Raw genomic sequence first — 63467 nt, 5'->3', positions numbered from 1 at the left:
AGTACCACTGCCTTGTAGTTAGTTTTGGGAAAATCAAAGGCTATGGGAGCAGACCCAGAGAGAAAAGCCGATTGAAAAGATTGAACTCGTCAGCCATAGTAGGCAATCGTATATTGGAAGGAAAACCTAGACTCCATCCTACAGGTAGTAGGTTTCTCGTATGGCTAATCACCAGACAGAGTAAAAAATTGATGATTACGGAAACCCAAGATACATTAAGAAATCAGCATGAGGACAACACCTCTGCTGCACAACATGGTTTTAACGAAATTTTAGTGATATTGATCCTCAAACATTAAGCCGGTCATGAACTAAGTTTATGAATTATGTTTGCGGTTCTTTTGACGTGCATTGTGACGTATCATCGTATTAATTTTATATTAAATTATATATAGCAGTTATATTAGAAAACTATCGCATTCTTAAATTTTTGATATTAAAAAAATATCGCTATGATATAAGACAAACATCGCATTGATATTTTAAAATATAGTAGTATCTTTGACTTTTAGGCGATTTTGGCTTATCCAACAATTGAATTCAAATCAATTGCGTTCCACATAATTTGCTACATGACATTAATTGAATTTGTACATCTACAAATGATAAATCGTGCATTTATGTCTCATTTATTCAACAATTCAATTTTCTCGTTTAAATACACCTTGCTTGGTATAACTTAACATAATTCATGGAAATTATACAGCAGACGTATGTCTTGTTAAATGTCAGCCTGTTTTAATAAAAGAATCATTACTTTATACCGAGAAAACTTCGTTCCTTCATAAAAATGTAAACATTCGTCTGAGATTTCCCACAATGCAACTCGTTGATATAAGACAATATCGCTCATTGATATAAGAAAAGTTTTTATCGTATCGCACCTTCCATAGACTGTTAATGAAGGGTATCTCAGTGGTCAGTAAAGGGTATCATCCTCTCAGTGGGCAGTGAAGGGTATCATTATCTCAGTGGTCAGTGAAGAGATTCACCATCTCAGTCGTCAGTGAAGGGTATTAACATCTCAGTGGTCAGTGAAGGGTATTAACATCTCAGTGGTCAGTGAAGGGTATCATCATCTCAGTGAGCAGTGAAAAGGTTTCACCATCTCTGTGGTCAGTGAAGGGTATTAACATCTCAGTGGTCAGTGAAGGATATCATCATCTCAGTCGTCAGTGAAGGGTTTTACCATTTCTGTGGTCAGTGAAGGGTATTACCATTTCAGTGGTCAGTGAAGGTATCATAATCGCAGTGGTTAGTGAAGGGTATCTTCATTTAATAATCAGTGATTTTGCACTGATATGATTTATAACATATATTTCTTAAATTTTACTTTGATAAAATTAAGACTGAAAAATTGACATGAGGTGTGGTTTGATATTCTCCTTAAGCCCATTTTGCTATTTAAAGTTCAGATCAGTTTAATGCATGTTTTTTACAGCTACTAATGAGAACAGTCTAAGTAATCTGTGATTACAGAACTCTCTCAAGTAGAACTATCAAGATCATGTGTAGGGTAAAAGTGTCAGAATCAGTTTTCAGATAGAATAGTTCAAAATTGTTTTAAGGTTGAAATATCAAAATTAGTTTTAGATTAGAAATGACCAAATCTTAGTCTTGAGTAGAACAGTCAGAGACTGTTGTAGGGCAACTGAATCATGGTCAAGAATACGTCATTAGACCAGCTCTCGGATTGTGATTAGGAACAAGGACAATTAATCGGATTTTTACTGTAGGTCATATTTTAGATAACTTAAGGATTCGCTGGTAAACATGCAATCGGCAATCATCGGTTGAACCCGCAGCTCTCCTTATAAGGTACGGAATTGGCCGAGTTGTGACGAATGAGTAAATAGAAAAATAAAAAAATACTCTGAGGAAATTTAAAACGGAAAGTCTCTAATTAAAATAGCAAAATCAAAAGATAAAACACACCAAACGAATAACAATCATATTCTTAACTTGGTACGTAACAGGAATTTTCTTATGAAGAAAATGGTGAATTGAACCTGGGTTTATAGTGCTAAACCTATCACTTGTATGACAATTGTATCAAATTCCATCAAATTAACAACGATGCGTGATAAAAAAAAAACACATAAAAGGGATTAACTGTCAAAATTAGGGTTCAGTCGTTATCACCGGATCCCATTCCCATTCAGATCAAAAACAAACAAATATTTAACAAAGAAGCACAAAATAGAATGTTAAATAATACACCCACGTTCATTGCTTTCTTACTTTTGTATTTTATTTCAGTATGTTAAAATCAACCCATAGAGGATTGAAATATGTTAAGTCTTGTTACCGAATGGCTAGATTAACACCAACTCTGGTGTAGAATCATCGCGAGTTTGACGTCAGAATTTAAGTATTAATATGATTGCAGTCTTGGTGAATGTTCTTTTGTGTCTCCATGTTGACAATTAATCTAGTATACACAGTAACGATATAATGATCTAAAGGAGTACTCAGGCAAGTGATTTTATACCAGAGAAATTATACAACCTTATGTAACGAAACATACCTGAAATAATGTGCACGCGCGTTTTAAAATTTACAGTAGTTAATAAAAAAAACAAGATATAAGAGCTAAATTAATAAAAACAAATATCAATACATCAGTACTAAATAACAAATAAAGAAAAGTCACAACGATATCACACAAAAAAAAATTAAAAAAAAGAATAGATAACATCAAAAGAAATCAATAGATTTATAGATAAAAAACAAAAAGAGAAAATACATAAACAAATCAAACAATGAAACAAGTTAACAAATAAATTAAATAAACACATGGTAAAATGTGCTTGCCTTTACAGGAAGCTAGCTAAGGTAGCCACTGCATATCGTTGAAGCTATGATGGAAAGAATTTGATTCGACTGTCATACAAGTGTGAGGTTTAACGCTATGAAACCAGGTTCAATCCACCACTTTCTATGGTTCACATGGTACGGGATGTATGTATACGCATCACTAGATATGCATTCACACCAACAGCAAATTCAACGCCCTTAGTTAGTCTTCTGCATCTACCCGAACTGCGAAACAGCGGTTAAGTCCTCATTACTATGCTTTGTTGATAGTTAAGTGAAGCAACGTCACCACTATTTCTGAGTTTGGCCTCTACCTTACAACTACCCTTTGTTTCTTGTCAGCAGCCTTTGTCCCAAATGACCGCTTTGTAGAACAAATTACAGTTTTTAATTTGTTCTCAGTATGCAAGAAAATATTTCATCGTACTTTAAGAATTATTTAGCTATTATGTCTTTATAAGTAAATAACACACTCAAATCAACAATGGATCGTCCAATGTCATCTCCTCTTCTTCATCTTATTTAGGTTTCTAGCGATCCTTCAATTATTGAAGATTATTCACCGGGCGTCGACTATGAAATTTATAATTTAAAACAAGAAAAAAATCAAAAATAACAAAATCAAAAAATCACAATAATGTATGTACATTTGAAAAAAAATGTTTTGATAAAATGTTTTCATAACTGAATAGTTAGGGATAGAATATGGGGATAAGAGCAGATTATGAGATCATACTCTTTAATCCCTGTACTGTACTGCATGATACTATTTGTTGTGGCAGATGATTCCAATTTATAACTGTTTGTGGATATAATGAATATTTAAAACTGTCTAAGCACTTTAGATGTTTGTATTTACCAAAATAAGTGTGGATTGCTATGTCTGGTCCTATTGTCTAGTGGGATCCAAAACTTGAGTGTAGCGACTGCAACAATTTCATTAATAATTTGGTAAAAGAAAAACGAGTCCATATCGTAAACGCCTAATTTCCAGGGGTAACCAATTTAGATCTGTCATCATTCCAGTGCCGCGCTGGTGTTATGGAAGCAGTTGCATGAGAAGCGTCCGGCTTTTCTCTGAACTTTTGATTTGCTGGATTTGATGTGGGTCCCAAATTGTTGAGCAGTACTCTAACTTTGGTCGCACAAGAGCTTTATATCCAAGAGATTGAACTTTCGGTGAGGCTAGTTTTATCTTTCTTCGAATACACACAAGGAACTGTTTTGCCTTTGATTTCATGTTATCGATATGTTTGTCCCATTTTGAATTTGATTGAAGAGTTAAGCCTAAATATTTTGTAGAGACGACTTTTTTCTAGAAAGAGATTATGTAATTTAAAAGCGAAGTCTAAAGGTTTGCCGTTTTGAGTTACATTGAGAATGTTGCATTTATCAGGGTTAAAATGCCTGAGCCAATCCTGCTCCCACCTGCCGGCCGCTTCTAAGTCAGACTATAATTTAAATGCGTCATCTGTTTTTTTAATTTTTTTTTTATAAATAATGCTTTCATCTGCAAACAATCTTAATGTACTATGTTCAATATATTCTGCTATATCATTGATAAAGATTTACAATAAAATAGGACCAAGTACTGTGCCTCGGGATATCCCAGATGTTATAGGAATTTTATTTGATGTTTCACCTTCAAGGACTACTGTTTGTTTTCTGTTTGTTAAGAAATCTTGAATCCAATGATATGCATTGCAATTTATACCGTAGAAACCAATTTTATACATGAGGTTAATGTGTGCAACTTTATCAAACGCTTTTGCAAAATCCATTGTTATGATGTCTATTTGGAGGTTTTATTATTTGAATTTGCAAGATCTTGAATAATTATATTAGCTGAGTTTCACAGGAGCGGGAGGATCAAAAACCATGTTGTAAGTCATATTGTATTTTTTCCAGATGTTTCATGATACTACTAGCTACAACATGTTCTAATAGTCTGCAGCAGATGCAAGTTAATGATATTGGGCAATAGTTTATAGGATCGTGTTTGTCGACTTTTTTGAATGCTTGACATACACTTGTGTGACGCCAGTCGTTTGAGATCTTTCCATAGTTCAGTGATGTTTGGAATATAATTGATAAGATGGGAGTGATAGATGACTTACATTCTTTTTATTTTTTTCCATGGATGAGATCAGGCCAAGCGGCTTTGTTGATATTGATATTATTTAGAAGTTCTTCTATGCCCTGTTTTTGTATCGTAATATCAAGCATCTGCGGATGTTTACTGATTCCCTTATCTGGTATTGGATTATCTGTAGATGTTACAGGTGTGAATGCTCTTTTGAACTGTTCATTTGTAATGTTAGATTTTGCCTTTGCGTCAGATGATAGTGAGCCCTCTTTTCGGAGTGGGGGTATGTTAGAGCTTTCAGACTTTTGTGTTTTACAGATTTCTTGGGAAGCACTTTGATATAGTAGTAGGGTTGTCATCAACTGATATTCCACATATCATATTTTCAATATAATTAGTAGTATATATTGTGTGGCAGCAGCAAATATTTTTGCCACGTTGACAAAAATTTGTTCCCGCTAGCAAAATTGTATAATATATTTGTTGAATAATATCAAAATATTGGATTTTAAAATTTGTAGAAATATAAAAGACTGTTTTGATTTTTTCACACGTTGAATTTTGCAGACGTCAAGAAAATTACATAATATAACTGTTGTATAATATTAAATGAAAATTTTGTTTTTTCACTTATAAAAGAATATTATGATTTATTTTCCATCGCATTTAACATATAGACAATTTAAATTGTTAATATTTTGGATAAAGAAGTTAAAAGTAAAACTGAAAAAATAGAAGATTAAATGACTTCGCGTTGAGAGAAGAAATTTTATAAAACTTTTAAGTTTCATTTGTAACAAAAAATGAATAAGAATTGAAAATATATTAATTAACCCTAACCCTAGCGTATATTGTAAAAACTATTATTATTATTTATTAAAACAATCCATACTCAAACATTAATTAAACCTTATCCATCTACCACTCTTATCCCAACCATATATCACGGAATTAATTACCCCTAATTTATTCCCTAATTAGACTATTGTTTTTATTTCTCATCCGGGTATTTAATTCCTCAAAATATTTGCAAAATGTCACCCATCAACACCATGTTTATATTCATCATCATTTGTTTCACAATGTCAGCTGTTTCATGCTCGCATGAATTGAGAGATGTATGCACAGTGGAGGGGGATACTCTCCATTGCAGATGGACTGGAGCAGGGCTCTACAACACCAGAATCCGACTAGATGTAAAGAAAGTCGTATTCGAAAGATTTTTTGTTGCCGGACAATTGGACCTTGCAAATAATAGAGACCTGCATTCAATTGAGATCAAACAAGGAAATTCTAAATGCAGCAATGTTTTAGCAGCACCAGAAACAATAACAATTGTTAATGGTATACATTGTGATGTAAGTATATAGGAAATTAGAAAAGAATAACAGAATAATAAGAGCTTTAAAGTAATCACGTAGTATTGTCTCTATATGTAAAGTGACTAGAAACAACCTAAACTATGAGCAGATCTTATATATTATTTATTAATTTTATTGTGTAAAACATTTCTTACATTATGTATATTTTTTTTTTACAGAATGGAGTCATAGCTTCTACAACAACAACAGCAGCAACAAGAGTAACACCAGGATCCACATTGTCAATCGGCACCACTGATAAACAACTGGTAAGCATTTATCTGATATTTTTTTAATTAAAACGTCCGTTTTGTTTTCTATTTTTATTAGGAAATACATGTACATGAACGAGTCAATTTGTATTCTCTATAGTATAGTGCTTAAAAACAAATTAAAATGTGAAGGATAAGATTTTTTAATATCAACATTTTCATGAAATACATGATTTTATTTCTTTATTTCAGAAGTCAACACCACATGCACAGGAGGAAGACAAGGGTCTAGATAATATTAAGATCATTCTTATAATGATTTTTGGTAAGTATCTAAATTTAATTTATTTATTTGATTGACAAACAATATAAAAATAAAATAAATAAATAAAATAAAAATATATACATGTTCTAATAAAAACACTTATTTATAAATAAGAAAAAGATGCGGTATGAGTGCCAATGTATTATAGATCAAAGTATGACCTTCAACACAGAGCAAAAGCTCACACCAAACAGTAAGCTATAAAGACAATTCAAACAGAAAAACCAATGGTCTAATCTATTTATATATATCAATATATTTTATAATTTTTAAAGTAAGTGACATATTCAAATTTATCTTTACAGCATCTCTAGCATGTGTTATGCTCTTGTCGCTGATGTTATTTTGCATCTGCAAAAAGAAGAGAACTGCAAAAACCAATTTCCGCCAACACCAATTCTCCTTCAATGTCGATGCAGATTCACTATCCGAAATAGAAATTGCAGATTTTGTTAATACACCAAAAAAAACTGTTTAAGTTAATATCTATCTCTGTATTTACTACTTTTTAATTTGTAGAATATATCCTCATCGCAATTTATGAAAGGCTTCAAGAAATTATAAATTATTTTTTTCCACCACGTGAAAATAACAGACGAGTAGCCCCAGCACAACAACAACCACCAAGAATATTGAGAAGATCAAACAGGATATCTATTCGGCCACAGAGACTAACCTATGATTAATTTTCTAAACTTTTAAATTTTATGAAATTTTTTAAATTTTTTTTCTAAATTTTATATTTTTTTTATTTTTTTTTTTCTAAATTTTATAATCTTTTTTCTAAATTTTATAAACTTATTTATACACTGTTATCTAAATTTTAATAATCACTGATGAGGATGTATTCTACAAATCTACTTATATTATGAAAAATTATATCACCAAAACTTTTCAATTTTCTTTCATTTGATTTATTTGGATTAGTTACACTTTATTTTAATTAAAGAAAAGATTTTGATTATACTCGCATTTCTCTACTCTCATTTTATTATATTGTAAATAGTAGTATACATGTAGTTTGTTTTTATAAATTCACCTTAGTTTATATGTTTCATGCTCATTCAAACCATAAATTTCATTATAAATCTATTCTTTTCATTAAATAATCTACTTTCTCTGGTATTAAAGTTCATTATTAATCTATTCCTTTCATTAAATTATTCTTTTTAGTTTTCCATTTACATATGTTTAGTTTTGTAATAGAAATAAATTAAATTAAAAAACAAATATGATTGGTATTATTGTATATATGTAAATAATATATATATGTATATAATGTTTGGAGAACTTTTTGTTTTTATGTTTACTTTATCATCATTTTCATCTTTGGAATTTTTTCATATGAGAATTTACAGCATCCAAATTTAATTACAACATATTATCGCATATTTTATCATATTGTGTTTGCTTAAACTTTTTTTCTTTTGTTTTTATTACTTTTTATAGTGCTATATGATTAAGTTAAACCTAGAGATAAATATATAAAAATTCTTGATTTGTAACCGCTGTCATGGTGCTTTCTATAACATGTTTTATGTGAAAAAAATGGTGCATTACAAATGATGTAAGTTTTTTATAACCAAATTTCATTTGATAGTTCTCTTGTTTATATTATTTACAATTGTTATATAAATAGTGCAGAAAACTTGATTTGTTTTGAAACTTACTATGTTGTTTCATGGAATAAAGTATTTGTATTTGATATGTGTTAATAAATTAGACTTTTCTTAAACTTTTCCCACTGCATTGCTACCCCAATCAATGTGGATGATTACCAGTTGACACCATTTGTATATCATCTAGAAATTTGCAAACAAAAACTTTGCTTAATTAATTTTTATCTACTTTAAATTTATTAATTATAAAAGAAATATGGTTTAATTGCTGATGAGACAACTCTTCAAAGAGGTCAAACCACAAGCTTCAATCTCAAATCTTGTCAAGAAAATGAAATATTTACACAGGAAAAAAGAAGCTAGCTGAAAAAAAAGTCATGAACAAAACAAGATTCGCCATTTACAATGATCCAAAGAAAAGAAAAGAGCATATCTAGAAATTTGCAAAACAAAAACTTTGCTTAAAACATTTTTATCAACTATTAATTATAAAAGATGGTAATCCACAAGCTTCAATCTCAAATCTTATCAAATGAAATATTTACACATGGGAAAAATTAGCTAGCTGCAAAAAAGTCATGAGCAAAACAATTAACTACGATCCAAAGAAAAGAAAAGAAAAAAGTAGCATGTAGGGGGAAAAATAGAGAGAGAGAGAAAAAGGAGATATGATCCACCATTGAAAATATGATCCAAAGAAAAGATGATCCAAAGAAAAGAAAAAAGTCGCTTATGTTCTAACGAAGGAAAAAATAGAGAGAGAGAAAAAGGAGATAGGATTCACCATTGAAACTATGATCCAAAGAAAAGAAAAAAGGTGTTTTAACGATGAAAAAAATTAGAGCGAGAGAGAGAGAGAAAAAAAAAGGAGATAGTAATGAGATGTAAAAATAATCGTCAAAATCCAACTCGATTTACCATTGAAAATATGATCCAAAGAAAAGAAAAGAAAATAGGTTTTGTTTTAATGAAGGAAAAATTATATATAGAGAGAAAAAATAGTAATGAGATGTAAAAAATAACCATCAAAATCCGGTTCGAACAAATCTATAATATATAATTGATCTTAAATAAAAACAATCAAAATTTATTGAGTAATGATCACTTTTCAAATTTGAAAGGTGATAAACACTTTATATTTAAACTGATGAACTAAGATTTAATGTAAACAGAAGGTGTATTATCCAAATACTGCCGCAATATTGGAGATCAATCTGACATGAAAAATCGCGATCGGGACAGATCTACACTGAAATTACATATGAATTAATAAAATGGTGTAACATGGATAATGGAAGGTTGGCGAGCCTTTAGGAGTAAATAAGTGTTGGAAACTATTATTCATAATTTAATGAAACGGAAGCTTTATTCCTTTATTAACGCGGTACACTCAATTCTATCATAAAGCGATAAAAATGATGAACCAGGTTGAGTACATGAGGGGATTTGGTGGAGAAGTAGAGCGGGCTGAGTTGAATTTTGGAAGAAAGAAGAACATTGCGGTTACACCGTACAAGGGATATGTTTATATCCACATAGGCAGTTTAACAAGTAGCAGAAGCATAACTCTTGGGACTGATGAGTTTAAAGAGCTATGCAATCTGAAGCCAGTTCTTTTAAAAGCTGAGGCAGAAATAAAAAAACAGGTTAGTGATTTCTAATATTTAGCAGTAAATATTTACATGAACATATAGCTAAATTATTATCGTTCAGCAGCAAATAGTTGAGCGTGATATATATTTTATTCTCTAAGAAATAGGAGCGATCTACAAAATTATTTTAAAGTAAGATATTGCGAGTGTTTAATAAAAGCACCAGCTGCAGATGTTTCACCTTATATGTTTTTTCGTAAATTTCACTACTGCTAGTAAGTACACATAATTTTCAAAGTTATTGAAAGCGAGTAAAAACTATATGATAAACGTTCTAATTATCCTTCAACAGCAAATAATTGAACATAAATATATACTTTATAGGTTTAATATACAACAAACGTTTTAGTTAAAAGTAAGTTATTGATAGAGAGTATTTACAAGCGGCTTGCGTTCAGCTGCAGATATTTCACTTGTTTCTGGGTTGATTTCACCACTGTTAGTATTAATTTTCAAAGTTATTGATAGCAAGTAAAAAATGTTTTGATAAACGTTCAGTTGCAGATATTTCAACATTTTTGTTTCTAGGTAAATTTCTCAACCGCTAATAAATACGAATTTCTTTCCCACAGCAAACGTTGATTTATATGATTTCTTACACGTTCAATTGTTTTTATTATATATTAATTTTTTTAGCTGCAAAAACCTAGCAGGAAAAAGAAGGTTATAGTTGTTGAAGAGGAAGAAGAAGAAGAAGAAGAAGAAGAAGAAGAAGAAGAAGAAGAAGAAGAAGAAGAAGAAGAAGAAGTAGAAGAAGAAGAAGTAAAAAAAGTTACTTTGAAAAGAAAGGTAAAACAACTTTTTTTTTTTTTTTTTCTATGTAAATCAAAATAAGTAGTTATAATTTTCAAGTTTATGAATTTAAAGTAATTATCCAATTAAATGTACCATAAAAAGAAAAAAAAAAAAAAAAAAAAAAAAAAAAATTGAAAACATTGAAATAACTTTAAAATTTTAAGATAATTTTCTATATTATGATATTCTTATTTTAGAGAAAGGTGATTGCTATCAGCGATAGCGATGAGGAGGCGGGAGTGTCAGAGTCGGACGTCAGAAAGGTGATTGTTGCAGCAGAATCTGGCCCGTTCAAGGGGCTAAAGAAGAAAAAGAAAACAGCTGGAGCTGGATTCATACTTTCTGAAGCAGTTGAAGATGGCGAGTGAAGATAACACCAGTAAGTGATCAAATTTTTATTCTGTTTCTAATATGTTCTTATATACAATAGTTAGGATAGAAATCATTTATAACTTAGCAACATTTTTCCAATCAAAGATTGATTTATCAATATGTGAAATACTCGCTTTAAGATAAAACCATTGCCTTTGATTTAAAGCGATCTCATTTCTAAGAGGATCATTTCTCAATAATACAAACAGTTCACTATTCAATATACATGTATTTACAAAAATATCTTCAGATAAAGCAAAAGTGTCCATTTTATTACAAAATAAATCGTTTCCGCTACTGTTTCGTTTAACATCATCAGATATGAATGGAGGATCATTTTCACTGTTTAATGGCCCATTTATTAATATAACTGCTAGAGTTATCGAACAGAATAACAATCCGACAATTTTCATCTTTGCACCAAGCCTGTGCAGTTGTGGAAACTGGTCACTGATTTCAGCTGTATCCATATTGATAAAATTGTAATCATGCTCATCTGTCATTTTAAGTGAATATTCTTCCACATTTGCACTACTCAATTCATCCTTTTCATTTATTTTAGAAATCTCCATTATGAAATCCAATTTCTTAATACAGGTGTCGCACTTTGTTCATTTGTTTTCATGCATGTATCTGTAGATTTATGATGTGAAAACTATTTTACTAGAGTTTATGTATCTTATTTATTTCTTTTAGCCAATCAGAACAGAAAAAGGACAATGGGAGAAGAAGTAGAAAAAAAGACACTGAGTGAAAAACGAAAGCGGTCAGCTCCACCTTCATTAAGAACTTTATCTGTTGCATGTATTTATAATAAATTAACAACAAAATGTGATATTCAAATGAGAGATTTTTTTTGTAAAATTCCCTCACCAATTTTAATTATTTTTATGGATTATGCAGACTTTCAATTTGTTTTAAATCCTGGATTTGCCGAATTAGATGTGTTTAATGCTGCCGAGGAAATTTTTGATCAAAGATATCAATTAAATAAAATGATAAGGGAATGCAGCCATTTCACATCTGAAGAGATATTCATTCATTTAAAGAACGTCCCAGGGTCTGTTTTAAATTCACTCGGACTTTTGTTCAATAGGGAGAACTTTTCCGATATTTTAAGGAAAATATTAAACATGCGATTTTCACGTGTTTAATTTACCAAAGAATATGTCTCATATATTTTAATCTAAAATTTAAGAAATTTATTTGTAATATTTTCATCGTGTTTGAAGGTCTTTTTCCCCATTGCACAATGTATTTCACTGGTGCGTTTGAAGGTGTAATTCCCCATTTTCATAATTGTGTTTAATTTACCAAAGAATATGTCTCTTATATTTTAATCTAAAATTTATTTGTAATATTTTCATCGTGTTTGAAGGTGTTATTCCCCATTGTCCAATGTATTTCACTGGTGTGTTTGAAGGTGTTATTCCCCATTTGAAGGTGTTATTCCCCATTGACATAATGTTTGAAGGTGTTATTCCCCATTGTTCTAATGTTTGAAGGTGCTATTCCCCATTGTTCTAATGTTCGAAGGTGTTATTTCACATTGTCCTATGTTTGAAGGTGTTATTCCCCATTGTCCTATTGCCTTAATGTTTGAAGGTGTTATTCCCCATTGTCCTATTGTCATTATGTTTGAAGTTTGTTTGAAGGTCCATTTGGGTTTTAAAGTTATGTATTTTCATTGGGGTTTTTAAGTTAAAGTCGCCATTTTACCATGCTACTCCCCATTGCCCTATGTATTTCACTTCCCCAGGTTGATAGCAAACGGATAAAACTTAAATATGTTGATATATTTTATTATAAAATCATATATTTATTTACATGAAATAAAATATTATATAATTATTGTACAGTGTGTTTTCTTTTTCTTGAATTTATTACGGATATGGATTTTTTTTTCAATTTACAATTGTATTAATGTTTTTCTTTTAATTTTCTATGAAAATATGCTAGCGAATGCACATTATCATCCAGCAAGTGTCTCTTGTCATCATATGGTGATAGTCCACTTTTCACAACCTTCACCATGTGAATCTGATGGTTGAAACTTCTCAAAGTGTACATATGCGAGAGTAGTGGAGAACAATTGAACAAGGTGTTTTTATATTGTTCGAATCTAACATTTCGGGTTTTAATACCCTTTGCTACTACAGTTTCCTTGTCGTCTGCGGTGATAAAACTATACATTTTTGCTCTTAGTCCGATATATTCCACCATTTGAATGGACTTGCATTCATCTTTGAATAAACCAATAATCGATTTCCTGTCTTTGGTGTAAAGAGGGTGATCAGCTGGATAATTTGAAAAGTCATATAGCTCACTGTTTAACGACATGTCTCTATATATGTCATCAGTTCTCACATGCATAATGAAACTGTCAGTATCTGTGTAACATAATGTTACATTCTCCTTGTATAGTTTTTTCATGTGGTTGTAGTAGTAATCAACCATGTGCGCCTTTGACAGATCGAGAATCATTTGTCCTAGGTAAATTGGTTTGTTGAAGAAAATTTTTGTTTTGGTTTGTAGCACGCCGCACAAGTGGTCGTTGAATATCTTAAAGCTTTTAAATGATGATTTTGCAGTAAGTTTTTGAAACTTATCCCACCTATGACAGAGAGAGAAGTTGATATGTTTCCGCAACGATTCCATTGATTTACCGAAAATAGCATTGTTGCCATTTTTAAAAAGTTTTTGCTCGAAATTGCTAGTAGCCTTTTTCCTCATTTCGGTATTGAAGTCAATATACTGTTTCAACCATGGACGCTGTTCAAATGAAACTATATTGTGAATCTTCTTCAAAACCAAACCTAGTTTGAGGTATAACTTTAGATTCACATAGTGCAAGATGTAATGCTTTTTATCTTTCAAAGTAGCTAGCAATTTGGTGCTCGGTTGGTATTCTTTCCCATCATCATTTGCTTGCTCATACAGATGACGTGAATGAGGTGAAAGCATTTCATTTGTTATCACTCCTTTTTCAACTGCAAGAGGAAAATCATTGTGAAGATCGTGTAAGTTATCTGGGTAATCCAAATCGCATTCAATGACATATCCGATGTCAGCGTTATTGGATACATTTAAGACATTGAAATCGTTTATTTCCTCTTCTGACAACCACTGGAATTTCCCCACAGCTAATGGCATGCTCATGCTTAAACCGTATAAATTGTTCGCATCTACATACATCAAGTATGAAGTTGGTAAAGCTGGATCATAATTGCTCAAGTAGGGATTGTTTGCTTTTGCATGTCTGCAGCTCACCATTGTTAAACCTCCTCGTATACTCTGCTCAAAGAAGAGCCACATTGTAGGATCTGTCAATAGCTCAAGTCTCACACCAGTCATTTTCAATGCAGATTGCCAGGAAAGCCCTGGAAGAGTGTAATAATTTGCAGGGTCGAGGGAATAGTTCGTTATCCACTTCTTCCTGAAAGTTTCAAATACATCAGCTAATAATAGAACGTCAGTTTTTAGATAAAGATCGTGATATTCGCCTATATTCTTAATATTCATTTGATTCCATACCCGTTGCGCATGTTCATACTCGGTTTGACTAATTGTTTTCTCTGATAAATTGCTGTAGAATTTGTCTATAGAGGGTAATTCAGTTTCATTGAACCTTGCTGCATTGTCAATGTATTCGTAAGGATATGTTCCTTTTTTCAACAAAAGAGCAATCCGCTTATCATCATCAAATTCTTTTGTAAAATGTTTAAATGTTTCTTTCGGATTCTCCTTAGACATTGACGATACCAATTCCTCTAGTGAACAATTCAAAAACTGGTATGAATCGATAAAGCGCAGATTGGATAGGTTGAAACTGATGTACTTTTCTGCATTCGTGGCTATGCAGCCAATTTCTTCACTCTTGAAAATACCTATCGAGGAACAGATTAAATGTGCATCAAACTGTTTCAGGTTATGAAATATAACTGGCACGAATGTGTGTTCTTTAAAATTAAGATTGCAATCTCTGCATGAAGCGCCACGAAATTTACCTGAAACATGTGCATGGTCTCGAACGCGGATAGTGGAATCTGTAAATTCTTCCATGCAAATGTGGCAATGTGTACTTGATTGAAAATCTTCCTCATCTTCAACAGTCATGCACAAGGGTTCAGGATTGTTCAAAATAGCCTTTATACGTTTATTTTCGTCAAGAAGACTATGAAGGAAGTGTTCACTAACATTTTCACCTCTATATATTTTAGGTGGTTGAGTGTATCTGTCATCGATGCAAACAACTTGATAACCGTACCCGCATGGTATCAACTTTGTTAATTTCGTTGTGCTGGTTCGATTATCTTCTGGCTCTTCAGTAACCATAGGTTCGCAAAATGTTTCCATGTCAGCATAAATAACAAATGATGTTTGTAACTGTTTGGCGTGATCTTGAAATGTTAGTATATCGTCTACCCCCTTGGTGGGATATGTCACATGTTGAGCTTCAAATTTTGAGCAGTATTTTATATGTTTCTCTAAAGTATGTTCACTGGTGAAACCTGATAAACAGAATCTGCAATACTTATGACTGCGTCCCAAGCATTTTGTTCGATATAAAAGTCTATTGAGATCTGTAATCAAACACCAGTGACTTTTATTCCCACTTTTCAAATACAATAAGTCAACTTCATGATGAGCTTCTCTTAGACCTGTTACATGGAGGGGGAAAAATTCACCCTCTTCAAATCCTAACACCATTACTGAAATGTTATTCTGCCTTTCAAATTTACTCACAAATGATGGTGCAACGGGCAATTGTATACCTTCCATGTTCAATTCATGTTCATATGGGATGTAGTGATGCACTTTAGAAGGGTCACCTGAACACGTAGGATGTATGGATGCTATAATAGCATATACAAAACATTTTTCATCTAAGTTTCTTATGTTGAGTAACGCTCTGGTTGCAGCAAGAGTTCTTGGTAGGGGTATATACGATCCACCGCCTAAAGGTTTATATTTAGCTGTATTAATCTCAATGTGTTTAATATGATCTAATGACCAACCGCTCCCATTTCGTATATACTCATCAAAACTTTTGAATATTTTTTGATATGTCACATTAATATCATGTTCATCATCTATATTTGCTCTATCAACTAGATTCGATGTCTTCGAGATAAAATGTGCATTATTCTTTAAATCATTACCACCTTCACCTCCATTCGGCTTGATCATTTGCACAAGACAATTCATATACCACTTAATATGACCGAGTTCAACACACATCTCTTGTAAATGAGTTTTTACCTCATGCTTAATTCCAGATAAAAATGCTAGAAGATCATACTTTTCCCCATTATCCTCATTCGGATAAATGAAACGAGCTCGTGCTATTCCCAAGAGAGCAGACTTATCCACACTTTTATGTTTGATTGTAGTATGTGAATTTGAATCAGTGTTTCCTGAACCAGTCTGATAAGTTGTATGATCGATGTTGCTATGTTTAAACAAATTTTCCGCTGAATCAAAATGTCTATCACATTGTCGACATGGAAATGTACAACTGTTTCTCTGGTGTCTCTTCAGTTTGGAAGGGTGATCAAACAGAAGTTTACAATAATAACATGAATAGACCTTAACCGTAAGATTTGATCTGTTGTCATTATCAACACTCAATCGATCATTTAACTCTCGCAACTGCTGTTGATATTGAGGGTTACTGTCAGGATAAAGACGCAATAAATCCTCGCAGAAATGATCATCAGCCATGACAATTGTGATATCAATAGCACTTTCAACGTTTTATATATACTACGCGATCGTGGACTAGAACTAATAGGCGAACATATGTTATCTAAATATTTATTTTATTAATTAAATTTAAAGGTACACAGTGTAAATATACAAATAGACAATATATTATATACATATATAAATATAGACAAATTTAAAGAAAAATACAAGTGATTGATTGAAGTCTCCAATAGTTTTAAATAATCCACTTCTTCATTACAAATGAAATGATAACCATTTACTCTTTAATCTTTTGCGATTTTGCGATTTTTCCACATTTCTTAAGAATTTTTCAGGAGACATCTTGATAGCTTAACCCTCTGCTGCACCATCATATTCATCAACATCCATCCTATTTTCCTCTTGATTGTCTGATTTTGATCGATCTACAGTTTCTTTTAAATTTTTCAATTCTGTTTTTGCAAAACCTGACCACTACCATGTTGTTTGGTTACATCTTCTTCTAGGTTTATTTCTGTTTTTATACTGTCACTATCTTTACCATCATATTCCTTTTCTTTTTCTTTCACATTAACAATTTCACATTGGTTGGACATATTCATCAATCTTTCATATTTCTCCTTGGGTAATAGTATTAACTCCCGAGTCATAGTATTTGAAAAAAGATGATATCAATGTTGGAATAATAACAATTATCTTCAGTAAACGTTTTCTCCTCAACTGAGGTGTTATATTATTAACTACCACAGCACGAATGAACTTTGCAAAAGTTGAAAGATTCCTTTTAACCCTCTCAGACAATGGTATGACGCTTTTTAGACAGTTGAATACTATTTCTACTAATAGTTGTAATTGTCTGTGGTCCGTGCTTTTTATGATTTGAGCAGATTGTTCAGGTGTAGTGTTCGCCAATAATTTAAGGAAGCTTCTACTTGATTCTTTTAAAATCATTTTGGTTGATAAACAATCGTGTCCTCCCCCGGAAAAGGATTTGCGCGCAACTGATATTCAGGGTTTGAACCTGGTGCTATATCCACTATCAATCAATTGTATGGTCTGCTAATTGCACGTTGGTAAACGTCCATGAAAAAGCGAACTTGACCTGGAAACATTTGTCGAGCTAAAGATTGTATTTGCAGTGAATCTCTACCATTTTTGAAAAGAAAAAAGACGTGAGAATTCAAACTGATTGATCGCATAACCTTCCCCTTCTGATATAAATTTTGTAGTATAAAAATAATTGATGTTAAGGTGTGATGACTTAAAACGCAATAAATCTTCTGCATCAGTTTACAGTCCACTACTTCATCCATTTTATCATCAATGATCCATAATGTGTGTATATCCTTATCAACAAGAAAATCACTTTCATCAGGCAGTTCCAGTTGAAATGAAATGTTGGAGACAGTTTTTTTCAATTCATCGAAGACATCTTGCCATATGCTGTAACAGTAGTATATCTTCTGAGGTGGTATTGTAAACATTTCCTGAGCGTTCTCTAATAATCTTTTAATGTATGTAGTTTTTCCTGAACCCGTTGGACCGACACATATTGAAGTCATGGGTGTTTGAAATTTCACCAAACTCATGATGATCACCTCTTGCTCGAATGATGATTGTTACCATGTGTCTCATCATTTTAAACACTTTTTCATATGCAGTGTGAATAGGTTTTACCAATCACATTGAAAACAAAGATGTCGTTTGCTTGATGATTATCACTGAAAAAATCGTGAATGTTAGTTAGATCATACTCTCTACATAAGAGTGATAAGATGAAAATGCAATATTGACCGCATACTGATGAATTCTCACTCTGTAATCGTTTTTGATTTATTTCCAGAGATATCGCATTGTGTTCAAAGAATTTTAAGAAGTGACGTGAATAATAATCGGGAGAGTGTGCGAAGCTGTCGAAAAATATCCCTCTTCGTTCCTCATTTATGAAAAAGGCGATCCAGTGTGCACCATTCTCAAAATGATTTTCAGTGTTACAAATAAATCCCATGGGTCGATTTCTCACTATCTTAGGTATCTGATCTGCTGCAAATATACCAACAATTTTATCCTTCATTAGTTCATCACAATTAATCATACACTCCAATTGCATAGTGTTCATTCTTGAATTATGATGTCTCGAGTTTGAGTTATTTCAAAATATCCACTAAATTCACTATAAATGATTATAGTTGTTGGTTCAGTGAGGGGAGAATCAAATGTGCATTCCAAATTGACACGTTCATTCCTTTTCAATGTTAAATAATCTAAACCTTCAAAAATTGGTTCCAGTTGAAAGGCATACAAGGCATATCCTTCAGAAAAACTGTCTCTGTTTAATCCATTACCACAGTCTTGCAGAGTTTTCCCAGCAACCTCAAATAGATTGCGAAATGCAACAATGGATGATTCTCCACTTGACGAGTCAAATTTTACTCTGACAGGATTCCCGGAAACTGGCACTCCCTCAACTTTAAGATTTATTTCACTTAGGTGGCAATGTTTGAATGTCCACGGACATAGTGAGTAGTCACCTGCTATGTTTTGACTCCCCGTAAAGGCTATCAATACCTTATTGGGTCTATTATTCTGGAATATGTTGTTGAAGTTAAAACTTATTTGACCAGCTGGAAGTGAAATTGTGCGAACATCATTTTGCACAATGGGATATTTAGCGTTTACTGTCCTGAGTATAGAATCGTGGCCATATACAATGCCGGGGTGAACGTGGATCTTTGCTATTGATAGATACATATCTTCAATCTCAAGGTAATAATCAGCATCTTCATCAACCGACATTAGATAAAATTCTGGTCTCGATCTGTAGAATTTCACAGTAACTCCTACTTGATTTAATATGTAACGATTCATTGAAAACAGGGGATGGAAAATGTTTCCTTCAAGATCAACAGTTTTACCATTTTTTATGTATGCTGTTCTTCTGTAGAGCCCAAGATTTGATCCTGTGTTACAATCTGCATCATCCAATGTTCCTTGATGATCGTCTATCCATAATTGACTTGAGAGCTGCGATTCTTTAGCTTCTTTCCCATATTTCAATAAAGTTTGCATATAAGCTTTGTAAGGGTAAAATCCTGTTGAAGATGTGACAATTTTATTTTGAATTAAAACATCTATTTGATTAAATAATGCATGCAAAACATAGTTCACAGGCCCGCAATTAACGTCACTGCTATCTGCTATGGTTCCATCTCCTCTTTTAAGTCTTAGACGTACATGCATTGTTGATTTACTTAAGTCTAGATACTCTGTTCCACCAGATATGTGAAACTCTATTGGCGATGTCTTTGTAAAAGTTGCAGCTGGTCGAATATGTTCATATGTGATTCTTGTGACTGCAGTTTGATGACCTGGTAGATTGAATAAAGACAACTGACTTGGTTGCAGCTCATGAAATGTTTCAGGATTTATTTTAGCCATTTTGAATTTTACTGGAAAATATCCTTTTCAATTAGCTGATTCTTTAATCTTTTTTTCACACTCTGTACACTTCCTTTCTTACTGTTTGTTTTATTTTTCCTTCCTCCTTTCTTTGTCTTTTTCGTTTTCTTCTGCTCCCCTCTATGGCTTTTTCTATTACTGTTTTGTAACTTCCCACGTTTGCGTTTTATCTTTTTCACAGCTCGACTAATTTCCGACTTAGCATTTTCCACCTGCTGCTGTGCATGTGTTACAAGTTTAATGGGTGATTGCGCATGTGGTTTACTTTGTGGTAATGTGATTGGTTCCATGAAGCTAGCTGCTGAATTAGTGAGGGAACCACCACTCTGGATAGTTCTTCTGTATGAATTATTAAGATATGAATTGTGATGTTTGTCATTCGCTAGATTTTCATAGTACATTATCCATGTCCTAGGGTCTAGCACATATTGAGAATTGTTCAATTCCATGATTATCATGCAAAGTATGGATACGACCTGAAGTGCAGTGTAATCGACACTGGATTTTTAAAAAATGATGCATGACTCCCTTGCATGTCAGTAATAAAGAATTCAATGTCTCTTATTTCACTTTTCACCACTGGAATGTATGCAAGTTGATCAAAGTGGTAGTATTCAGTTTGAGAGCAGCAACATATTCGCTTCAATAAGGGTTGTTTGTTACCATCGACTATTACATCACCGCATATGTTTGCATATATATATAGATCATTATTTGATGATAATTTAATATCAACTAATGCGACTTTCCATTTTGATTTCATCACTATTGGCGTCTGAAGATATGTACGGAATTTGTGTGGTCTGTTATGTGGGTAAATGTCTAAATTTTTGTTACTGTTAATGACCATGTAAAAGCTCATTTTATAAGTCAACAATATCTCTCTCAGGAATCCACTGACAAAAACGTTTATCCGAATCCTGGAATTTTACATAACCCTCACGTTGACCATTCCGCCTTCGCCATTTAAGCACTTTCTCAACAAACCACAATGCGTCAGCCTCCTTTTTCACACGCTGCAACTCTGTATAATTGAAATTGCCTACAACTTCCTTGTCCAAAAAATCTTGTACTTTATAAAAGATTTTCCCATGTATTAGAAATCGTCTATATATTTTAAATATTTCGGAGGTCCACTGTTGCTGATAAGCTCTTTGAAACGGTTTCTTCAAATGGCTCAGTCTTACCATGTCATTGATTTTAAAATGAAACTGTTTCCCTCTTTTACGTTGTACTTTTAATGTTTCTTTCTTTTCTCTGATTCGTTTTTCTTTGGGTGGAGTTTTAATATACATATATGCCCACAAATCATATTTGTTTTTCTCATTCACATCTTTTGGAGCTGTATTATTTAAACTTCTATGTGGCGTTGCATTATAACTTGCTACCAAATTTTGTAGAACATTGAGATAGCTATAAGTTCTATGCTTTGTAAAATATCGGAACATCATCCTCCGAAATGTCAAATTGACCCTCTCTGCTATTGACGCTTTACTACTGTCGGAATTTAAATAGACATGATGGTAAATGTCATATTTTTTAAACACACGTTTCAAATCTTTGTTTTTGAATTCAGTTCCCGCATCTGTGGAAACCTTCAAAGGGATTTTACCATGTTTGAAGATTTTTTCAAATGCATCAGCTACTGTCTTCCCAAACTTGTTTTTTAATGGATAAATCCATAAAAACCGTGTGAAAATATCGATAACAACCAACAGGAAACGTGTCTTATTGTTATATTTCTGTATGTTGGATACATCCATAAGGTCAGCATCGTATTGCTCATACGGTTCCGATACAATTATTTTCACTCTTTTAATTCTACGTTTTACAGGTTTTTGTAAATTGTAGTCGTCTATTTTTTCCATCCATTTCCTGATCTTGTATACGCTTGGTACATTTCCATCTCTTGATGTCTTCAACGTTTGATAAATTTTTTCAGCACTTAGGTATGCTCCCCCATTTGCTGTATTGTAATATACATTCCTAAGTTTTTCATCTAAATCATCATTTTCCATTGTTAAAAATAGGTTCCAAATCTATCATTTTTTCAACTTTATCTATTATGCGAGATGCTCTGTGCGGTGTTTTCAATATAGTATTTTTCCAATCTGTTGATTGTAAAAATGTAAGTTGATAGTAGACTCTCACATTATCTGGAATATTTGATTGTCTGACTAAATTAACAAAATCGGTGTACACTTTATCTGTTTCTACTTGATAAAAAAAATCCCATGCATTTCCTCCACTTATGTGTTCCACTTGATTTTCCTTCTTCAGAATGTCAAAAACTGACTTTGCATATATTATATCGAATATGTTATCAAGTCTGGCTATATTTTCACATGATTCTATCTCATCCATGTTTTATTAATAATAATAATAATTTATAATGTATGATATTTTTGTTTGGGTTAGGGTTAGGGTTAGGGTTAGGGTTAGGGTTAGGGTTAATTATTATATTTACCAATTAAACTTTTATCAAATTAAAGCTCTCAAATTGTTTTAAATGTTCCTTTTACTACTTCCATATCCAGCATATCAACAATTTAAATGATTGGTAATGCGTTAAATTGTTTAATGAAATGAAATTTTTTTTTAAATGTTCAATTTACTTTTACTACTTCCATATCCAGCATATCAACAATGTTAAATTGATTGGTAATGCATTAAAATTGTTTAATGCAGTGAAAAAAAAAATAAAAACATTCTTTTATATTTTACAAATTAAAAATCAATATTTTGATATTATCCAACAAATATATTATGCAATTTTTGCTGACGGGGGCAAAATTTTTGTCAACGTGGCAAAAATATTTGCTGCTGCCACACAATATATACTACTATAATTCCAATAAGATGTTCTGTGTTGTTTTTGAATATTATGTTTTAATTTTTTGAGTTGGTCTAGTTTCCCTTTTACCTTTCAATTTATACTTTTGATAATTTTTCTTGTACTATTTCATTTGCCGGCTTATACTGTCTGTTATCCAAAGAAAATTTTAATATTTCACATCATTTTCTGTGGCATGTTCTCAGTGATAGTGTTTTGTAATGAGTTTTTAAATATCAACCAAAGAGTGTTTGTATCTTCACTATCTTTTTCATGTATGATCTTTTGATAGATTAAATCTATATCCTCTTTTATTTTTTGCCAGTTTGCATTTTTATATTGATATACTTTACGTGCCTTGGATTGGCATCTTTTAATGATAGTAAACACACTATAAATACAATATCATGGTTTGTCTCCCCTAATGGGGCAAGGTTTCAGTTTTTTCAATGATGGCTGGATAATTTGTTAACACAAGATCTAAAATGTTATCATTTCGAGTTTGTGTGTTTACAACTTGTGCTAATGAATTCCTTATTTATTGCAAAGTAGAATACAACAAACCAACCAGTCTCTGCCTCTAGATAACAAAAACTTCGACCAATTATAGATAGAAATCTATTAAAATTGTGACGTAGTACGTCACCATTATCGGGGTATTCGCTACTCCCACCTTTACCAAGTTATAAACGAGACTCATTTGAAGACGAAAACATTTCATTTGAAGAATCAAGCCGAGAAAAATACATTGAACACCAGTCAGGGCAGAATAATTATGACGTTGTATTTTATGATTTGTTTTATTGAAATAAAAGTTTTTTTATGTGAATTTATATATGAAAATGTAAGAAAATGTAGTATGGAAAACTTACAGACATGTCAAACATAAAAAAAGACAGGTGTTATGGGAACTGCAGGAGAGATGTGTCTCCATTTCTTTAGGCTTTGTGATATTTAAGATATTTTTCTATTTGAATTTGTTTTGCATCATATCATATGGAGGTATTAAATGAACGATTTTAAAACATTCATGACACGTTTTATGCGGTACATATATCATAGCACGATTATTTCATATAATAATGATATCTTGAAAGGATACTAAGTATTTTTATTGTTGCTGCAATGGCTTTCTACGACGTCATAGCGTGAAAGGCATTTTTTGGGGGGCGGGAATATAATTTATACATTAACTGTTTCAACCAAACACTGTGGTCATTTAGTATGAAGAATTAAGAATTAAACATACATCTGTTAGGTTAATGCGTCCGTCATTACTTCTATTGTCCCTTTCAAAGTAGGAACCGTTTCAAAACTTTGTTGAAAATGTAAATTTGTCAGCTTTTCAGTCAAATCTGAAGACCTTCAAACAAAAATCAAGGCGAAGAACAACCAATAAAAGAGCTATGGCATTTACTTTATGATATGGGTACTCGGGAGTATTAAAAATAACATAACTATGGTAATATAAAATAAAATGGCTGCTATTATTTTTAATAGAACCTTCATCCTACACCCACTTGCCTCAGTAATAACAGAGGTAAAGCTACGCCACTGCGGTCCAATACACAAAGACGCCCTCCTTAAATTTGACAGTGGGCTTGATAGACTTCTTTGGTAGCCAAAGTTTTCGATACAGTCTCCTCCTCTGGAATGGATCGTAACCCTTGGCTAGAAAAGAAGAAGGACGACGGTACACAAGAAAATTGGACAATACACTTTTTTTTTTTAATTCAAACGACAACTAAGATGCTTAGACAATGAACAGTTTGCTGGGTTATGTGCATGTCGGCTTGACTGGAACGGAAAATACATTTCCCGCTAATTTCGAAGTTTTCAAAGTGACGTGAGGAGATCTAAGACGATCCTTTGATAAAATTAAAGTTAGCATCTCCCGTCGGCTGTGATTCAATCGTCCAATTAACAATTAAAAAAAACTTAGATGTGTTTAACAATGCCTACGGGAACATTATAGTCCAAAATTCTTGCCAAAAAAAGTGACAAAGAAAATGTAAATACAGTACTTGTTTTCGAATAAGTCAAGGCTGTGAGGCCTTTTAATAGGTTAGATAATACTTGGTTACGTTTCATGAATATTTAAAGCCCGAGGCGTAGCTGAACAGAACAGTGGATCGAAAAGTGAAACTGCACGGTTATTGTAACAATATATTACACAATCGAGACAACCAATCACATAAACTCGTTGTTTACTTCTGGCATATTGGCAATAATAATAAAACTATTGGAGGTAGGCTATAAGTATATAAAACTCTATTTTATGTTTGGACAATGGACGTTTTCTACAGGTCCTCCGAAATTGACTTAAAAGTCCCGACGATACCTATGATAACTTCTTTTAAATGGAGTAAACTGTTCTAAAATAAGTAACAGCAATCAATATATTCATTTTATTTTTAAAAGAATTGTAAAATTACATATAATAGATAAGTTATATACCGGTATAGTATGTAAAACTTTTCAGCAATTTGTACACTTTTTTTGTGAGGCACAAAATAGTTTATATATATATGCCAAAAGCAAAACATGTGATATAAACAAAATATTAAAAAAATATTGCATACTGAAATAAATTCAATTAAATAACAGTGCATTAATCTGTCATTTTTGAGTTTTATATCATGCGATATAATGATGTTAATTCAACTAAAAAAAATACACCCAATAAGGCGACTGCATCCACAATTAGTAAGTAAAACATTTGGAGAAAATTTTAGATAGATTCTTACATATGAGAAGTTTGTGGAGTTCTCACATATTTAACATTTCCCAAAATTAAATTTCGAAGAGGCACACTTTATGTTTCCATGTTACCAAAATTTGTACATTTTTGAAGATCTTCCTCACTTAAAAGAAGAAAAAACCCACTCATTTATTGTGTGCGTGCGCAAAGCTTAACATTAGAAAGTCAAGAAGGTATCAGACCAAAACACATAACGAGCGATATGACCAAAACACATGACGAGCGATATGACCAAAACACATAACGAGCGAAATGACCAAAACACATGACGAGCGATTTGACCAAAACACATGACGAGCGATATGACAAAAACACATGACGAGCGATTTGACCAAAACACATGACGAGCGATTTGACCAAAACACATGACGAGCGATATGACCAAAACACATGACGAGCGATATAACCAAAACACATGACGAGCGATATGACCAAAACGCATGACGAGCAATATAATCAAAACACATGACGAGCGATATAGCCAAAACACATGACGAGCGATATAGCCAAAAGATACACAAACAATAATCAAATTAATCTAAGTCAAGTAGACATTATGAAGTTAGAACTTTACTTTCTTAAAAATGTCTAAAGGATTTTGTAGATTAAAATTTTCCTGTTTTAGTTCTTAACATTTTGCAGACGATCAATAAAATAAATTTTCAACCAACACGGCAAATATCGCTTGATTTTAAATGCTCAAATGAATCAATCGTAATCCACTATTTTATACAAGTTATCTCCTTGTGACCGCAAACCTCACCTTAATTTATCAACGGAGAATACACGAGAAGTTTGGTTTAAATCATACTATTACAGAGCTCACCGTATCGTCAGGTATAAAAGATGTATTTTTTGTAAACACATGAGTCAATTTGTACAAAGTAATGAAGGACGATAATAACTTAAGGATGTTCGCTGCTCAGTTTCAAAATAAATTACTTTTCATAAAAATAGTATGTATTGATAGGGAATGAATTGAAGAATCAAAAAAAGCCAAAAAAATATAGGGGTCAATGTGCTTGATTTCGAGAAATTAACCATTGGAATTTTGGCGGGAAAATGTTCTCTCTTGATTTTTCATAGCTTTATCATTAACCCGTAAAAGTTCTCAAATACTTTTAAAAAAAGAAATAAAAGTTTATAAGACTTTTATAAATGACTTATAATTATTCATTTAAAAGATTTATAAAAAGAAAAATGGGGGTTAATGGGGAAAATATCTAAAGGCATTTAAATGGATAAAACCAGAGGATTCCGAAAATCTGATAAAAAATCCAAAACATGACAGGCAGGCATCCCTAAACAACATTTATATACATTAATAAATGGTGAACATGAATGGTGAACATGAATGGTAAACATGAATGGTTAACATGAATGGTAAACATGAATGGTGAACATGAATTGTGAACATGAATGGTGAACATGAATTGTGAATATGAATGGTGAACATGAATGGTAAACATGAATGGTGAACATGAATGGTAAACATGAATGGTGAACATGAATGGTAAACATGAATGGTGAACATAAATGGTAAACATGAATGGTGAACATGAATGGTGAACATGAATGGTGAACATGAATGGTGAACATGAATGGTGAACATGAATGGTGAACATGAATGGTAAACATGAATGGTGAACATGAATGGTGAACATGAATGGTAAACATGAATGGTGAACATGAATGGTGAACATGAATGGTGAACATGAATGGTAAACATGAATGGTGAACATGAATGGTAAACATGAATGGTAAACATGAATGGTGAACATGAATGGTGAACATGAATGGTAAACATGAATGGTGAACATGAATGGTAAACATGAATGGTGAACATGAATGGTGAACATGAATGGTGAACATGAATGGTGAACATGAATGGTGAACATGAATGGTGAACATGAATGGTGAAAATAAATGGTTAAAATATACAGCATAATTGTTATACGTATTTAAAATTAAAAGCTTCACGGCATCTTGTCAAAACAAAATTACAGGTTTTGTTACACAATTTAACGTCTAAATTTTGCAAATGCAATTCTTTCACTAAAAGGCTTCAACAGTTTTGGTATATTTTCTCAACTTGATTCGCCCATTTGCCTGCCTGAAAGATTTACTAATGCGTTTCCATTCAACAATATATCTATCAAAAATTCCTAACATGACAGTATACATAAGTGTTGGTATTGCAAAATTTTAAAATTTTTGAAATGTTTATGTCAGAATGACCTCATCTGCCCATATAAATCTTTTTCGGTAAATATAATCTGGCTCTATGTTTATTAATCTATTCCTCATGGGGTGTCAAAGTAATCACATAATCACATTTCCCCCCAATATAATCAGTAATTATTTTTAACAAGATAATCAAATAATCAAAATTACAGTCTAAAATAATCAAATAATCAGAATTACAGTCTAAAATAATCAAATAATCAAAATTACAGTCTAAAATAATCAAATAATCATGAAATATTTAACTTTGGTAATCAAACAATAACAATAAATACACGGTCAAGTAATCACGTCATCAAAACCCCACGAGGAACATCATTACAGGACAAGAATTACAAGCAAAAATTGACGGATGGTCTGATATGGCAGAATATCCACGTTACCAACATTTGCAACGTCTTACTATATTTGTACCGGTAATCAACAATTTAGTTCGAAACTCTCTACTCATTACAATATAAATTATAAAGTTGAAAGAGAATCCAATGATAAGACTGAGGTCTGTGTATTGTATGATATTGACAAGCAATGGGAATGAACTGAATAATTGAAAATAAAATAACAAGTGAACAATAGACATGGACTCTGATAAAACAAATATAATACAAATGAAAACTACTGTTAATGCTGACATTCGGTTTCTTTTCTGAACAGCCAAACTATCAGTCCATGGAAGATTTCTTCTACAAATTGTTAACTTGCATACTATATAAACTGTACAGACAATTAAAATTGAACATACTAGAATGGTACAACCGTGAACTATATCATACATGTAACCGTATTTTTCATCAGATTTTTTTTGACAACAACTGCCTTGAATCTCTTCAAATAACAATGAACTATACAGAAGAGGGGAAAAAATACCTAAACAAAAGATAACTATACAAACTGAACATACTACACTCACAGTATTACTCAAATGGCGTTTGCTCCACATTGGAAATAGAAGAGCAGCAGTTTTCTGTAGACCTAAAAGTGTTGTTATTAAAACTGATACAAAGTGGAAGGTATACTTCAAGTCATTAAGTAATAAATACATTATACATTGTGGATAGTCAAATATATACCAATATGGCATTATATCACTGTAATCAATCTGGTAACCATATATCTGATAGGCAATACATGTTGGAATTGTCATCAAGATTGCAGTTGTAGTATCAGATATAGCCAGTGCTGAAAGGAGTAAAGTGACGGGTGTTCGATTCTTCTTTTGCAGAAATATATATAACATGAAACTGTTTACAAGTGTCACTTCTACTGCTATTGCGGTTTCTAAATAAACTACTGCTGACTTTGGTAATCCTAAAATGATCTGCCTATATTCATCTGGGCACGGAAAACGGACGTGAATACAATTATTTTCCTCATTAAACGTGATGACATCATCAATACTCAGGAGGTACGTGTCGTTTTCTTTCACATGTAAACCATTCCAATAGATGTAATGAAGAAATTGTGTTTTACATGATTCGTATTTCAGTGTGATATAGAAATATGCACTTGATGTGATGTGATGCATTGATAAACTACCTGTTTTAACGTTATTTCTATCATCACTTATTTCTTTCAACGAAAACGCAACATTAAACATATAAGTGAAATAAACGTAATCCCAGCAGATTGTTTTATTTGTAAGGAAATTGTAGATGTCCGCATTTGTTAATAAATATTTTTTTGATTCCAAAAATGCATTAAATTGCGCTGTGCAATGGTTCAACTTATCGGTAAAATATATCTGTACATTGCAAAAGTGTGGAAAAACTTCTTTGATGTAGCTGACATTATAGGCCACAGAAGAGTCACAAAATATGTTTTGAATGAATGTTCCATCCGGGCATTTTGTTAAAAAGTCTTGTAAATACGCTACATCTATTATTTTATCGAGAAACATATCTAATGCGAGGTTAACACAATTCTTTCTGATGGTAAATGAAAGATAGTTGAAGTCATCAAACCATATCAGAAGCGACTGACCTGATTTGTTGACAGGGTACACCTGTCCCCAAGCAGATGGCAAAACGATATCCGTCAAATCAATAATTTCGCATTTCATCTGGTTCTTATATTCTGAAATATATAAAAGTGTTCCATAATACTATGCAAATATTTATAACAAATATCAGAACACTTGATTGTACGGTAAAAAAACACCAAATAAAAAAGTACTTATAAAGCGACTGTGTGGTACTAATTTGAAAAAAGTGGTGTGTTTGATAAAATTTTCATTATTCGGATATATGGTTAAATTGCCGATTGGACATCTATCAACCGGTGTCCAAATGATATAAATGTGAACAAAACTAGATCACCGTACGACCTTCAAAAATGAGCAAAAGCCATATTGTAAAGTCTGCTTATAAAAGCCCCGACGTAGACTGAGATAAAAATATCTATAATCAATATAAAATCTGTCTTCTAGGATATCTGTTACCAATAAGCCGTATTTGTCACAACTTTTTGGAATTTTGGGTCCTTAATGCTCTTCAACTTTGTATTTGTTTGGGTTTTTAACTATTTTGATCTGAGCGTCACTGATGAGTCTTATGTAGACGAAACGCGCGTCTGGCGTATAAAATTATTATCCTGGTACTTTTGATAACTATTTACACCACTGGGTCGATGCCACTGCTGGTGGACGTTTCGTCCCCGAGGGTATCACCAGCCCAGTAGTCAGCACTTCGGTGTTGACATGAATATCAATTATATGGTCATTTTTATAAATTTTCTGTTTACAAAACTTTGAATTTTTCGAAAAACTAAGGATTTTCTTACCTTAGGAGTAGATTCCCTTAGCCGTATTTGGCACAACTTTTTGGAATTTTGGGTCCATAATGCTCTTCAACTTTGTATTTGTTTGGCTTTTTAAATATTTTGATCTGAGCGTCACTGATGAGTCTTATGTAGACGAAACGCGCGTCTGGCGTATAAAATTATAATCCTGGTACTTTTGATAACTATTAACTAGTAATGACCTCTTTCTCAGGCATGGGAAGCGCTTCTTCATTTGTATACTAGCAACGACCTCTATCTCAGGCATGGAAAACTCTACTTCATTTTTATACTAGGAACGACCTCTATCTCAGGCATGGGGAACTCTGTATACTAGAAACGAACTCTTTCTCAGGGATGGAAAAGTATACCTCGTTTGAATACTTCAATTAGGAATTTGGGAACTGTACGTGTTGAACAAATAATGTTTTTGTTTTTGTTTTTGTTTTTGTTTTTGTTTAGGGGAGCTTTTTATCAATTACAGTAACACATTTGAAGCTTATTTTTGCAATGGTAATTTTTGAATGTCAGTTTCGTATATTCCACCACTTTTATTTTCAAAGCACTCAACTCATCATTCCTATCACTACATCGCTCAAATCTAGCGAGTTTATCTCTTGTTTTGTTGACATGTTTTGGTTTTAAAACTATGCATCACATAGATGTTTATTTCCTTTTGTATATCAATTTTAGTTTCTAGAAAGTCTTTTAAAATCCCAAATGGGTCTTGAACCGGATTATAATTGTATGGAGTTTTGTACAAAATCAAGATATCTCACATTGATATTCGCTAATTTTTCATTCTAGTTTTCTTTTTTTCTCAAATTATATGGACATTTGTTTTACACTTTCCTAAACCTATGCGGCATGTCATTTAGTACTTAATCTGATTCTTATGTGCACACGCTTTCGTTCATTGAATTTTTTTTTTTCAATTATTTGTTATCATTGAAGATCATTATAGTTAAAGACATCAAGGATCAATAACTATAACTAGAAATCAGACAGACAGCAGCATGAACAAAAGAAAACATATAAACAACAGCATGAACAAAAGAAAACATATAAACGAAATAGTAAGCAACAGAAATCCCACATACACCGAGTGTAACAGGGCAGTCCGCACTTCATAATTGTTAAAGAATTTTTGAAATTATCTGTTGTGTAGCAGTCTGACTGCCATATTTGTAAATAACTCCTGAACCGTTTCACATATATATTTGTTAAGGCAAAAAATAAAATACATGTGTTTTCCCTAACGTGTTGAACAAAAATAGTATAGGCAATATCATATTATTTTACAAACATTATTTTGCTTGTTACTACTAGAGTATAAGTCTGACTTTAACAATGCTTGTTCCAAAATGGCATAAAACGTTTTAGAGTAGAAACTAAAAAGTATGGTAGGTAGGGTTAGCGGAAACAAATGTATTATTCTTTTTGCTTTAGTTTAAAAGCAAACAAATTTTTTAACGATTTGATGTAAAATCTTTATTATAACATTTAGTGGTAATAATAAATGAAAATAACACAGATATAAATTTCGTGCGTCAGAGGCGTTTTTTTAAAGAATCACTCGAACCTAAACATTGGAAAGCCAGAGATGTTAAACCCGCATCGAAACATTCTCAAAACATGGAATCATTTTTAAGCATATAGTAGCAGTACAACTTTGCACTTTATCAGTTGTTTTCTGCTTAGGGTTGACTTTGATGAATGTGTAAAAGCAATGTGATGAAAGACAATGTGAGATTATTTCGAAAGCTCAACTCAAATAAAACTTCACTGTAATTCGAAATATAAGAAAGGAGGAATGTAACAGAGATGCTGAAATTATCTCCCTTGTCAAGAATATATTACATGACACAAAATGAACAATATCACTGTGTAAGCGCGGAATATTAAATGAGATCAAAACATATATTCAGATACTTTACCATGTTTACTATTCCAAATAAACTTTATACATGTATAATGAAGCAAAAACATAATTTAGGTAAATAAAACCCACAGTCACAGAGTGCGGCGCTATTTCAGCTGTTTTTGGTCTTATTCAGACCCAGTACAATGATGAAGAAACGAATACAAAATCACTACAATATAATTTTATTGTGATGATTTTGTAAACGTTTCTTCAATTACTGGATATTTTGTGGAAGACTTTGCCATTCTTATAGAGGAGTTATACCTACTAAGCTGTACCTTTGAAAAAGAATAGACTTATAGAAGAATCATTTTGTACTAAGACCGACAGTGCAAGGGCTGTATACCCCGTCAATGTCGTTAAAAACTTCCCTCATCATTGTAACATTTTGACCTTTAAACTTTTTTGGATACGAGCGTAACTGATGAGTCTTTTGTAGACGAAACGAGCGTCTGACGTATATACAAAATGTTGTCCTTGTATCTTTGATTAGTTTATTTAATTAATAGATATTTTATTGAAAAAATGAATTTATTTAAATCGCAAATTCTTGTCAATTATAACAATCACTAAGTTACACAAAAAGGTACAAGATTTGTCTCAACATCTTTCATTTGTGATATAAATATCCAATCATCAAAGTGATATAAACAAGACTTTGTTTATGAATATAAATCCCCGGCTTAGAATATATCTAGGAATTTGATTGGTTAATTCACGTCGTTACAAAACCCATAGCTCCTAGGTGTTGATAACCCGTATTCCCGGACTTTGCTAACCATTATCCCGGGGAACTTCACGCAAGTTTTCCTTAGTTCCATGATTTCTCCTTGTGAAATATTGAAAATTTAAGATTATCCATGATGTTTGTAATTAAATATTTAATAAATTAACGATTTTGTTCTATTATGCTGATTATTTACACTAACTTCATTAAATGCATCAAATGACTGCCATATTTTCAAGGAATGGGACTACTGACCTAGCTATGCAAATGACTCACGTTGACTTCACACCATCTATGACGTAACTCTCACAACATTGAGCGCCAAATTTAACTCAATCGATTTTCTCTGTCTCCGTGTTAAAAAACGTCTTACATTTGACTACCTGTAGGGTTCTACCAAGTACCCTACACCCCGTAAAAATTATGTGAAATTTTCAAATTTCATTAAAACTTTTTAGGATAATTAAACTAGAACCTCTAAAGAGCCTGTGTCTCTCAACTTGGTATATGTGCATATTAAACAAAGGACACAGATGGATTCATGAAAAAAATGTGTTTTGGTGATGGTGATGTGTTTGTAAATCTAACTTTACAAAACATTCTTGCTGCTTACAATTTTTTGTAATGAACTTTGCCCTTTAGTTACAGAGGAAAATATTTTGTTAACACTTGTTAAAAATTGACTATAAAAAGCAATAACTCCTTAAAGAGTCAACTGATCATTTTCGTGAAGTTGACTTATTTGTAGAACTAATTTGTTGAACATTATTGCCGTTTACAGTTTACATCTTCTAAAATAGTATTCAAGATAATAACCAAAAGGGCAAAATTTCCTTAAAAATTACCAATTGAGGGGCAGCAACCCAACAACCAGTTGTCCGATTCATCTGAAAATTTCAGTGCAGAAAGATATTGACTAGATAACCAATTTAACCCTTTTGTAAGATTTGCTGTAAATGCTTTGGTTTTCAGAGTTATAAGCCAAAATCTACACTTAACCATTATGTTCTATTTTCAGCCATGGCGGCCATCTTAGTCGATTGGCTGGGTCACCGCACACATTTTTAAACTACATACCCTAAACATGACTTTGGCTAAGTTTGGTTAAATTTAGCCCAGTTTTTTTCAGAGGAGAAGACTTTTGTGAAAGATAATCGTCCTGAATATGCATGAAATATTTGCCACTGGACGTTAAGCAACCAACAATCAATCAATTGTAAAAGATAACAAAAATTTACGAATAATTGGTAAAAAATGACTATAAAGGGCAATAACTCCTTTTTAGGGGTCAACTGACTATTTTGATGATGGTTTGTAGATCTTACTTTCCTGAACAATTTTGCTGTTTACAGTTTATCTCTATCTACAAAAGTATTCAAGATAGTAAACCGAAAATGACAAAATGTCCTTAAAATTACTAATTCAGGAGGGCAGCAACCCAAAACTGGTTGTCCAATTTATCTGAAAATTTTAGAGCAGTTAGATCTTGACTTGATTAACAATTTTGCCTCATGTAAGATTTGCTCTTAATGCTTTGGTTTTAGGGTTATAAGCCAAAATATATATTTTACCCCTATGTTATATTTTTAGCCATGGCGGCCATCTTGGTTGGTTTGGCGGAACACCGGACAATTTCAAAACTTGATATCCCCTTCTAATTTTAGCCATGGCGGGCATCTTGGTTGGTTTGGCGGAGGAGAAGATGTTTGTAAAAATTAACGACGACGGACACCAAGTGATGAGAAAAGCTCACTTGGCCCTTTGGTCCAGGTGAGCTTAAAACGTCGTTTTCACGTTACACTTTGTACCTGAATTTCCATAAAACTGGCCCGATTCAGACTTAGACCGGGGATAATTCGTTATCTACGTTCAAATCCATAGATATGGGTATTTCAACACCCTTCAGTACCCTGTATACCGTTCGGCTACGTATCATGGTGTACTTGGATACTTCAGGGTGTTAAAATAATAGAGTAACATGAAGAGTAGAAGCTTTATTTTGTTTTTTCAAAACGTTAACTTCCATAATCTATAAAATACATATTTGTACAATGCTTAGAAAGTCAGTCAAACAGTTAGCATGCAAAGCATTGCTAACCATTTATTCCTGTTAGGAGTTGAATTGAATATAGTTTGTATTTTTTTAGATAATGTATGGTCGTTCTACTTATACTGCAACTTTTAAACTGTTCCAAACGAATAGTTTTCTAATAGGTAACAACCATTATTTAAATTTGTGGCGGACGACGTCAAACTTTTCCGAAAACCAGTATTCGTATTAATTTCAATGATAACACTCAAGGAAACGCTTCAACATCAAATATAATGCGTAATACCGTATGCATATAAACTCATAGTAGATATCAGGCTTAAGACTTTGAACGCCAGTCGCACGTTTCGTCAACAAAAGACTCATCAGTGACGCTCGCATAAAAAGTAATGAAACACAAAATAAAGTACATAAAGTTGAAGAGCAATGAAGGCTCAGGATTTCAAAAGATTTTGTCAATAACAGCTAAGGTACAGAAGTCTATTCGTTGTGTAAAAAATCATAAGCATTCAGAAACAATCAAAGTTTAGTTAGCAATTAATTTATAATTATGAACAGACCAATACCGAATTGATGAAATGTCTGTATACAATATGTATACGGTAAATGCAGTTTGACTACACAAACAAGTATATATTGAATAGATTAACATTTTCTTGAAATAGAAAGTTTATGTGTATAACATGTATAAGGCGTAGAAAAAAGAAGAATGAAAAGAAAGTGAAACAAAAATACCAAACTCCAAGGTGAATTTCTACAGGAGAATTCCATGAAAACAGACAAATGTAAACGATATCAGCCAATAGATTGATATTCATGACAAATGTAAACGATATAAGACCAGAGATAGAGTAAAACAACTGACATGTTCCTGACTTGGTACAGAATGCGAGGCTGCACCAGCCTGTACTGATCTGACTACAAATACATTTCATATTCGAGACAATACTCTAACAACGGTTCCAAATGAAATATTTTGAATTTGAAGTGGGCAACGTCAAAAAAATTTGCGAAGCCGACTCCTGTATTATTCATTGATGTTATAAATTAAGCCATATACGATTAAAAACTCTGTGTATCACATATGACACATATACATATATATGGTCTAAGCAATTTGACTGCAAAAGTAGCACAGTTGCAGAATAAAAAAAAGAAAGATTCTGTAACCGAAACTATTTTTTTTTAATTGACCCTAGAACAATCTGCGTTAATATGATGCATTATATGGTTTTTTTTTTAAATTAAATTGATGTTGATCAATAAAAAAAATGAGCAGTTCAATGAAAAGCTAATGCAGATTTTATAGTCGCCCCAAGTTTTTTTATTGCAATTTTTCTCTTGATTAATGAAAAAATAGTAATTAACTAGCTGGGAAGTAAAACCAATACATTGAACTAGTTTAAAATTGACAGAAATATATTTGAAGTAAATGCACAAAATGTATCAAACAACAGTGTAAAATAGACAAAAGGAAACTATGAAACAATATTTGTTTCATTAAATTGTTTTAATACTTACTTATTTTTTCCACATAATTTATTTCTACAGCTGTCTTCAATGATACACCATAGTCATCCATGAATTCTGCAGTCTGCTCTGTAGATATACCACCATCATCTATGTATGTCGTGGTCTGTTCTGAAGATACACCATTATCATCTATGTATGTCCTGGTCTGCTCTGAAACTACACCATAGTCATCTATGTATGTCGTGGTCTGCCCTGAGGATACACCGCAATCATCTATGTATGTCGATGTCTGCTTTGAAGATACACCACCATCAATTATGTATGTCGTGGTCTGCTCTGAAGATACACTATAGTCATATTTCGGGGTCTGCTCTGAAACTACACCACCATCATCTATGTATGTCGTACTCTGATCTGAAGATACACCACCATCATCTATGTATGTCGGGGTCTGCTCTGAAGAAACACCACCATCATCTATGTATGTCGTGGTCTGTTCTGAAGATACACCACCATCATCCATGTATGTCGTGGTCCGCTCTGAAAATATGCCACCATCATCACCATCATCTATGTATGTCGGGGTCTGCTCTGAAGAAACACCACCATCATCTATGTATGTCGTGGTCTGATCTGAAGATACACCACTATCATCTATGTATGTCGTGGTCTGCTCTGTAGCTATACCACCATCATCCATGTATGTCGTGGTCTGTTCTGAAGATACATCACCATCATCTATGTATGTCGTGGTCGGCTCTGAAGATACACCACCATCATCTATGTATGTCGTGGTCTGCTTTGAAGATACACCACCATCATCTAAGTATGTCGTGGTCTGCTTTGACGATACACCACCATCATCTATGTTTGTCGTGATCTGCTTTGAAGATACACCACCATCATCTTTGTATGTCATGGTCTGTTTTGGAGATACCCTACCAGCATCCATGTTTGTCGTGGTCTTCTTTGAATAAACGCTATAGTCATTTCTGTATGTAGTGGTCTGTTCTATATATACAGCAAATGTGGTTCCAAACTCAGATAAACAAGAAAAACTAAAAAAAAGAAGAACTGAGAATATTTTTGTCATACTAAAAATGAAATTCGTTCGACTGGTGGACTGAGAAACACGATGTGGCAGATCCAAAAGTTATGACAGATGTGGTATATAATAAACCTGATTGAAAATGATAAATATTTTATAAAATAACATTTGTTTTCTAATGTCACCAATACATTAATGCCTTATTAAAATATCAGTGAAATATTTCCTAATGTGATGATGAGATTACTAAAACAGATAAATAAGTTTTGTGTCGTATTGAATAGTATATTGACAGGATCTGTACAAATATAAAAGGGGGAATATCTGAGTTTAAATTTGCAAAAATAGGATTTTATACAACTTTGAAACAGGGTTGGCAAAAACCCGGGTTTTATGAGTATTGCCCAGCCCACTGGGAAATAGAAGGAAAACCCGGGTTTTACTGGATTTCATTGATTAATACTGGGCAATACTGGGTTATATAAGAAACTGGCCTGAATTTCAGTAATCAAACACAAATGCAATACATTTAAGATATATATAAACATAATTTTGATTGATAAATAAGTTTACTTGATTGAGAGTCTTATAATACATACATGTACAAGTGTATACATATGAGAAAGTATTATTCTAACAACTCTGAGACAAGTGTACATGAAGACACATTAGACAAATATCAATGGGAAAAACTGTTCTCAATAATTCTCCTTAAATCTTAAAAATCACCATTCTGTCTGGATTGGTCAATTACTGTTAACATAAAGCCAAAAACAATTTTTTCTTTCAAATATATATAACTTATTTTTAAAAACAATTAACAATTACATGATAATATGTCTTTGTATGGTGACATGGGCTGGATGACATGTAAAATCAAACAGTAGACTAATGTCTCTGGAAACTGGACACATTTTAACAAAATGAATGATGATAGGGTAAAAAAAAAGTGTTTATATGGGGTAACACATGTAAAAAAAGTAAAAAAAATGGTATTTTAAAGTGAGAAATAAGTTTAAAGAACTTGATATGGAATAATTGTGCAATGGTGCTATTTTGAACAAGGATTTAATCAAGAATATTGAAAATGTATGTTTTGAAAAAATTGAAGAAGAATTTTATGACAAGATTATATCAGATGACAAAAATAAATAACGTACATATCAGTGCATATAGAATGTTCAAAAATGTATATGCGTAGAAAACTATTTAATTTTTAATATACCAGGTAAACATAGGAGTGCTTTATCAAAATTAAGATGTGGTGTAGCACCCATCAGAGTTGAAAAAAGTAAAAACACAAAAATACCGAACTCCGAGGAAAATTCAAAAAGGAAAATCAAAAATCAAAAGGCAAAATCAAAAGTCCAAACACATCAAACGAATGGGTAACAACTGTCATATTCCTGACTTGGTACTGGTCGTTATGAAAATATTGATATTGGAAATAGATTATGTTTTAAATGTATTGATGACGTTTAAGATGAAAAACATGTTTTGTTAAACTGTCCTGCATATTCAGATATTCGTAATGTTATTTTTAACTATCCTAGTATTGTTGATGAGAATTATTTACATATGTCTGATAATTTGACAAATGAAAATATGATATTTTATACTGCCAAAATCTGCTATGAAATTTTAATAAAGCGAAAATGTATTTTATATTCATGATAGATTACTTGTATTCGTATTATAATTTAAGAAAAAATGTTTTATAGTCTCTCATAACTCTTTATAGAGTGGCTCTTATTGTTAACTTGTGTTTTAAAAAGATGTATATTTTATATGTAACAAGTGGTGAGACTTTAATATAGTATTTGTCTTGTCTGTCTTGTCATAAAAAAACTTACTTTGACATAATGTATATGTACAAATATACATACTTAATTAACAAGTAACTATTCAGATCAGAAAACAGATATAGATATAGGAAGATATGTTTACATAACAATAATCAGCCTTTTCATTTCTATAAGAGTAAATGACAAGACCCTACAGGGTGTTTATTCAGCTATATGATTGCATATATAGCAATTTGATTTATAATTCACATAAACACTGCCATAAAATGCATTTTGTCAAAGTTTTGATTATTGAAACAATGCTCAACAATTTAGCTATAATACTAAGAAACTACAAGAAGTCTACTATTTTGTGTTGAAATAAGCTTAAAAAATTATATTGCCCAGCATTGCCTAGTATTACCCGTTTCTATGAGTATTTTCAGCCCGGGAAAACACGGGTTTTCGAACCCAGTAAAACCCAGGCAGGTAATACTTTGCCAACCCTGCTTTGAAAGCCCATTAGTTTGCCTGAATTTAAATAGGTTGACTTTAAACTCTCTCAGATAAAGTCGATCTACGATGAATTACGGGTATCATCATCTCAATGGGCAGTGAAGGGTAACACCATCTCAGTGGTCAGTGAAGCGTTTCACCATCTCAGTGGTCAGTGAAGGATATCACCATCTCAGTGGTCAGTAAAGGGTATCACCATCTCAATGGGCAGTGAAGGGTATCATCATCTCAGTCGTCAGTGAAGGGTATCATCATTCAGTAGTCATTGATTCTGCATATGGTTTATAACATATATTTCATAAATTTTCTTTTGATAAAATTGAAAATTTTGTTAAGATACAAAGATGCCGACTGTAAAATTGAAATAAGGTGTGGTTTGCTATTTTTCTTATGCTGAGTTAACACGTAATTCGAATTCGATTTGCATTAACTAATTCGAATTAGTTTAATTCGCATTCGAAACGTTTTACGTCCTAACGTCAATTCTTATTCGAATAACAATGCGCGTCAAATTCGCTTTACTGTCCAAACGACGTTAACTTTTAATTCGTATGTACAAAAGTGTATTTCTAATGCGAATTGGATAATTCGAATTAAACAATTCGAATCAATTCGAATTAAAAAAGAAGAGTGTATGAACGTGAATAGCGAATTTGATTCGCATTCGATTCGAATTCAATTCGAATTAAATGTCCGTGTGAATGAGGCATAAAGCCCATTTTGTTATTTATATTTGAGATCAGTTTAAACTTCCCATTTAGAACAGTCTGAGTAATCTATGAGCATAGAACTGCTCTCGAGTAGAACTATCATGATCATTTATAGGCCAAAAGTTTCAAAAAATGTTTTAAGATAGAACTGTAGAAATGTTAAAATTTTAGTCTTGGGTAGAACTGTCAGAGTATGTTGTATGGCAGAGCATCACAGTCTAAAAGACGTTACCAGAACAGCTCCCGGATTGTGATTCAGATCAGGGACAATTAGTCGGATATTCACTGTAGGTGAATTTTTCGAAATACTAAGGATTTTTTTTTTTATCCCAGACATAGATTAAATTAGCCGTATTTGGCATAACTTTTTGGAATTATGGATCCTCAATGCTCATCAACTGGGTATTTGTTTGGCGTTACAACTATTTGATCTGAGCGTAACTGATGAGTCTTATGTAGACGAAACGCACGTCTGGCGTATTAAATTATAAGCCTGGTACCTTTTACAACTATTTTAGATATTTTTATAATATTATATAATGAATTCATATGACCACTGCCTTGGTGTATGTTTTGGTTCTTTTGTTTTTCTATGTTCATAATTAATCTAGTAAACACAGTGACGATATAACGTCATGAAGGAGTTCTCAGGGAAATCATTTAAGGTGGTACCTAACACCTGAACTAAAATTAATTTGGCTCGTTTAATTTTCTTAAAATTTTGACAAAGTATTTACTTTGACCCTTTGACAAAAATATAAAAAAAAATCCAAAAAATTGAACCAACCGTTTAATCAGAAATATTACACTGGTTATATAGCAGTTTGACAAACACTTATTTTGATCGTTGAGAAGCTTAATATTCCCTTAAGAACACAGCGTCATTAAAACGTTCTGCTGATTTTACAGAGTTATCTCCCTGTAGTGTTAGGTACCACCTGAATACCAGAGTTTGCCAGAAATTGTACAAAATTATGTAATTAAACATATGTGAATTTTAAGTAAATAATTTGCACGCACGTTTTAAAATTTACAACAGTTTATAAAACAAATAAAACATAAAAAATTAATAAATAAAAAAAATAATCAATTATGAAAAGTCACAACGATATCACCAAAAAAAATGTAAAACAAGAATAGATAACATCAAACGAAATCAATAGTTTTATCATTAAAAAAAACGAAAGAAATTAAAATCAAACAATGAAACAAGTAACACTTAAATTAAATAAAACACACTGTAATATGTTCTCGCTTCTACAGCTTGATAAGGTGGCCACTTAATACTATATAGACCAAAGAACGTTGATGAAAACAGTTATAAGCCAAAAAAATGAACAAAACTGATTCTGTATAGTATTTTTTCTTTCTTCATTCTTATCATTTTAAGGAGAATGTTTTATGGAAAGTCGTTCCTGACATTACATGGCTCCTAGTAACTAAATGATCTGCTGACACATGGCATGGGATGTATGAATACGCATCCAAATCAAAAGTAAATCCGATCAACCGCAGACATACGGTACGTTATGTATGAATACGCATCCAAATCAAAAGTAAATCCGATCAACCGCAGACATACGGTACGGAATGTATGAAAACGCATCCACGACAAAAGTTAAATCCATTCAACTGCAGACATACGGTACGGAATGTATGAAAACGCATCCACGACAAAAGTTAAATCCAATCAACTGCAGACATACGGTACGTTATGTATGAAAACGCATCCACGTCAAAAGTAAATCCGATCAACCGCAGACATACGGTACGGAATGTATGAAAACAGATCCACATCAAAAGTAAAATCAGATCAACTGCAGACATACGGTACGGAATGTTTGAATACCCATCTACGACAAAAGTTAATCCGATCAACCGCAGACATACGGTACGGAATGTATGAAAACGCATCCACATCAAAAGTAAATCCGATCAACTGCAGACATATGGTACGGAATGTATGAAAACGCATCCACATCAAAAGTAAATCCGATCAACTGCAGACATATGGTACGGGATGTATGAAATCACATCCACGTCAAAAGTAAATCTAACGCCCCAGGTTAGTCTACTGCCTCTACCAAACATTTATCTTTTTGTTTCTTGTCAGAATCCTTCGTCCCAGTTAAGTCTTCTGTATCTACCAAACTTTTATCTTTTTGTTTCTTGTCAAATTCCTTCGTTCCAGATTAGTCTTCAGTTCTGTATCTACCAAACATTTATCTTTTTGTTTCTTGTCAGCATCCTTCGTCCCAGATTAATCTCCTGTATCTACCACATAATTGCCGTTTTGCTTCTTGTCAGCATCCTTCAAACCGGATTAGTCTCTTGAATCTACCACAGAACTACCGTTTCGCTTCTTGTCAGCATCCTTCGACCCAGATTAGCCTCCTGTTTCTACCACACAACTACCGTTTTGTTTTTTGTCAGCACCTTCGTCCCAGATTAGTCTCCTGTATCTACCACAGAACTACCGTTTTGCTTCTTTTCAGCATCCTTCAAACCGGATTAGTCTCCTGCATCTACCACAGAACTACCGTTTTGCTTCTTGTCAGCATCCTTCGACCCAGATTAGCCTCCTGTTTCTACCACACAACTACCGTTTTGTTTCTTGTCAGCACCCTTCGTCCCAGATTAGACCTTTGCCCATACCAAAGAATTGAAATTTTTTTCTTGTCAGCATCCTTCGTTTCAGATTAACCTCTGTATCTACCACAGAACCAACTTTTTGTTTCTTGTCAACTTTATAAGCAACCACAACCACATGGTACGGGATGTATAAATACGCATCCACATCAAAAGCAAATATCTGACGCTCCGGATTAGTAATCTGTCTCTACCAAAGAACTACCGTTTCGTTTCTTGTCAGCACCCTTCGTCCCAGATTCGACTTGTTTCTAGCAAAGAACTACCTGTTTGCTTCTTGGCATCATCCTTCGTCCCAGATTAGTATTCTGTCTCTACCGAAGAACTACCATTTTGCTTCTTGTGAACTAAATCAACAACAGACATGGTACAGGATGAATGTATACGAGTCACGTGATACGAATTCACATCAAAACCAAATTCGACGCCCTAAGTCAAACTGCATCTAACCGAACTCCGAAACACCGGTTACGTTCTCCTTACTACGCTACGTTGATAGTTAAACGAAACAACTTCACGTCACCACTGTTTCGGAGTTTGGCCTCTACCTTACAACTACCTTTTTCTTGTCAGCAGTCTTTATCCCGAATGACTGCTTTGTAGAATTACAATTTTTAATTTGTTCTCAGTATGCAAGAATATATTCCACTAGACATTAATACTAAATTAGCCATTATGTCTTTATAAATAAATAGCACAAGCAAATAAAAAATGAATTGTCCGATGTCGTCTACTCGGTTGTAGTCTTTGTTTAATGCAAATGAGAATACAACAAACCGACCAGCCTCTGCCCTTGGATCACCTAGACTTTCACCAATCATAGATGAAAATCCATTAGAAATGTGTCGGCCTACGACATCGTTATCTGGGTATTCGCTACCAGTCATAAGCGAGACTCAGTTGAAGACGAAAACATGTCATGTGAAGGATCAACTCGAGAAAAATATAAATCAACACCGAACGGTGTAATTATGTGTTGTTGTTTATTTTTAATTGTTTTATAGATTGTTTTATTAAAATAAAGAATATTAGTTATATAGTGTTATTTATACATGTATGTGAAAATTAAAACAAAAATGATATAATATGGAAAACTTACAAATCTAGAGAAGTTACACATTTAAAAAAAGTCCAGGCGTTATTCGAGCTGAAATTGGAATCTTATATGTCCTAACTATACAACAATTTTGGCCACTAAATTAAACTCAACTAAAATATGCATTTTTGTCGTTCAGACAGACTAGAAAAACAAAGAATTGACGGCTGCAGTAGTCCCACCTGCTCTCAAAGAATGCAAACCAATGTTTAGATCAGGACATATACTTTTTAACCTAGAAACTATACATTCTCGAGCTCTGGTATAGCTTAACCGTTTATTTTTATATATTAATGAACAAACTTGTTATGATCTGAAAATAGGACTAAATGAAAAGTTTTCTGATTCAGAATTATTCATGGCTAATTCATGTAATTGAAAATACTTTTTCAATAATAAATATGGACTTGACTCTCCTTTACAAATGACAATTTCGTCACCTAATCTATACTCTTAAAGATCTTGATTAAAAATTTATTATCTTTGAAAACTACATCCTTACAACGAATACTGCTTACTTCATCTTAACGAAGAAAACCAGCAAAACATAAAATAACCATAGTTAAATCCCGTATAACAAGTAAAACATTACAGTATTTGTACTTAAAACATAAATTAATCAAAACATCTACGGTAATGTGATCTTTTTTCACTCTCGATCGGTGTGGTTGTCGTTTGGCAGCTTCCATTAAATTCACAACGAAAGAATTTGAATTCCTAGAATGTTATGCGCCCACTTGATAACGTAAACGGCAGATTGCACTACACTTTTTGACGATCCTTTATCCAGTAAATGAGTTAAATATAACGCAACGTGAATTGGAGAAGCGGGAGTAGATTTTCCTCCTTCTTTAGATATAAACTGTTCCCAACGTTTAAAAGAATAAAAATATTTACTATTGGTGTTGCTGCTATGTGAATGTAACAAAAACTCTTCCATTAATTTTCCCACCAAGTTGAAGTGAAATTTTCTAAGATCGCTCCACACTGTGAAATCTCTTTCTGAATGGTACATTTTAACCCGATCCCTAAAAAACAAATACAATGACAGATATCTAAACTCTAATTTTAAGTGCCAACATAGTGTTTGTATCTGTCTTTCCGAATAATCCGTTCTTTCCTCTTCTTCTTACAACTACACTTGATGACAACAATATGCTGTCTCCTACAAAACTCGCATATGTTTGCGAACCTTCATTACCAACGTTTAAAATTGGCCAAAAAGGAGCTGACCTCCAGTATGGAACAATTAGTGTACCGATAGATTTTTCTTGTTTCATTTATTGAATACATTTGGAAACAAGTGAATCAAATTAATTTCGCTTTTCCAATCTGGATCAAAAGTATTAATACTTATATATTAGGGCACCAGTGCTTAGAGTTGAAGACCACACATTTTGTATTATAATCAGACGCAAATCGATCTACCGTATGAGGACCCCACAAATTATCTAGAACTGAATACACTATTCCCCAGTCATCACAGTCTACACTTTTAGTGATCTGATCAGCCTTAACGTTTTCCTCTCTTGGTACCCACTGTGGTAACAATACAATATTGTTAAGCTTACATACATTGGCTATCTTGATAGCGATTAATTGTAGATCACCCTTTCTACTACCTTGCTTAATGATGTAAACAATATTTTGATTATCAGTATACCATTTAATAGTTTCACCTTGTAATGTTACTAGTATTGACAACAAAACTCTATATACCTCTTCTAACTCTATCAATGGGGAGCTTTTCAAACTTTCTACTGAATTCCAACTACCCTTAACTTCAGTATCACTGATACTGACATCATACCCTCCGAAACCTATACCGGAGGCATCACTGTAAACAATGCAAGAGTACTGTTCCACTATACTCAAATATCTGTCATTCAGTATGGCTACGTTTTCCTTCCAGAAAACAATTTCATCTAATGCTTTGCTATTCAAAAGCACAGGAGCGTTCCAACTTGCTCTATACAATAAGCAATCGTACACACTCCTTGTAAGCAATCGTACTACTGGATCCATTGCCCATTGCATAGAAATAATCTGTCCAATAATGGACGCCAAAAACATGGCTGTAACTTTTATTTCACCTTTTCCCAACTTGTGAATAATCATATTCAGCATATCTTTCAACTTATTCAACCTAGTTTCTGTCACAAAAAGAATACCATCTTTCATGTCCCACACCAAACCTAGCCAAGTAACTGATTGACTTGGTTCCCAACTACACTTTTCTTCGGCAATTAAAAAACCAGCCGACCTTAAAGCATAACGTACAGTTAAGCTACAGAAATTAGCCTTACTAATTTCACTTGCTCCACCTATGCCATCATTAAGATACATTATAATCTGTAATCCTTGGTCTCTTAAATATTTTACAATGCATCTAACAACCTTTGTAAATATGTATCCTGCTGTACTTATACCAAAAGGTAATACGTTAAAAACGTAGTATTTTGTTACTTTTTCATGTTCATGAAACCAACTGAAACCTATTAAGTACGTTTTGTGATCTTCAAATGTATCAATATGATGATATGCCGATCGAAGATCGTATGTAAATAGATTGTCCCCCTTTTCGAACATATGACTAGCTTCAGCAGCCTCTTCATATTTGAACCTGCAGTCTAGAACAAGTCTTAATTTTTCTTTATTCCTCGCAAATGTGAGAGGATTGACTACTTTAGGTAACTCGACTAATTAACTTAGTAATCTCTGATTCAACAAACTCTGCATTATCAAATGCTGTCTTATTGTTCCTTAAGCTACATCTTTCATGTTCTGTATGAAACGGAATTCTGTAACCATCTCTAATAATACTAAGAATATAGTCGTTTGCATTAATACTTAGCCAATAAGTGTACGCGTTGCGTAACCTGTTTACCGGTGAATCGTTAGAGTTCACCTTTGTAACTGTACTTTTAAATGTGTTATCAAGCTTGACGAATTGTGATGCGTATCTTTTGCAATTGTGCTTTTGTCAAAACTATTACATTTTTCTACAGTTTTATCAAAACTATTTACATTTTTACTTATATTGTCAATCTTGTTTCTTTGCATTGTTGCACCAAAAGCACCAGCTTGATGGTCTACCCTCCAGTGTCCGGGAATACCACACTCATAACATTGCCCTGGGCGTTGAACTGGAACAGTATTTCTAAGTGCGTTGAAATTAAATCTCGACGACTGAGAGGTACTGTAAGGGGTATATCTATGTTGTTTACTTTGTTTCTCGTTCTTGATTTTACGCGCAGCTTTGATTTCGGCTCTGATGATTCGTTTCTCATCTTCAGAGTCGACGGCCAGACTATGAGTTTCGTATTCTGTCACTGTTTTCCAGCCACTTTCAGATTGGTCTGCCAATTTAACTAATTTTTGTCTATGCCGTAAAATATCCAAAACTTCGCTGATACTTTGTGCTGCCTTTTGAGTCTGTTCGGTTTGCTCCGGGTCTTCCCTCAGAAAACATCTAGCTTCCTTCATCGTGTTGGCAACTTTGGAATTGACTTTAAATTGTTCTTCTTTCCCCTTCCTTTTAAACACAGAATTGTCCGAATTCATCTCTTTAATCTTAGCAAGTTGTGTTTCTGACAGTTGTCGTAGATTTTCGTTCGTCGACTTTTGGAAAACGTCAAAACTGCTTTTGATAATCCTGTCCATGTGATGTACAATATCATTCTGTGCGCTTAAAACAGCTTAGGGCATACGCTTTTTTATCAAGGAATCTTATGGAACGCCGTAACTGCCTTATGTTAAAAACTTTCATTATATGATGGTACTTTGACATTATACATTGGTACTTTGACATTATATGATGGTACTTTGACATTATACGATGGTACTTTGACATTATACGATGGTACTTTGACATTATACGATGGTACTTTGACATTATATGATGGTACTTTGACATTATATGATGATACTTTGACATTATACGATGGTACTTTGACATTATATGATGGTACTTTGATATTATACGATGGTACTTTGACATTATATGATGGTACTTTGACATTATATGATGGTACTTTGTCATTTTGTAAAGACAAAAGGAATCATGGGAAATTAGAAAAAAAACAAAAAATTGTACCCAGTACACAGATGCCCCACCAGCAATATCATTTTCTATGTTCAGTGTGCCGTGAAAATGGGGGAAAATCTTTAATAGGGAACATGTATACTAAGTTTCACGTTGATTGGATTTCCACTTCATCAAAAACTACCTCGACCAAAAACTTTAACCTGAAGCAGGACGAGGGGACGAACGGACTGATGGACGCAGACCAGAAAGCATAATGCCCATAAATGGAGCAGAAAAACAAAATGCAAGAATTACTCATGTTGAGTGTACTAAAGAAGGTTGATTTGAAGTATGCGTTTGTACATTTTGAAAGAGAAAAGATAACATCAAACATTGTTGGTATGCTTTCGAGACGTGAATTAGAAGCTCTAGGAGTTTCAAATACAGCAGACATGATGAAGCGTCAAACTGAATCATGAGTGTCTTAAACATGGGACTATTAAATAACAGAAAATTCAAGGAAGTTTCGGACCTCCTAAATTTGACATAGACAAATCAACACTTGAAAATTTACTTGATAATGGATAATACTAAACACCTATATTCATATGATGAAGATATATTTTTTCAATTAGTTTAATTGAGGTCTGGAGCTGGCATGTCAGTTAACTGCTAGTAGTATGTTGTTATTTTCGTATTAATATTGTCTTTTATTTATTTTCCTTTGTTGCATCTTCTGACATCGGACTCGGACTTCTCTCGAACTGAATTTTAATGTGCGTATTGTTATGCGTTTACTTTTATACATTGGCTAGAGGTATAGGGGAGGGTTGAAATATCATAAAAATGTTTAACCAAGCCGCAATTTTGCGCCTGTCCCAAATCAGGAGCCTCTAGCCTTTGTTAGTCTTGTAAGATTTTTAATTTTAGCTTCTTGTGTATGATTCGGAGTTAAGTATGACGTCCATTATCACTGTACATAGTATACATATTTTTAAGGGCCAGCTGAAGGACGAATCCATGTGCAGGAGTTTTCGCTACATTGAAGACCCATTGGTTGATTTCGGCTGTTGTCTACTCTAAGGTCGGCTTGTTGTCGCTTTGACACATTCCCCATTTCCTTTCTCCATTTTATTTGATTTCGGATGTTGCAAAGCTTTTGCTAGTAACTGGATATATCGAAAAGTGGCACAGTTTGATCTGAGTAAACGTACATTTTCAGAACTTAACAATATTGACCTCAGTGATGTTGTATTAAGAAAAACTATTCAAGAGTTTAATAGGGATTTTCTAGTAACTAACAGAAAAACCTTGACGTTTTTGGCACAAATTTATTGATCTTTTGGTCCTCGATGCTTTTCAACTTTGTACTTGTTTCGGCTTTCAAACATTTGTATCTAGGCGTCACTAGTAGGTCTTGTGTGGACACAATGCACTTCTGGCGTATTAAAATTTTGAACATGTTGCCTTTTGTTGGCTGTTGTTCGTGTGATTCTTTGTCAATTGTATTCTCCAATTTATTTATATTGTAGTCCTGTGGTATTGTGTTGTCATTTTAATGTTATATTTCACATGGCCATACAAGTGCGAGGTTTGGCATGCCACAACCCCAGGTTCAACCCACCATTTTTTCCTTTAAAAATGACCTGTACCAAGTCAGAAATATGGCCATTATTATATAATAGTTCGTTTCTATGTGTGTGTTACATTTTAACGTTGCGTCGTTTGTTTTCTCTTATTTTTGAGTGTAAATTCACATTGAGACAAGACGTGTCACGGTACTTGTCTATCTCAAATTCATGTATTTGGTTTTGATGTTATATTTGTTATTCTCGTGGGATTTTGTCTGATGTCGAGCCCTTTCTCCTCATATATTTAATGCGTTTCCCTCGGTTTTAGTTTGTTACCCCGATTTTTTTTTTGTCCATGGATTTATGAGTTTGAACAGCGGTATACTGCTGTTGCCTTTATTTCCTCTGTGTGGTGAAAATATGCTTCAGCATATGTTAATTGCCAAAGGCATTAGAGTACAGAGATTGCGTCTAAGAGACTCTATTCAACGAAAGCTAGGTTCACTCTGCCGATCAGATCAACTCGATTAAGCCCGATCAAGACAAATTACGTTAACGGAAGACTTGTTCAATCGACAAGGATGTTCGGGATAGTCTACCTTACTCGTCATCGATCTGACTTTCTACCCGAGAGTTTTTGACATGTCAAAAACAATCGAGTAAGGACCGAAAAGCAATCCAATCGAGAAGAGATCGAGAATTCGTCGAGTAGCGGTCGAATTGATCGGGAAAGGATCGTGTAGAGATCGAGTTCGGTCGAAATACAAAAAAAAATCCGATCAGTACTCGATCATTTCGACCTTTGCTCGACTAAAATCCGAACATTTCCAGATTAACTCGCCCAATGTTCGATCTCTTCCAGATCACTACGACTTCTATATTTATTTTATCCCCAACTTGACCCATACCCGATCTCTACTCGCCCATACACAAGAACACATGACTGCTACACGATTCTCTAAAAGTGTGTGCAGATCTGATTAACTCTCATAACTCTGTCTCCAAAAAAATATAAATTGGCAACATCATATTTAACTGTACAAAAATTCCTCTATAAACAGTACGCGTCTTTACTTCTGCAAGTAGAGGTAACATGTTAAAAGAGAGTCAAAGGACACCAAAGGAACAATCCAACTCAAAGGTCGAACACAGAGCGACAGAGCCATTGCAAAAAAAGAAAAGCGACGAGAAAACAAACAGCAGGCCACATAACATAAAAAACTAAACTCTTAGCAACACATAACCCAACAAAAACCTGGGATGAAGTCAGGTGTTCCGTAAGGGAAGAATATCCGGCAATTTTGGCACCGGCGGATTTTTCAAATACGAAAGTAATTGAGCAATAACGTTCATTGTTAGACTGCTGTTGACTAAGTTATCTTTCGAAGTTGGTTTATAAGAGCATCGATCAAGATTACATTTACCTGTTTTATTGGATATTTTCTGTTTTGTCTGTCCGTATTTTTCGTTTGTCTAGAAATGTGTGTACTAGTATAAAAATAAAGATGTAGAACAATTGCCAACAAGGTAGCTCTTATTAGAACACCAAATGACATAGAAATGATAAATAACAACTATAGGTCACATTACTGTTTTCATTCATACTTTTTTACGTAATTTCACACAAAAACGAGACGAAAGACATTTTTTTTTTTTTAATTTGGAGCGAATTTCGTTCTAACACTAGCGATACAAACAGTTCAGCGTGCACATGTTTTGATAATTTGTTTCTTACATACTTTTGCAAAGTTTGCATAAACCTATTTCCCCGCGTAATAAGTTCAATAATAACAAACTGTGCATGCGTTTTTGACAGTTCAACAGGGTCAGCAAACTCGATTAAACGATGCAATTGTTTCTACTATTAAATGTAAAGTAAAGTTGTAATCAGTTTCAGAAAAAGTATTACTCCCCCAGATTACTCCAGGGGATTGAAATTCTACTTTTGGTAAAATTTTGGGTAGTATGTGACATCTTTGCCTTTTTTTTTGCGATATGTTTAAGCAAATACATGCAAGTTGTTGCCATACAGAAAAAATAAAATAAGTATATTTAATTATTCAACTACTGGATATCAAATCTATGAAAAATACTGATTACAGACTTATGCACATATATTACAAAAACAGTACGTTTTATTTGTAAGAAAGCAAAGAAAAGAGGATGGTAAAGTTTATGTATATTGCTATCTAACATAAGTACTAATCCAGTGACAAATCTCATTTTTTGGTGTCATTTCCAAAAAAGGGCAAAACAACTATCATTACATTTCAGTGTCCACTACGAGGAAGTTTTTATAAGCATTGGGTTCCTCTTTGTTAGGTAAGTGCAAGTCTCTCATACTGCCCACACAGTGGTCGTCGTGTCAGCCACTGTCCAACCTAGATTTCACGGCGCCCGTTGCTGTCTACACATTCTTGTCCGTCTTCTTTTCACTCTCCAAGCTCCGTTACAGATATTAATCTGTCTCTCTGAGATCTTATCATCTTGCTCACACATTCAATTGCTTTATTTCTATTTAGATATTTTAAATGTATGATTTTACTCGGACTTTCTACTGAATATAACCAAATATTAAGGAAATGTGTCCATGGGACACTTTTAATACCCCGGCAACTACATGTATCATATATAACATTATAAAGGGTAATTACTCTAGAACGGCCACCCAAATTCGCTTTTGAACTGTTATTACACTCGGACTTGGTGTGTCAGTGTAAGATCACCCTGATGACCGGAGGTCAGAGTGAACCCAGCTTTCGTTGAATAGAGTCTCTTAGACGCAATCTCTATACTCTAATGCCTTTGGCAATTAACATATGCTGAAGCATATTTTCACCACACAGAGGAAACTCTTGAATAGTTTCTTCTAATACAACACCACTGAGGTCAATATTGTTAAGTTCTGAAAATGTACGTTTACTCAGATCTAACTGTGCCACTCTTCGATATAATCAGTTACTAGTAAAAGCTTTGCAACATCCGAGATCACGATGGTGAAAGAAGCAGCCGAAGGCAACCAATGGGTCTTCAATGTAGCGGAAAACTCCCGCACACGGAGTCGTCCTTCAGCTGGCCCTATAAAAAATATGTATACTAGTACAGTGATAATGGACGTCATACTAAACTTCGAATTATACACAAGAAGCTAAAATTAAAAATCTTACAAGACTAACAAAGGCTAGAGGCTCCTGACTTGGGACAGACGCAAAATTGCGGCGGGGTTTAACATTTTTATGATATCTCAACCCTCCCCCTATTCCTCTATCCAATGTATAAAAGTAAACGCATAACAATACGCACATTAAAATTCAGTTCAAGAAAAGTCCGAGTCCGATGTCAGAAGATGTATGAAAGGAAAATAAATAAAATGACAATAATACATAAATAACAACAGACTACTAGCAGTTAACTGACATGCTAGCTCCAGACCTCAAGTAAACTAATTGAAAGATTGTGTCTTAATTATATGAATACCAGGCACACTCACTCCTTTCTGTTAGGGGTTTAGTATTATCCATTATCAAGCAAATTTTCAAGTGTTGATTTGTCTACGTCAAATTTAGGAGGTCCGAAACTTCCTTGAATTTTCCGTGGTTTAATAGTCCCATATTTAATACACTCATGAGTCAATTTGACGCTTCATCATGTCTGCTGTATTTCAAAATGTACAAACGCATACTTCAAATCAACCTTCTTTAGTACACTAAACATGAGTGATTCTTGCATTTTGTTTTTCTGCTCCATTTATGGGCATTGTGCTTTATGGTCTGCGTCCATCCGTCCGTTCGTCCCTTCGTCCTGCTTCAGGTTAAAGTTTTTGGTCGAGGTAGTTTTTGATGAAGTGGAAATCCAATCAACGTGAAACTTAGTATACATGTTCCCTATTAAAGATTTCCCCCCATTTTCACGGCCCACTGAACATAGAAAATGATATTGCGGGTGGGGCATCCGTGAACTGGGTACAAATTCTTGTTTTTTCTCTAATTTCCCATGATTCCTTTTGTCTTTACAAAATGACAAAGTACCATCATATAATGTCAAAGTATCATCATATAATGTCAAAGTACCATCGTATAATGTCAAAGTACCATCATATAATGTCAAAGTACCATCGTATAATGTCAAAGTACCATCGTATAATGTCAAAGTACCATCGTATAATGTCAAAGTACCATCGTATAATGTTAAAGTACCATCATATAATGTCAAAGTACCATCGTATAATGTCAAAGTACCATCATATAATGTCAAAGTACCCTCATATAATGTCAAAGTACCATCGTATAATGTCAAAGTACCATCGTATAATGTTAAAGTACCATCGTATAATGTCAAAGTACCATCGTATAATGTCAAAGTACCATCATATAATGTCAAAGTACCATCGTATAATGTCAAAGTACCATCATATAATGTCAAAGTACCATCGTATAATGTCAAAGTACCATCGTATAATGTCAAAGTACCATCGTATAATGTCAAAGTACCCTCATATAATGTCAAAGTACCATCATATAATGAAAGTTTTTAACATAAGGCAGTTACGGCGTTCCATAGAATCTAGCTGTGCCGGCTCCGACATTTTAACTGTACGATGTCTACGGCTAGAATGACCACCTAGACAATTTTTTCACGAACCCGCGAAAAACAAATTAACATAACAAAACATTAGGTCACCTGACCTATCAAATCATACATCATTAACCCATAAAAAAAAATTATAGAAACTTTAAGACAGTATTTTCCCACTATACTTCGAAACGCTGAAAAATATATTTATGAGTGTCTGTATGGCAGGGGAAGTGTGTGTCAATTTCTGTAGTCCCTTTATTTCTTAAGGCCATGTGTTACCTTTCCTCGTAGTTTTAATCTAGCGTCGTACTACAGTACATGATATATAAGGCATGGAGATGTTATTGTTACAGATCAGCTCAATTATCTTTAGTAAAGGATCCTACAAATTAATGTAAGATACAGTCACAGAAAATAATTATATTTATAACCAAACCAAACACTGTGGTCATTTCACGGTTATGCAGACTTAAATTTTAAACCTTGTACAGCTATCAAGTTTAATTTTCCGTTAAAACTTCTGCTATTTTCACTTTCACAATGGGAACATGTTCAAAATCACGTAGTAGCAAAGTGATCGACTTGTGTCCACTCTTCAGTCTAATTTAAACATCATTCAACAAATAGCAAGGTGAAACAACCAATAAAAGAGTTTTGATGTATACTTTATGAAATGGTTCATTCATAAAGCTTATCAAGACATTATGATGTTCAATCACTTCCGGACAATCTCTTTCGAGAAGATCATCTGTTCGTTACTCCGTATAATGTATTGTTTTTGATTAAGCGTTAAACCAATATATCCTAAGTAGTAGCTGCTCCGATAAATAACGGAGGAAAACACATGTACAGAACAGAAAAGAACAGAGCTGAGTATTACATAGAACAAGGCAAATTAACATAACTATGATCAAATAGAATAGAATGGTCGCAATTATTTTGATAGATTTTTCCCCATGAAACCCCTGGCCTTGGTAAAAAAAACAGAGATTAGGCTACGCAAATGCGGTTTAAAACACAAATAAGCCTTCATTTACAGTGTGCTCAAAAGACAACTTCGATAGCCAATGTTTACGGTCAAGTTCCCTCCTCTAATATAGAAGATGTGATTTGATTTCCAATGAGACAACTACACACAAAAGACCATAATGACACAGACATTAACAACTATAGGTCACTGTACGGCCTTCAATAATGAGCAAAGCCCATACCGCATAGTCAGCTATAAAAGGCCCCGATAAGGCAATGTAAAACAATTCAAACGAGAAAACTAACGGCCTTATTTTTGTAAAAAAAATGAACGAAAAACAAATATGTAGCACATAAACAAACGACAACCACTGAATTACAGGCTCCTGACTTGGGACAGGCACATACATAAATAATGTGGCGGGATTAAACATGTTATCTAAACCGGATAGTAAACCCTTGGCTAGCGAAAATGGAAAGACGGAATACAAAAAATTTGAAAAATACACACTTTATTGATATTTCAACCGACAAATGGATTGCTTGGACAATGAACAGACGTTGTAAATACATTTTGCTGGTCTATGTGCAAGTCGGCTTCACTGAAACTGGAAATACATTTCCCGCAAATTTTAAAAGTGCCACCTACTGACGTGAGCAGATGACGATCCATTGATAACGTTGTGGATAGCATCTCCCGTTGGCTGTGATTCAATCGTACAATTAACAAAAGAAAAATCAGAGATGTGACCAACAGAGCCTGCGTGAACATTAAAGTTAAATATTCTTGGTCCAATTCCCTCTATACGTATATTTTGAAACTCAGCACCAGATATTTAAAAGTTCTTCGTGTTTCCCGTCTAATCTAAAACTCCATTATTGTCGTTTAAGTGACAAGTATTTCCTTTAAATGTGCACCAATCGGTAAGTATTGTATCAATGTCGGACACGCGCATGTGTTGCATATTTCGTTGAGTCCACCATCCGGTCTGAAATACGGCGCCATTTTGTGCTTGCCAGACAACACAATTCTGTATTACTGCACCAAAACCAATAAAAATGACAAAAATTTCACAGAAAATAACAAAAAAGTTGCAATAGTATGGATAAGAGTTTCTGTTAATATAGACAATGCGATTCCCCATCAGAACTCCCGTTACGGCTAAAATTGTGCCACTTTTACTATGAAGTTTCACCCGCTCAGCCATGTGATAGAGTAAATTGACACCCACGTCTTAGCCAATCAAAATATGGCATTTTAACGTGAAGTATAATAAATTATTATATCATAGAATGGAACGTTGTTATTCACTACTTTTCTATTCAAAGTTCAAAACATAGCGCTGTGCGGCATATTTTCAACATCTATATGCACCGAACTTCTTAGAGTTTTAACTTATACTAAAATTCTGAACTACCCCCACTTCAATTTAGGTCTTTCTCCGAGTTCAATTTCACCGCCTACCATGTGCATTTAATGTATACTATTAACATTCCTAAGTTATGTATCTATGGGATTAAACATAAAGATCATATCTTGGAACCAGTTCGTAAACAAAACAAAATATCTATGAATAGTATAGACCTCCTCAAAAGTGGCGTGGTTTGTGAAACAACTGTATTTACCAAGTGCAACCTATAGCCCATTCTCTCTATCATTTACATTTTTGCACCCCATTATCTTCTATTCTTTACTTTTTTGCCTATTTTTCTCTTTTCTTTATTTTTGACCCATTATTTTGTTATAAGTTGCGTTTATTTGGCAAACAAAAAAATAATAAAAAAAGGTAAATAACAAAACATCTCTTCAAATTTATATACCTCTAGCTTATATATATATCAGTATCTCAAATATGTCACCTTGTTGAATCATCATTTGCCATTATAAATGAATCGTCAACTAATCCATTGTCTCCCAAAGAAAATCTGTCAGAATTGTAAGTCCATGCTGTAACTGTTTTCATGCTCCTTACCGTATTGTGGAGGCTCAGCGCCCTGTATCAACAAGCACCAAACCTTTCACCGAATGGTGAGATCCTTTGTCCATGTTAATTAGTGCATAATTTATTTGCGAATCATCCGCTTACCTGAATTTATATCGCTCTACAGACAGAACTACTCGTCCATGAATTTTGACGGACTGGGTTCCGGTCGTTATAAATCCACCATGAACGTATGCTTCGTGTGCTAATTAACTTCTCGAACGCTCGCATTGAAAATTTTCTGACCTCCTAAGTTTGTTACTCCAGCAGAATAAAATAGGACACAGTTAGTAATGTGGATTCATTATCATTCGTTGGATACCAATTTTAGTTGGTTTCGTGGGTACAAGTGAACCACGAATTCAAATGTTTAATAAATATCATATTTTCAATAGGCGATGTTTAGAGATTGGCAAAACCACGACATAAAATATCCACGAATATGCAAGTTTTCAGCAATCCACGAGAATTGATACCCACAAAAATAAATGAATCCACAGTATTTGGTTTTGGTACACTGGTTTCCGGTTCAGCGAAAATGAGAAGTTTATACGTGATATCTTTCTGCATGGATCCGTAATCAAAGTCAAACTCCACGGACATCATTCCTCTGATAGAATCTATGGTAAACTGGGCGGTCTTTGTACCGGTTCGCTTACAATGGTATCCGTAATGCTTAGGTCATACAATACATTGGCGAAAGTCCGTTTGAGTATCAACCTCCACAATAGCGTGACCTCTAGTTAATGAAAACGAGGTCCACGAAACTGCTCTATGAGAATGCGCATGCTGCGCTTCTTGTGTGCGGTGGTCCGATGTGCTGATATATGTAAAACGTATTCCTGCTGGGTGTGGATACATGATTACATCCACTTCTATGAATTTAATGGTCAATAAAAGGAATAAGAACTTCAAATGCATTACTCCGCTTAAGGCTTCCATTATCAGTATTAGTACAAGTTAAACAAGTATTCAGAATACGATCAATTAGTTAGGTAGATAGATATTGTATAAGGAAATTTATCAGAAGATATGTCACGGTCGAAAATAAACAGTTTTGATGCACTTTATCAAATAGTAGTATAGCCGTTAGTTTTCTTGTCTAAATTGTTTTATATTTTGTCATCTAGGCGCCTTTTAAATCAGCGTTTTTGTTAGATGTATTTCTAGTTGTAAACATCTAATGAGTTAAGCCTTTTTCAGTTCTTTCTTATGTTCACAGTTGTACTGTTTCACCACTGTCCGAGGTTAGAGGTAGGGTAGGGATCTCGCTAACACGTTTAATCCCGCCACATTCTGTATACGTATGCGACTATCCCAAATCAGGAGCCTGTAATTCAGTTGTTGTCGTTTGTTGATGTGTTCAACGGCATATTTGTTTTTCGTTCAATTTTTGTACATAAACTATATAAAAGAGAAGATGCGGTATGATTGCCAATGAGACAACTATCTACAAAAGTCCAAACTGACACAGACATCAACAACTACAGGTCACCGTACGGCCTTCCACAATGAGCAAAGCCGCTACCGCGAAGTCAGCTATAAAAGACCCCGATAAGACAATATAAAACAAACTAACGGCCTTATTTATGTAAAAAAAAATGAACGAAAAACAAATATGTAACACATAAACAAACGGCAACCACTGAATTACAGGCTCCTGACTTGGGACATGCACATACATAAATAATGTGGCGGAGTTGAACATGTTAGCGGGTTACCAACCCTTCCCCTAACCTGGGACAGTGGTATAACAGTACAACATAAGAACAAACTATAAAAATCAGTTGGAAAAGGCTTAACTCATCAGATGGACAAAAATACAAGTAGACGTGGCAAGGTACATCCCGACACAAAAAGACACAATGAACAGATCTGAGAGTACTCGCAGTTATCTGACAGCTAGTTCAAAGCCAATAACAACTAATAAAAAAACATGCATCTAAGACTAAAGTTTAGTTTTCTCGTTTGAATTATTTTGTCATTTCGGAGCCTTTTATAGCTGACTATGTAGTAAGGGCTTTTCTTATTATTGAAGGCCGTACGGTGATCTTTAGTTGTTAATTTCTGTGTCATTTGGTCTCTTGTGGAGAGTTTTCTCCTTGGCAATCTTACCACATCTTCTTTTTTATATGCGGGATTGGTTTTGTTCATTGATATTTAAATGCCCTACGGTGACATATAAAAGTTTGAAAATTTCCATGTCACTTGGTCCCTGATGGAATTGTCTCATTGGCAATCATACCACATCTTCTTTTTTATATGCGGGATTGGTTTTGTTCATTGATATTTAAAGGCTGTACGGTGACATATAAAAGTTTGATAATTTCCATGTCACTTGGTCTCTAATGGAGTTGTCTCATTGGAAATCATACCTATGTTATATTTAGGAATACATTTAACAATATCGACCACATATTTGTATCCAAAACCAAATTCTTAAATAAGCATTTTAATATTCCTTGTTAAATGAGATATCTTTGATATCTTATATATTATACACAGCTACTTTTTCATAAGTACTATTTCTGTACTAAAAATATGTAGTACTGGAAATGAAAATTTTTGTCCTGCATTGTTTTTAGCTGTAATCTCTGTCCTGCCTTTTTATTTTTCACTCTGTTCGGTCCTGCCTTTTTTTTTTTTTTAGTTTATCCTGACTTTTTTTTACCTAGATTGTCGTCCTGACTATTTTTTTTTGCAAGTGTCTCATCCTGCCTTTTTTTTTTACTCAAAACTTCTGTCCTGCCTATTTTTTTCAAATTTCATCCTAGCCCCCCCCCCCCCCCCCCCCCCCCCCCATAAAATACACATGCTCGAAAATCCTTTCTGTGATTGGACAAAATGCTGGTGGGTGATTTGGTTGTGTTTGAAAAAAACGTCTCGAATATTATATCGTGATGGAAAGCAAGTGAAAAACTATAAATATTTGAACTAGATCTTACAAAGATTTATATTTTTATTAAAATAATTGTTTCTCCAATAGCTCTTTGCATCCATGACAGCTGTTTATTCGGGACAATTATATATTTTTAATGTAAAATTTGTCATAGCGTTCCATAATTACTGCACGATGTTGTGGACACTATACAAAACATTGTATTGATAAAATTTACCTGTAATTAACCTTTAACGGGTAAAGGTGTAGAGAATAATTTTCCAAAAAACAAACCAGGCTCTAGTATTTTAGTCTAAATTAAACAAAAGTAACGCTTATGATTTAGCCCAAATGTCTTGCGTCCTTTTTCAAATGTTTTTTTCATAGGTTGAAGACAACTTTATCGTATATACTACTAGTAATTCTTGAATGCCAAAACATTTTACCTGTAAATTGTCGGTAGATAAAAAGGTGTAGACATCCAAGGAATGTGTTCAGAAATGTTTGTCTTAAAACAGTGCTTTCCTTCAAAAATATAAATTATAAACATATTTCATATTTTCATAATTTTTGCAAGAAACTGTGGACATTTCTATAATTAATGAAAAAATATTTCAACATGTTCAAGTTTGCTCTTCAACTTCGTACTTTATTTGGCCCTTTTTACTTTTTTTAGATTCGAGCGTCACTGACGAGTCTTTTGTAGACGAAAAGCGCGTCTGGCGCAAATACTAAAAGTCCTGGTATCTATGATGAGTTTATTTGACAAGCGTTATCTTCGGTTGATCTGTGTTTTATATGAAATAATAAGGGAATTTCCGACAGGTGAAACACTTTTGATCTAAGACTGTTGTACAATTGTGAAAAAAATTTAAATGTCAGTTTAAAGGCCTCTTAATATACTAGTACTTTGATTCTGTACTTCCTGGTTCGTATACGTGATACGGTCACGACAGCACCAGGAAGTTTGGTCTCTATACGTTGTCTTTTAAATGTAAAACATTATAACAAGCACCTTAGAACCGGATTTAATGATCTTGTGATTTAAACTATATAAAAATGAATCATATACCATTTAATTTATGCACAGAAAAGTTGTAGAAAAAAACGGGAGTCGATTGTCAGGTTGTTTGCTAAAGAGCTCCTAATTCGAGTTATCGTTCGTGGTTTTTAGAAGATCAACCTATACAGACTTGTTTTACAAAATAGATTCTGAAAATAAGAGATACAATATGGAAGCATTTAAATTTGTGTTTTTGTTTTCATTTATTCTACTTGTATCAGGGATTGAACTAAACAAAGATGAACACGCAAGACATCGTAGAGCTGCAGGGGACAATGTTGCCGAGATGGACGAAATTTCAAGAAGCAATGGTAAGCTTAATTGTACATATAAGAGGGGGATTAGACCTTTATTGGGACTCCGGGATCGGGTGTTTTTAAGCTCGGGATTTCGGGATTGACCCTTTCGGGATCCGGAAATTCTTTTTCCGAATTTCGGGATGTCGGGCATTATATGTATTTAAATTCGGGACCTTGTGATTGCGTGTTTTTAAGCCCGGGATTTCGGAATCAAGACCCCCCCTTGTTTCACCTCATGTAAAATGCATTTCTTTTTCATTTAGACAGAAATACAATATTTATATCATCTTCATACATTTAATTCCTCTCGTTGTGTTATACATTGTAATTAGTTTTCATTTAATATTTTTTCACATTTTATCCTTTTTTATCCTTAACCACCTATTAAGAGGAATAAGTCCGAAGAAGACGATTTTGTTTATCCTGTTTGACAATACATTATAAACCCATATTTTAGATTCTATACACCTTGATATGTAATGTTGATGTCCAAAATCATTTGTTGTTAGACACTATGTCTAAAATTGAGAATGGAAAATGGAAGTGGGGAATGTGTCAAAGAGACAACAACCCAACTATAGAATAAAAACAACAGCAGAAGGTCACCAACAGCTCTTCATTATGTCTGCATCAATTTTTCGAGCAATCAAAATTAATGATTGTTCAAGATTTCTTAATTAGCTCTTTCCTTTCTCGTATTGCTGTTGTTACCTATCCCTTTATGACCATGATGACTTCACCACCTAATTTCAAAACTATTTCATTTTTTGCTCTTTGGTCGGGTTATTTTTACGTCTTTTTAACACAATCATTCCCATATTCAGTTTTATTTTATGCTCCAAATAGGGGCATAATGTTTTTCGGCCTGTGTGTCCCTTTTGCTAATCTAATTGTACATGTACGTTGGTTCATTAGTTAGTCTGACTTTTCGTTCTTTCGTTCTTTCATGCACTCGTTCGTCCGTCTGTCCTGCTTCAGGTTAGAGTATTTGTTGAAGGTAGTTTTTGGTAAAGTTGGAGTCCAGGCCTCATGGTCATAAAACTTTCGAGCATGATTTTTGTACTCAGACTCGAAAACCAAGCAATCAAATTGCTGGATTTCATGTT

General features: G+C 33.4%; 6 protein-coding genes across 7 annotated transcripts in view; 3 read left to right on the top strand and 3 right to left on the bottom strand.

The window, feature by feature from the left end:
- Positions 1-5590: 5590 nt before the first annotated feature.
- Positions 5591-8506, top strand: LOC134681351 (uncharacterized). 2 transcript variants are annotated; one of them, XM_063540937.1, is made up of 4 exons: positions 5591-6261; positions 6444-6533; positions 6729-6801; positions 7321-8506. In XM_063540937.1, the coding sequence occupies exons 1-4, from the start codon at positions 5938-5940 to the stop codon at positions 7485-7487; spliced, it is 654 nt and encodes a 217-aa protein (XP_063397007.1). In that variant the 5' UTR covers positions 5591-5937; the 3' UTR covers positions 7488-8506. The 2 variants fall into 2 exon arrangements, with proteins under 2 accessions (XP_063397007.1, XP_063397006.1); XM_063540936.1 differs by having other exon boundaries at positions 5593-6261; positions 7107-8506.
- A 344-nt stretch (positions 8507-8850) lies between these two features.
- LOC134681350 (histone H3.v1-like) lies at positions 8851-12332 on the top strand. The gene is made up of 4 exons (XM_063540934.1): positions 8851-10066; positions 10709-10861; positions 11065-11246; positions 11936-12332. Exons 1-3 carry the CDS (start codon positions 9836-9838, stop codon positions 11233-11235), a joined length of 555 nt encoding a protein of 184 aa, XP_063397004.1. The 5' UTR covers positions 8851-9835; the 3' UTR covers positions 11236-11246; positions 11936-12332.
- Positions 12333-12954: 622 nt separating this feature from the next.
- On the bottom strand, positions 12955-16963 carry LOC134727941 (uncharacterized). The gene is made up of 2 exons (XM_063592338.1): positions 13906-16963; positions 12955-13019 (listed from the first exon to the last, which is right to left on the bottom strand). Exons 1-2 carry the CDS (start codon positions 16961-16963, stop codon positions 12955-12957), a joined length of 3123 nt encoding a protein of 1040 aa, XP_063448408.1.
- Positions 16964-19063: 2100 nt separating this feature from the next.
- Positions 19064-20386, bottom strand: LOC134727940 (uncharacterized protein F54H12.2-like). The gene has a single exon (XM_063592337.1). The coding sequence runs from the start codon at positions 20384-20386 to the stop codon at positions 19064-19066; it is 1323 nt and encodes a 440-aa protein (XP_063448407.1).
- Positions 20387-21270: 884 nt separating this feature from the next.
- LOC134727939 (uncharacterized) lies at positions 21271-22425 on the bottom strand. Its single transcript, XM_063592336.1, has one exon. It carries the CDS (start codon positions 22423-22425, stop codon positions 21271-21273), a length of 1155 nt encoding a protein of 384 aa, XP_063448406.1.
- Positions 22426-61933: 39508 nt separating this feature from the next.
- Positions 61934-63467, top strand: part of LOC134727938 (uncharacterized) — a 16866-nt gene continuing 15332 nt past the window's right edge. The window contains exon 1 of the mRNA XM_063592335.1: positions 61934-62373. Within this exon, the coding sequence (XP_063448405.1) occupies positions 62232-62373 (142 nt within the window). The 5' untranslated portion in view covers positions 61934-62231. The remainder of the gene's footprint in view (positions 62374-63467) is intronic.

The sequence above is a fragment of the Mytilus trossulus genome, chromosome 8, assembly GCF_036588685.1.
Source record: "Mytilus trossulus isolate FHL-02 chromosome 8, PNRI_Mtr1.1.1.hap1, whole genome shotgun sequence".
Classification (NCBI taxonomy): domain Eukaryota; kingdom Metazoa; phylum Mollusca; class Bivalvia; order Mytilida; family Mytilidae; genus Mytilus; species Mytilus trossulus.
Note: the sequence above shows the minus strand (reverse complement) of the source record. Positions and strands in the feature narration are given on the sequence as shown.

Excerpts from the sequence above, each read along its gene's own strand:
- LOC134727940 (XM_063592337.1), bottom strand. The coding sequence starts at position 20,386 with ATGGCTAAAATAAATCCTGAAACATTTCATGAGCTGCAACCAAGTCAG.
- LOC134681350 (XM_063540934.1), top strand. The coding sequence starts at position 9,836 with ATGATGAACCAGGTTGAGTACATGAGGGGATTTGGTGGAGAAGTAGAG. Across the intron at positions 10,067-10,708 it reads AGGCAGAAATAAAAAAACAG|CTGCAAAAACCTAGCAGGAA; the intron begins GTTAGTGATTTC and ends TAATTTTTTTAG. Across the intron at positions 10,862-11,064 it reads AAGTTACTTTGAAAAGAAAG|AGAAAGGTGATTGCTATCAG; the intron begins GTAAAACAACTT and ends TTCTTATTTTAG.
- LOC134681351 (XM_063540936.1), top strand. The coding sequence starts at position 5,938 with ATGTCACCCATCAACACCATGTTTATATTCATCATCATTTGTTTCACA. Across the intron at positions 6,262-6,443 it reads TTAATGGTATACATTGTGAT|AATGGAGTCATAGCTTCTAC; the intron begins GTAAGTATATAG and ends TTTTTTTTACAG. Across the intron at positions 6,802-7,106 it reads CATTCTTATAATGATTTTTG|CATCTCTAGCATGTGTTATG; the intron begins GTAAGTATCTAA and ends TTATCTTTACAG.
- LOC134727939 (XM_063592336.1), bottom strand. The coding sequence starts at position 22,425 with ATGGAAAATGATGATTTAGATGAAAAACTTAGGAATGTATATTACAAT.
- LOC134727941 (XM_063592338.1), bottom strand. The coding sequence starts at position 16,963 with ATGGCTGATGATCATTTCTGCGAGGATTTATTGCGTCTTTATCCTGAC. Across the intron at positions 13,020-13,905 it reads TGGCAACAATGCTATTTTCG|TTTTATCCGTTTGCTATCAA; the intron begins GTAAATCAATGG and ends AACATATTTAAG.